Source organism: Phyllostomus discolor, chromosome 8 (genome assembly GCF_004126475.2).
Source record: "Phyllostomus discolor isolate MPI-MPIP mPhyDis1 chromosome 8, mPhyDis1.pri.v3, whole genome shotgun sequence".
Lineage (NCBI taxonomy): Eukaryota > Metazoa > Chordata > Mammalia > Chiroptera > Phyllostomidae > Phyllostomus > Phyllostomus discolor.
In genome coordinates, this window is record NC_040910.2 from 48,349,343 (window position 1) to 48,410,290 (window position 60,948).

Genomic DNA, 60,948 nt, shown 5'->3' on the forward strand with positions numbered 1-60,948 from the left:
TACAATCCTTTGTATTTCTGTGATTTCTCCTCTTTCATTTCTGATGTTATTTATTTGGGCCCTCTCTCTTTTTCTCTTGGTGAGTCTGGTTAAAGGCATGTTGATTTTGTTTATCTTTTCAAAGTACCAGCTCCTGGATTTATTGATCCTTTGAATTGTTCTCTTAGTCTCTATGTCTTTTAATTCTGCTCTGATCTTTATTATTTCCTTCCTTCTACTTGTCCTGGGCTTTGTTTATTGTTGATCCTCCACTTTTTGTAGATGGAGGGTTATATTGTTTATTTGAAATGTTTCTATCTTTTTAAGGTAAGCCTATATTGCTATGAACCTCCCTCTCAGGACTGTCTTTACTGTGTCCCATAGGTTTTGGACTTCTGTATGTTCATTTTCATTTGTTTCTAGGAACTTTTTTTTTTAGATTTTATTTATTTATTTTTAGAGAGGGAAGGGAGGGAGAAAGAGAGAGAGAGAGAGAGAGAGAGAGAGAGAGAGAAACATCAATGTCCGGTTGCTGGGGCTGTGGCCTGCAATCCAGGCATGTGCCCTGACTGGGAATCGAACCTGCGACACTTTGGTTCACAGCCCGAGCTCAATCCACTGAGCTATGCCAGCCAGGGCTTGTTTCCAGGAACTTTTTGATTTCTTCCTTGATCTCATTATTAACCCATTCATTATTTAATACCATGCTATTCAGTCTCCATGAATTTGAATATTTTTGAGTTTTTTCCCCTTGAGGTTATTTTCTAGTTTTAAGCCCTTGTGGTCTGAGAAAATGCTTAATAAGATTTCAATTTTCTTGGATTTTTTGAGGTGTGTTTTGTGTCCTATTACGTGGTCTGTCTTTGAAAATGTCCCATGTGCATTTGAAAAGAAAGTATATTTTGCTTCTTTGGGATGGAAGGCTCTATATATACATCAGTTAAGTCCATTTGATCTAGGACTTTCTTCAATGCCACAGTATCCTTGTTGATATTTTATTTGGAAGATATATCCATTGTTGACAGAGGGGTGTTAAAATCCCCTACTGTGAGTGTGTTGCTGTCCATGTTTCTTGAAGTCTTCCAAGATTTTCCTTACATATTTGGGTGCTCTTATGTTAAGTGCTCCTATGTTTTTCATGATGGTGTAGTTCACAGTAAGTTCCATGTAACTTCCCTGTAGTTTTTTTGTAATTCTCACTGCATATATATTTACAATGTTTATGTCTTCTTGATGGATTTGTCCCTTGAGTGTTATGAAGTGTCCTTCTGTGTATCTCTTTTTTCAAAAGATTTTATTTCTCCCTGGCTGGCGTAGCTCAGTGGATTGAGTGCGGGCTGGGAACCAAAGTGTCCCAGGTTCGATTCCCAGCCAGGGTACATTCCTGGGTTGCAGGCCATAACCCCCAGCAACTGCACATTGATGTCTGTCTGTGTCTGTCTGTCTGTCTGTCTGTCTCTTTCCCTCCCTTCCCTCTCTAAATAAATAAATAAATAAATAATCTTAAAAAAAAAGAAGTTAATTGGGCAACTCCTTCTTTAAAAAAAAAAGATTTTATTTCTTTATTTTGAGAGTGGAAGGGGGAGAGAAAGAGAAGGAGAGAAACATCAATGTGTGGTGGCCCCTTGAGCTTCCCCCACTGGGGAACTGGCCCACAATCAAGAAATGTGCCCTGACTGGTAATTGAACTGTCAATGCTTTGGTTCACAGGCTGGCATTCAATCCACTGAGCCACACCAGCCAGGGCTTATCTTCCAATTTAAATGAGAGCCTTCCTGGGTAGAGTAGTTTTGGTTGCAGGCCTTTGCTTTTTATTCCTTGGATATTTCTTTCCATTCCCTTCTGGCTTGTAGTGTTTCTGTTGGGAAGTCAGCTGCTAGCCTTCTCAGAGCTCCCTTTTATGTTCCTTCCTGTTTCTCCCTTGCTGCCTTTAAGATTCTCTCTTTGTCTTTGAATTTTGCCATTTTAATTATGGTGTGTCTTGGAATGGGCCTCTTTGGGTCCATCTTGATTGGGACCCTTTGTGATTCCTGGACTAGTGTGACTTTCTCTGTCATCTGATTAGGGGAGTATTTGATCATTAGTTTTTAAACAGGTTTTCTATCCCTTGCTCCTCTTCTTTTTCTGATATCCCTATTATGTTGATATTATTATGTTTCAAGGTTTCCTGCAGTTCCTCTAACCTTTCTTTGTTCTTTTTGAGTCTTTTTTCCTTTTCTTGCTCTTTCTGGAAATTTTTTTCTACCTTGTTCTCCAGCTCACTGATTCGATCCTCTGCTTCATTTAGCCTGCTCTTGATTCCTTCTACTGTGTTCTTCAATTCAGAAATTGTATTATTCATTTCCTCCTGGATGTTGTTGATACTTTCTATGTCCTTTTCATGCTGATGTACTTTTCAGTAAGTTCCTTGTAGTTTCCCTGTAGTTTTTTGCAATTCTCTCTGAGCTCATTGAGCTTCCTTATAACCATGGTTTTGGACTCAATATCTGATAGTTTACCTACCTTGATTTCATTTAGCACTCTTTTGGGGGATTCCTCCTTTCCTTTTGATTGGGGGTTGTTTCTTTGTCTTCCCATTTCGGGGGAGACTCTTCTTGTTTGCTTCTGCTTCTTAAATTGATCTATTTTGACTCCTTGTTTTTGTGGTGTGAATTTTTATTGTAGGAGACCTGTGTGATTCAGTGGCGCAGTCTCCTTGATATTCTGAACTTGATGCTCTTGGGATGTTCTTTATGTTGTTTATGTTGGCCTTCTGGATATAACTGTTTTTTTTTTCTTTTATTGTTGTTGGGTCATTCTTTGGTGGGTCCTTCCCTCCAGCTGATTGAATGAGGGTCACTCCACCCACCATGTCTTGTATGCTGTTGTACAGGTACTGCCAGAACAAAATCACAAAACCCAGGAAACAAACCTATACCTGCAAAAATAACTCCCACCCACAATCTCACTATCAACAGCAAATGAACCAGTATTAATAAGGGTGTAAAAAGATTAAGACTATTATAAGAAAGGAGAGCGAATATGAGATGATCTACTGAAAGAAAAATGATTTTGAGAGGGTAGAGGGAGGAGTGCTAATAAGAGTAGGGAATCAGAGCAATGCAAAGAGAGAAAGTAAAATTTACATCATAAATTAAAAAGGGAATGAGGAAAGCAGAATGGAGTAAGAGAAGGGATGTGTATAATACTAGGTTTAAGCAGAAATTAAAATTAAAATAAAGTGAGAGAGAAAGAGAGATAAAGTAATGAGGAATAAAATGTAAATAAATAATAAAAAAATAGAAGCCTAATTAGAGAGAAAGATCCATCACAGCACTACCAACAGCAAATGAGCTAAAATTAATATAGGTGGGATGGGAATAAGGGAAAAAAGAAGGAAAGAAAAGCTTAAGAGATGTCTAGAGGAAAGGGAAGTGATTTTGAGATGATAGAGGGAGGGGGAGTCCTAAGAGTGAGGAACAAAAACCAGGCTAAGATAGGGCAAAATTAAAATTTGTGACAAAAGAAAGAGTAGGAGAGGAGAAAAGTAAAATGTGAGATTTGACATACAAAATTAGTGAAGATCTACAGATAAAATTGAAAAAATGCAACTACAACTACCCTATCTACAACCAATGAGCAAAGATTGCTAAAGGTGGAGGGAGGACACAGATATTTTAAGAGCGGGAAAAAGAATGTGAGATGACTAATGACAAGAAAATTGGTTTTGAAAGGCTGGATGGGAGAGAAATAGTAAGAGTGCAGAATGGAAACAAGTTGTAACAAGAGAAAAAAGTTTAAAATGAAAATAAAAAGAGGAAAGAAGAACGTAAAACAGGGTAAGAGAAGGGAGAGGCAAAATATGTGAATTGAAATGAAGTATAATATAAAGTCTAGTGACTTAATATGCACAGACTTGAAGGACAAGAAATGAATGTTAAAAAGCTATGTAGGAAAGAAAATAACACAAATCATGGAGAAGACCACAGTGGATTTTGTCTTTGGTAGCATCTAGTATTTACCTCTGTTTTTTCTTTTGGATCCATGTCTGGTGATGTCAGATGGTGACCCCATTTGGCCTTAGGCAGCCTGTTTGAGACTTCCAGGGATCTACTGCCTATGTCTGACCCCTTCAGTTGTTAATCTAGTCACTCTGCACTCAGCAGTGAGGCTTAAGCACCATAGGGCTGAGCAGAGTCCCTCCTGGGGGCAGGGCTATTGCTTCCCCTCAGGCTGCAGCCACTTGGAAGGGAGTGGCCTGCCTGAGCACAATGGCTGTTGTCATATGACTCTGCACCAGAATCCTGGAAGGTACTCTCTCAGTTCTTTTTCCAAAGCCTCTGTCCCCAGTCTCTCCTCAAGTGTCTCTAGTCCATTCTGCACTCCCCCTTTGCTGGAGCTCAGGGTAAGTGCCTGCAAATGGAAATTTATGTGTTGACCTCTTAAATGGCTCTTTGGGTTTCTAGCCATCCATCTTTGGCAGAGAACAACCCTGCCATTTTTTGAAACTGGATGTTATCTATGTACTTTTTGGGCTCTGGTGCTCTAGGCTGGGGATCCCAGCTTAGCGTTTAGCCTCTACACTTCTTAGGGGGATCCAATCAGCCATTTAAATATCCCTCTGGCACTTCAGCTGCCACCTGTGGGCACCCAGCCAGCCCTTTCTGTCTCCACCTGACTCCCTACCAGTCACATTGTGCTGAAGCTGATTATTCTGTCTGTCCATGGTTATAAGGCTTCCCTCTCACTATTATTCAGTTGTTTGTTCTGGGTGATTTCTCCATAATTTAGTTATAATTCTAGATTGGTCCTGGGAGGAAGTTAGTGTACCTTCCACTCACTCCTCCACCATCTTGCATCTCCCTCCCTTGGAGATTTTTATATAATCTTTAGAACATCTATTTTAATAATAAAATATGTATATAAAAATAGAACATACTTATTTCCTTTTTGAAATTATATTTCATTGATTATGCTATTATAGTTGTCCCAATTTCCCCCCCTCCACCCAGTACCTCCAGTTCCCTCCAGCAATCCCCCCCTTAGTTCATGTCCATGGGTCATGCATATAAGTTATTTGGCTACTCCATTACCTATACTGTTCTTAACATCCTCTGTCCATTTTGTACCCACTAATTTGTGCTTCTAAACCCCTGCACCTTTCCCTTCACTTTCTCCCATCTGCCTCCCAACTGATAACCCTCCAAATGATCTCCATATCTATAATTCTGCTCCTGTTCCACTTGTTTGTTTAGATTTCTATTTGGATTCAATTATTGATAGTTGTGAATTTATTGCCATTTTAATGTTCATCATTTTGATCTTCTTTTTCTTATATAATTCCTCTTAGCATTTCATATAATAGTGGTTTGCTGATAATGAACTCCTTTAGTTTTACCTTGTCTGGGAAGCACTTTATCTGTCTTACAATTCTAAATAATAGCTTTTCCAGATAAAGTAGGTCCTCGCTTTCCATCACTTGGAATACTTCTTGCCAGTTCCTTCTAGCCTGCAAAGTTTCTTTTGAGAAATCAGCTGACAGTCTTATAGGAACTCCTTTGTAGGTAATTGTCTGCTTTTCTCTTGCTGCTTCTCAGATTCTCTCTTTATCTTTAACCTTTGGCATTTTAATTATGATGTGTCTTGGTATTATCCTCTTTGGGTCCATCTTGTTTGGGCCTCTCTGTGCTTCCTGGACCTGTATGTCTATTTCTTTCACCAAATTAGGGAAGTTTTCTTTCATTATTTTTTCAAGTAAGTTTTCAATTTTGTGCTCTTCCTCTTCTCCTTCTGGCACCACTATGATTCAGATGTTAGTATGTTTGAAGATGTCCCAGAGGTTCTTAAGCCTATTCTCACTTTTTTCTTAATTCTTTTTTTCCCTCCTGTTCTGATTGAATGTTTTTTCCTTCCTTGTGTTCCAAATTGTTGATTTGATTCTCAACTTCATCCTCTCCACTGTTAGTTCCTTGTAGATTTTTCTTTATTTCACTTAACACAAACCTCATTTCTGCCTGAGTCATCGTTACGTCATTGAAGTACCCAATGAGTTCCTGGAACATCCTGGTAACCAGTGCTTTGAACTGGGCATCTGATAGGTTTCTTATCTCCATTTCATTTAGTTATTTTTCTGGAATTTTGTTCTGTTTAATTTAGGCCATCTCTCTTTGTCTACTCATTTTGGTGGCCTCTCTGTGTCTGTTTCTGTGTATTAGGTAGAGCTGTTTTGAATCACTGTCTTAGTGCACTTGTTAAGTTGTATGAGCAGACAGAGCCTTAGATAATCACCAGGGTGAAGAATCCCTTGTCACCACTCTGGTGCTCTGTATAGGGGAAGGCTTGCAGAGGAGACAATGCTGCTGCCTGGATCTGGAGTTTTGCCTGGAAGGAAGCTGTCCCCCACATGCACTTAACTTTCTCCTTATATGCCACTGGTGCTCTTCCAGCTATTGCCTGGTGCTGAATCCCAGATGGGGTGGCTCTACATGAGTCCTAGGTACATCGTGAGCCCTTTAAGAGGATGTAGTTTCTTCTGCTACCCCAACCTTCACTGGTTTCACAGTCAGAATTTATGGTGACTTATCTTTCTGGTGCTGGGACTCTGGGCTGCTTGGTCTGTACTGGAACTGTGATCCCTAGCTCCCAAGGTATCACTCTCACTTTTTATCTACCACATGTTGATGTGGGACTCTCATTCCCATCTCCACCCCTCTCTGTGCCTCTCTGTGTCTCTGCCCTTCTTACCCACCTGGATGAATGTGGCTTCTTTAGATTCTTGGCTGTCAGACTTCCACACAGCTTGATTTTCTGACAATTCTGGGTGATATTTATTTTGTGGTGTACCTGTATTTCTTGCTATAGTTTTGTGCAGAGGCAGACATGTTTATCTATGTCTCCATCTTGACCACAACTTTTTATCCATAATTATTATTTCTTTATTTGACAAAGCTTTCCATGTACTTTAAGCACATTAAATACACCTAACTAGTTCAAAATTTCTTCTTAATTAGAAGAAAGAACAAATCCCCAAGACATTCCAGGGATCCATTGGAATGATCCAAAGTGAATTTTAGGTCAAGAAGAAGTCTTTTGAATTTCTAGTCAAGATGGCATCCTAGGTAAACACGGCTCACCTTCTTGCACAACCACATCAAAATTACCACTAAGATACAGAACAGCCATCACTCAGAACCATCAGAAATTGAGTTGAATGGAAGTCTGACAACTATGGAATTAAAGAAACCACACTCATCAGACTGGTAGGAGGGGCAGAGACACAGAATGGACTGGTTCTACATGCATGTGTGGTGGATAAAAATTTGGGAGGGATGTCTTAGAAGCAAGGAGTCCAAGCCCCATACCAGTCCCTCCAGGCCAGGGTTCCAATGCCAGGAAGGTAAGTCCCTATAACTGCTGGCTAAAAAAGCCCACCAGGGATTGAGTCAGTAGAAAGAACTCCTGGAGTCTCAAGCACTTTACCTTGAAGAACCCACACACAGACTTACTCAGACTCACTCCCTCTGAGCTCCATCACCAGGGTAGTAGCTTGAAGGGTACTAGCAGCATACAAAGAGGAAGTGAAGTGTCTGGCATCAAGGAAGGAGCTGGGGGGCAGCATTCTCCTAGACAGAAAGGTGGGCAGAGGCCACTGTTCCTTTTCTGAGCCTCCCCACAAAGAGCCACAGAGCTGGCAGGCAGGTGCCATGTCTGAGACTCTATCAGCCTAGCTAACACTGTTTGCCCTGAGTTGGAGATCCCCTGAGACTCTGTCCTACCCAACTTCCAGGCTCACCTGAACTGTTAACTGTCACTTTTCCATATGAATGACTGGTCTTGGCTCATGCTTCACAACTTTCTAAATCTTCTCAAACAAGCAACAACCAGACTCAGTGAGCCACATACCCCCTTACCTCTTGCAAAGAGGCCAAAGGCTCAGGATTACCAGCAGCAAGCCTAGATTCACATCTTGGCTTCACCTGGGAATCTCCAACTCACCAATTCAGACTCACTCCCTCTGAGCTCCAGCACCAGGGTAGCAGCTTGAATGGCATCAGTTATATATAGGAAGTAACTGAAGTGTCTGGCATCAGGGCAAGCAGAAGCCATTGTCATATTCTAAACCCTCTCCCTACAGAGCTGGTAAGCTGGTGCCATATCTGAGACTCCATCAACCTGGCTAACACTGTTTCACCTGCCTTGGAGATCTCCAGAGACTCCACCCCACCCAGTTTACAGGCCCACCCAAGCTGCTTTTCCATATGAATGGCTGGTCTTGGCTCATGCTTTACAACTTCCTAAATCCTATCAAACAAGCAACAGCTGGCTTCAGTGAACCCCAGGCCTTGCACTAGCAGCAGCCAGCTTAGATTCATAGCTTGGCTTCCCCTGGGAATCTCTAAGCCCAGCACAAGTGGCAGCCATCTCGGATTACTTTATAGATCATGCAGGGTGGCCCTGAACAGAACATGGGGGGGGGGGGCTGAACTTAGCCTGCACCACCACTCCAGAAAACCCCAGAGCCTGAGAACCCAGTGGATAACTACAGATCATGGTGGGACACCACCAACCTGCCCTGCACAGCTGATCATCCACGGAGGGTGGAGGTTGGTGGTCAATGGTCACAGCCAGTCCTTGTAGCTAACTGGCCTGGGTAAATCCCTCTCATTGACCTGCCAACAGCAACCAAGGCTCAACTATAAGAGAAGGGAGTACTCAGCACACACAATGGGTGCACCTTGAGTACCCAGCTTGGGTGAAAGGGCAGGCTGTGTCACTGAACCCTATAGGATACCTACTACATTAGGCCACACTACCAATAGAGGGAGTCATAGCAGTTCTATCTAATACATAGAAACAAACACAGGGAAGCAGCCAAAACAAGGAGACAAAGAAACATGACCCCAATGAAAAGACAGATCAAAACTCCAGAAAAAGAGCTAAACAAAATGGAGATAATCAATCTATCAAATGCAGAGTTCAGAACACTGGTTACAAGGACATTCAAGGAACTTAGAACCTCAACAGCATAAAAAAGATCCAGTCAGAAAAGAAGGATACAATAATTAAAATCATGAACAATGTACAGGGAAACAATAGTAGTGTGGATGAAGCTGAGAATCAAATCAATGATTTGGAACATAAGGAAGCAAAAACAACCAATCAGAACAACAAGAAGAAAACAGAATCCAAAAAAATGGGGGTAGTGTAATGAGCCTCTGGGACAACTTCAATGTTCCAACATTCGCGTCATAGAGGTGCCAAAAGGAGAAGAGAAAGAGCAAAAAATTGGAAATCTATTTGAAAAAAATAATGAAAGAAAACTTCCCTAATTTGGTGAAGGAAATAAGCATACAAGTCCAGGGAGCACAGAGAGGTGCTTCCACGGAGCACAGTGATCATCCTGACATGGCATCAGTTATATACAGGAAGTAGCTGATGCCATATTTGCAAATATTTGCAAACATGTTTGCAATAGCATGGATGCAAAGAGGCCAACTCCAAGGCACATCATATTTAAAATGCTGAAGGTTAAAGATAAAGGGAGACTTTTATTTTTTTTCCAGATGAAACAATTTTATTTCACAGTTGTCTTTAAAACCACAAAGACACTATATTTTTCATATAAAAACATTAGTATAGATAAGCTATACTTTCTAAAAAATGATTATATAGACCCTCTCAAACAAAAATACATCCTGTTATGTGGTTTCAGTGAAGTTGCTTGGGAAAAACTCACAGCCGGACTGATTTCTAAAACATACCATTCTACTACTGCATCTTTTGGTTCAAAGTATAGATTATTGTCATCAGGTCATGTTCCTGCATTCTTACACAGTTGATAATACACATATAGACCAGGGGATTATCACTTAATGCTCCATTGGTCCATCAGCTGGTTGAGCATGCTGTGCCTTTCTCTGTGGCCTCTCATCAAGACCTTCCAGGAATGGAGACACATCATCATCATCATCATAAATCATAAATTCCAAGTCTTTACCAACAATACCAATGGAGACATTCTTTGTATTTAGGTCCTGTTCTGCAGGAAGTGTCTCTCTTAAAGCAAATAAACCATGCTTAACCAATTCATTTAAATTGCACTCCATAAACTCAGATATATGTCTCTCCAAGTAAGTATGAGCTGATTGAGGGCAGGCTCCAATGGACATTGCTCTGCAGTCAAAATAGTTAGTAGATGGACAGGTTTGGAAAATATGAGGACCCATATCATCATAACCAGCAATAAGCAGCCCAATAACATATGGTCTTCAGCCATATCTTTGCATTGGTATCTGGGTCTTGCTTCCAATTAAAGCTATGAGAGGAGACACAGGAAGAGGTCTGTCAAATACAAATCTGGAATCCAAACACTCCTGATCATAAAATTATGTAAGAGTCTAGCATCAGCCACAAGTCCTGCAATTGAGATACCAATATGGTTGTCAAGATGGAGAATTTTTTTCCTGATGTGTTGCAAGCTCTGACTGTGCTCTCTTCAATGCAACCAACACTGCATAGGTTTTTTATTTTAGGCCAACTGTGGCTGAACCTTGTTTGACAGCTTCCATTACCCATTCAATTTGATGAATCTGGCCCTGAGGACTCCAAACAGTGACATCATTGTCATACTGGATGCAAAACATGGTTCTGATGGAGACATGGCAGTCACCTCCTGCAAAACCGCAGATCCTAAAGAGAGAATTTTAAAGGCAGCAAGAGAAAAACAGTTACCTACAGGTGAGTTCCCATAAGACTGTCGGCTGATTTCTCAAAAGAAACTTTGCAGCCTAGAAGGGATTCACAAGAAATAGTCAATGTCATGAAAAGCAGGGAGCTACAGCCAAGATTGCTCTATCCAGCAAAGCTGTCATTTAGAATTGAAGGGTAAATAAAGAGCTTCCTGGACAAGAAAAAAACAAGGGAGTTCATCATCACTAAACCATTATTGTATGAAATGTTAAAGGGACTTATTTAAGAAAAAGAAGATCAAAACTATAAACAATAAAATGCCAATAAATACATATCTACTGACAATTGAATCTAAAAAATACACTAAGCAAGCAAGAACAGAGACAGAGTCATGGACACAGAGACCACTTTGATGATTGCCTAATGGAAAGAGGCTGTGGGAGAGATGGGTAAAGAGGTGAAGGGATTGAGAAGTACAATAGGTACATACAGAATAGCCATGGGGATGTAAAGAACACTGTAGGGAAAAGGAGTAGGAAAAGAACATACATATGACCCATGGACATGAAAATGGTGTGGAGACTGCCTGAGGAAGTAGGGTTGCTGGTAGAGGAGGCAAAGAGGGAAAAATTGGGACAACTGTAATAACATAACTGGTAAAATATGATTTTTAAAATTTTGGCAAGTAAAAAGAATGACATGATTACAGATTTGATTATAATGCAGTTGACATAGGGATGTGCTTTCCTGCAACAGCATTTTAAGATAACAACTAAATTACAAATAAAAGTATACCAGAACTTTGTAGATTCTTGGAGATCTTTGTATAATCTCTAGAGCACCTTACTTAATTATAAAATATATGTATACAACTGGAACATACTTATTTTTCATTATTTGACAAAGCTTCCCAGGTACTTTATATGTATTAAATAGGCCTAATTAGTTTAATACTTCTTTTTTTATTTTAAAAATTTATTTATTTTTAGAGAAAGGAAGGGAGGGAGAAAGAGAAGAGAAACATCAATGTGTGGTTGCCTCTCGTGTCCCCCTGCTGGGGACCTGGCCTGCGAACCAGGCATGTGACCTGACTAGGAATCAAAGTGGTGACCCTTTGGTTCACAGGCTGGTGATCAATCCACTGAACCACACCAACCAGGTCCAAAATTTGTTCTTAATAAGGAGAAGGAACAAATCCCTGAGGCATTCCAAGGACACTTTGGAATGACCCAAAACCAATTTTAGGTCCAGAAAAAATCTCTTATTATTTAAACCCCGGGAAAGTTGTCAAATATATTTAATCAAAAGATTTTATTTACATATATATAACTTATATATATATTGTACATATAATATATCTTATAATATATGTTATATATAATTATGAAACAACAATAAATTATTATTTACCAAAAGTGACAATAAAGGTATCAAACATAAATAAGGGTACCAAATCTACACTTCCTACAATAAAGAATATGGGTTTTTGAGAAATGAAGTACCTGATTAACACAATAGAGCTCACAAGTGTTAAAGAAAAAAAAATGGTTCATATACCCTCCATGGCTCCCCGCTTCCCTTAGGGGAGTCCCATCTCCTGACCTGACACTTGCAGCCTGGCCCACTGCATACATTTTTGGTCCATTCTCCAACCGAACCAAGCTCCACCCAGAAAAACTGGAAGAAGAAGTAACTCAGGCATCACCACTGCCCCTGCCCGCACCATTCCCTCCACGGGTGGGGACTGGACCCTTGGCCCATCCCACTCATGGCCACCTCTGCAGCTGATTCAGCATCTTGCTCATGCCCTGCACCCTGCTGGCCTTCCAGGCCCAGGCTCCCTCTCTGCTGAGTTTCTCAATGTCTTCTCTCTCAGGGCCTTTGGACTTTGAGGCATACAGCGCAGCTGCCCTGCAGGAAGGCAAGTACGTCTGGACCTGGATGCCCAGGCTGGACTGTGGGGAAAAGGGGAGCAGAGCTGAATGGGAAGGGAGCACCCCCAGGACTCAGCCGCCCCCACCATCTATCCTCAGCGATGAAACGTTTGCGGGGAGCCAAGGCCTTTCGCCTTCCAGGACTGAGCCGGAGGGAGCGCGAGCCACCTACAGCTGTGTGAGGAAGCCCCCCAACCAGCCCTGGGCCAGGCTATCCCAGAAGTCCCCTGCCGAGGGCAGCCCAGCAATATTCTTATTCCAGGCCAAACACAGAGTGTCTCTGTCCCAGGCTAACTCGCTATCACCTCCTCAAGCTAGTCCCGAATTCTTCCCTCTGCCAAGGCTAGACCGGGGGCTGCCTGCCCCAGACTCACCCAGGGTCACCCCGCCCAGGCTGGCCCAGGGTCCCTCCCGTTGTCAAGGCTACTCCTGTTTCTCCCCTTCATCCATCCCAGCGATTCTCACTTTGCCAAGACGAGCCGGGAGCCTCCCTGCCCAGACTAGTAGCCCAGCCTTCCCTGCGCCCATAGTCTCTTTGGCTAGCCCAGGGTTCTTCTCTTTTCAAAGGCTAGCCCCCGAGTCCCATGCCTTCTCAGGCCAGCCCTTCTCACCAGCCCCAGGGCTCCTGCCCTCCACGCTGTTTGAGACCAGCCCTCGCTCTGCTGAGTCCAGGTCCCCTGCCTCCCACCCCAGGCAAGCCGGGATCCCAGCAGCTGCAGGGCCAGCTCAGGACATTATTGCAACCCAGGCCCACGCCCTCAGTTGCCGTTTCCAGTGTTGGGGGCCGGGGGACAGATGAGGTGGGGGAGCTGACTCCCATATCTTTTCCATCCCCAGAGACCCCGTGGAGCCTGACGTGGCGGTGAGTGCCATCGGGCTGGGTTCAGGTCCGGTCCAGTGGGGGGCTGCAGGGCGAAAGTGGACGTTTTGTAGGGCAGAGCCTGACTCACCGCCTGTCCCCCCAGCCGTGTCCGGAGGTGGATGAAGAAGGCTTCACTGTCCGGCCTGATGTGACCCAGAACAATATCCTTCTGTCACCCTCTGGGGGCAGTTGTTGGCACAGCAATGATAAGGCTCTGTTCACAGTGATTTCTCTACCATTAGCAACCCTCTTTGGGCGCACCCTGGGGGGAGCCTCTGGTGTGGACAAAGCACACCCAAATGCAGACCCCTGACCTGTGGGGTCAGGGCTGGGCGAGAGGGAGAGAGGAGGGGCTGGGTTACAATAGAGGGGGATTGAAGAGGGCTTCCTGGAGGAGGGGGCACCAGTGTTGGGGTTTAAGAGTTGAACAGCAGTTCACTGGTTAGGGCAGGGCATGCTCTTGCAAAGGCTTGAGTGGGGCAGGGGGAGGGGTGAAACGTGGTGTCAGGGCCAAGGGTGACAACTGGTGAGAGAGAACTGTACAGGCTCTCAAAGGGGTTTGAGCCAGAAGGGCCACGGTCAGACTTGAGGGCCGACTAGCTGGAGGCCCCGCACTGGGACCTGCTTGGCCCCTTGACTGAGGCGCACGCACAGCTGAGCCCTCCCGCTTCTCGTCCAGCGACTCGGACTTTGACGACGAGGAGCCACGCAAGTTCTACGTGCACATCAAGCCCGCCGCAGCCCGGGCCCCAGCCTGCAGCCCCGAGGCAGCTGCCGCGCAGCTCAGGGCCACGGCGGGCAGCCTCATCCTCCCTCCGGGCCCAGGGGTGAGGCTCAGGAGAGGTGTGCCGGGTGGGGCTGGGGGGCTGGCTGGACGCACCCGACCTGATGCCACCCGCTTTGTCCGCAGGGCACCATGAAGCGCCATTCTTCCCGTGAGTAGCTTGTCCAGGGGTCTTCGGTTGGGGGAGGAGAACCCGAAGGGGAGACCAGGCCCGAACTCTACGGGTGTGGGTTTGAATCCCAGCTCTGCTGTGTGACTTGGGGCAGGTGCTTACCCACCCTGACACTCGGCCCCCTCTTCTATGAAAGGGGGTCATTACGAGAATTAAATGGGACCCCAAGGAGTATCCCGGAAAGAAGCCCAACCCCGGAGACAGTGCGGCTCAAGGGGACGTCCCTCTCTGCCTGGTTTGGTCAGTCTGGCCAGCTGGCTGGACAGCCCCGAGCCTCGGTCTCCTGGTCTGCGGATGGGCAGCCCTGCAGCCAGGGCGCTGGGACGGCTCAGGGAGGCCCTTCTCTTGTAGGGGACGCTGCTGGGAAACCACAGAGGCCTCGGTCTGCCCCAAGGGCCAGCAGGTGAGTCCACGGGGGGTCATGGGGTCAACCCAAGTGGGCAGGAGGGGACCGTCCCATTGTTTCTCTCTGCCTCCTCAGCTCCTTCTCTGTGTCTCTGTCTCCGCTTCTCTCTCCCAGGCAGAGAGTTCAGAGACACTTAGTGATTCACTTGATGAACATGTGTGCAGTGCCTGCTGTGTATTCGTGCCACTCTGGGTTCTGGGGATACATGGCCCAGATAGGCCCCCCTTCTCCGAGTCACGTTCCAGTGGCTCAGGTTTTTTTTGTGTGAGGCTCAGATTTTAAGAATAACAAATAAGGTAGAGCATGTTCAATACTTCTAAGTGTTACGAAGAACTGAAGCAGGTGATGTGATGGAAGATGGGAGTGGTGACGTCAGCGGGGCTGGACGTGCGGGGCCTGGGCGGTTGTCGGGGGACGGCTTTGAGCTGAGCCCCGAAGAGAAGCAGGAGTGGGCCCAGGGAGACCGGGGAGAGTGGAGGCCAGACCAAGAGCAGCATGTGCAAAGGCCCTGAGCTGGAAGGAGGCGTGGAAACAACAGAACAGCCCCTCTTGTCCGTTTGGTCCCCAGCTGCACGGAGAAGCTGCAATCAGATGAGCAGTTTTCTAAGAACCTCTTTGGGCCACCCCTAGAGTCAGCCTTTGACCACGAAGATTTTACAGGTGACGGAGGCACAGGCTTTGGGGGCGTGGGTGAGGCCAGGGGGAGGGTGGGTGGAGCCACTGCAGGGTAGGTGGCTCAGGTGGGCAAGAGGCTGTGCTGGGCTGGAGGGTGGATGTGGGGGTCCTTTGTGTGTTTAAGGGAAGATCAATGGGGCCAGGTCAGTGTGAGGGTGGGTGGGGCCACAGTGTGCATGGGTGGAGCCAGAGACAAGGTGAAGGCCCGAGGGAGAAGGGTTGGCAGTGGGTAGGTGGGTGGGACCTCAGTGGAGATAGAAGTGACCAGAGGGCATGGCCTAGGGTAGAGGGGTAGGGCCTGGCTTTGAATGGGGGAGGGCCTTTCCAGACCCGTGTGTGGCCTGCAGGAAGATGGCCCAGACTCCCTGGGGGCGGGGTCTGGAGCTGGCCGCCCTTTCTCCCCACAGGGTCCAGCAGTCTGGGCTTTACCTCCAGCCCCTCGCCTTTCTCCTCCTCATCTCCAGAGAACGTGGAGGACTCTGGCCTGGACTCCCCATCTCACACAGCACCAGGCCCCTTCCCCGAATCCTGGGTCCCCCGCCCGGGCACCCCACAGAGCCCACCTAGCTGTAGGGCGCAGCCACCTGAGTTGAGGGGAACACGGCCCCTGCTGTCCTCGGATTCGCCACAGCCCCTGGCATCGTCCCCAGGCCCCTGGGGGCTGGAGGCCGTGGCTGGAGGAGGTGAGCCCAGCGGCTGGGAACTGTGATCAGAACCCTGAGAAGAGGATAGGTAGAGCGCCTGCTGTGATCCGGGCCTGTGGGGGCACACACCCCACCCTTGCAGGGGCAATAATAAAATAGATATTTAAGAAGACAGGAGGTGGCAGGTAGCTAATGAGGGCCCCCAAGGGTGGGGCCTCCCTGAGCTGGGCCTCCCTGAGCAGGGACCTGTGAGCCGAGATAGGCAGAGGTACGGGTGAAGCCAAGTGCATGTGGGGGAAGGGCACTCCCAGCAGAGGGCACTGCCTATGCCAATGCAACACGGCAGGACCCGGCTAGACCCTGAGGAACAGTGGGGAGGCAGGCCTTTGGCACCAGGCATGGGGAGGCTGCCTGGGGGCAGCAGAGGAAAAGAGAGGGTCCAAGGCTGAGCTGAGGCAGGGCTAGAGGGCGGGGGGAGGAGGAGAGCAGGTAGGAGCTGGCTCCTGGAGGTCACATGAAGAGAGTGGAGTCCCCTTGGCATGTAGAGGAACTGTGGGCTGTGACCACACGAGGTCCCCAGCAGTGGTAGTGGGGTGTTTGGCACTGCCCGTGGTTAGTAAAAGGCCCTGGTCGGAGCTGCTTCATGGGAGGGCCCAAGGAAGTGGGTGTGGACCCCGAGTATAGACGACTTGAGTTCTCTGGGCTTCCCTGTTGAACAGCGATTCTCAGCCAGGCTGGGTCTGCCCCCAGGGGACACCCAGCAAGGTCACCACTGATCTTTGATGGACTCCTCTGGGGGCATGGGGACAAAATAGCATCTGGTGGGTTAGGGCCAGGGATGCTGTTCACCACAGTAAGTACGCAGGGTGGCCCCATCCAGGAAATGATCTGCAGTGTGAGCGTGTCCGCAGTGCTGTGGAGCAACCTGGAGACGAGAGGAACGTGGCCTGGACAGCCGGTGGGAAGGGGCGGGGGTGAGCAGAGCAGGGGGTCCCGGGGAGGCAGGAGAGCTAGGGGAACCTGGGTGTCGATGCCATGTTAGTTAACTTACAAGGGTGAGCCTCAGATGTGGGCCAGGGTTGGAGGCCACCCATATACGCTCTGAATGTTAGGTAACAACCCTCTTCCAAATCCCCACTCTGGCGGGCCTGCCTTCTGAGCATCGAGTCCTTGGCTAGAGTTCCACCAGTGACGGGGAGCTCACCTCTTATTGTGCCACCTGGGCTCAGGGTTGTGGACGGTATCTGCGGTCTTGTCTGGTGTCTTAGTAGCCGCAGGACTTCAGACCACCAGGGGCTCTCCCCACAATAGTCCGACTCCCCGTTTTTGGCCGAGTTCCAGCCCGGGGAGGCCCAAGAGGCCCTGGGCAGCATCTCAGCCATGTCTCTGTCACGCTCACCCCCCAGAGCCAAGGCCGGTACCTGCCGACCCCACGGCCATGGAGGGCCTGGCAGCCCCACCCCGGAGGCCCCGCTCCAGGAAGGTGTCCTGCCCCCTCTTGGGCAGCAACGGGGATCTGGTAGGGTGAGGGGGCGTGGCAGGAGCTGGGCTGGGGGTCGCCCCCGGGGGTCAGCCTCAGGACTCTGCTCCTTGGGTGTTCCCAGCCCAGCCCATCTCCTTCCCTTCCAGTCTCATTCTCTGAGTCCCTCCCCACTCGGCTCTTCAGTGCCCTGCACTGGCCCAGAACGTTCCAACTTCTCATCGCAGACAGGTCACGGTACGTGTGATTTTCACCTTCTCCGGTCTGGGTGGGGACTAAGTGATACACTAGAGGCCCTGTAGGCGGAGCGTAGGTTCTGGAGCCTGAAGACTGTGCTCACTCTCTGTCTGCCCCTCATTCCCTCCCCGCACCCCCAGGGATCTCCCGGGGCCCAAGCCCTGTGGTCCTGGGCTCCCAGGATGCCCTGCCCGTGGCCACCGTCTTCACCGAGTACGTCCACGCCTACTTCCGTGGCCACAGCCCCAGGTACGTGGTGCTGGGCACAGTGCAGACAGTGAGAGACAAACAGGGCTCCCTGGGGGCTGTGTGTCCGGGTTCCAGCATGGACAGCCTTCAGATGTGTGTCCTACCCGTTTTACCTGGAAGGGCCGGGAACACTGAGCTGAGCAACCACACCCCTGTCCTCTGGGGCAGGGGGAGCCACAGAGGGTGTCTGAGCAGGGCTGGGCATTATTGTGGCCGCAGTCCAGAGCAAGTCCTCCTAGGTAGGCTGCTGTGGGCAGCAACCTGAAGAGAAGAGGACCAGAGGCCAGGCCCACAGAGGGGGTGGGTGAAGGGTGCGTGGAGGGACCAGGGACAGTCTGGGGGCAGTGTCCAGAAGAAAAGAACTTCAAGTCAAACCAAGAAGAGGAAGAGAGCAATAGACCCGAAACCCAGTCTGAGGACTCTTATAAAATTGAGTGTGTGCTGTGAGCTTCTTTGTGGCCTAGGGGAAAAAAGAACTAGGGAAGGAGGTTTCCTGCCTCCACCAGCCCAGTGTGGATTCTGCCTGGTGCCTGGATTGCTACCCAGGCAGGGACCCAAGGGGAGGAGGTCAGGGGTAAGGATGCTGGGCATAGTCAGGGCCTTGCTGCTTCTGCAGACCCAGGGAGCCACAGGCTACAGTGGAGCCAGGAGTGAGGGGGGTGTGAGGTGCCGGGAGGAGCCCTGAGCCCAAGCCCAGTCCCCTCGCCTCCCACCCAGCTGCCTGGCTCGAGTAACTGGGGAGCTGACCATGACCTTCCCAGCTGGCATCGTGCGTGTATTCAGCGGGACCCCGCCCCCGCCCGTCCTCAGCTTCCGTCTGGTGCACACAGCCCCCATTGAGCACTTCCAGCCCAGCGCCGATCTCCTCTTCAGGTACTGTTGGGAGGTGGGCGTCAGGAACAAGGGGTCCCAGAGGCTAGTGGGGGCCAAAACCCCCAGCTGTAACTTCCTCCTCTGTCTCCCAGAATTTGCCGTGTGTCCCTGGGTTAAGTCCCTCCCCATCTCTGAACCTCACTTTCCTGCCCTCCTTTGCTTCTCTGCCAACCACACTTAGCTGGGCCCAAGGTGACCCAGAAAATCAGCATCTTTAGGAAGCCCTCGGGGTAGGTGGGATGCTGGGGACCCCAAGAAGGATTTCTTCTGAGTGTGGGAGTGATCGTTCTGGGTCTCTGCAGTGACCCCTCGCAGAGCGACCCTGAGACCAAAGACTTCTGGCTCAACATGACAGCCCTGACTGAAGCGCTGCAGCGCCAGGCAGAGCAGAACCCAGCCGCCTCCTACTACAACGTGGTGCTGCTGCGGTACCAGGTGGGCTGGGTGGATGGGGTGGGAGGGGGCGGGGACGGGGCAGGGCAGAGGGGGCCAGGAAGGAATGACAGGGGGGCAAGTTGGGCAGAGAGTAAATGGTGGAGTAAGCAGAGTAGGAAGCTGAGCTTCCAAGTGCCGAAGACATCATTATGCAAATTAGAAGTGCCCCTCCCAGGACTCCACACGAGCACCCATCCACGGACTTTATTAGCATGTGGCCCTCTCCTGCCCTCTGCTGGAAGTGTGATGTAATGCAGACTCCTATCTGCAAAGTCTGCAGGAAAGGGCCTCTTGGGGCTGTGTGTGCAAGGCAGACCCAGCTGGTTGACAGTGCGTGGCGTGGCAGGGCGGCACGGCCCAGTCTATGTCTCTCCCCTTTTCTCACTCTTTCTAGTTCTCCCGCCCGGGGCCCCAGTGTGTGCCTCTGCAGCTGAGCGCCCACTGGCAGTGCGAGGCGACCCTCACTCAGGTCTCGGTGGAATACAGCTACCGGCCGGGTGCCACGGCAGTGCCTACGCCGCTCACCAATGTCCAGGTCCTGTTGCCTGTGGGGGAGCCTGTGACCAATGTCCACCTGCAGCCAGCCGCTGTCTGGTAAGGGCATGTGGAAGGCCGAGAGAGGCTCGGCAGTGCCCCCTGAGTCCCCGAGCCTCCCACTGATGAAGCAACTAACAGTCCGCCCTGGACCTAACGGGTCCCTGTGAGCTGGCCCTGCTTACACCCGAGGGTGCTATTATCAACAGTAACACTATCTGGCACTGAGAGCTGCCTCCTCGTCAGGTGTGTCCCATGGACTCATTAGCTTCAGGCTCCTAGCAGTCGCTCCGGGCATGGACTGCCCCATGCCCATTTATGGAGGGGACACGGAGGCAGAGGGAAGCTAAATTGCTCTTCTAAGGTCACAGCACCATTTGAACCCAGCCCCGATGTCACCTTACGTTGTTTTGTAAAGGTTAGGACCTGCGAGAAAGAAGCCAGATTTATAGGACCAAATGCACCATCTACAAAGGCTGCAAAGCTGTGGGGCCCTTGGGGACCAGCTGCTCCACACCCACGCGCATTTCACAGATGGGGAACCTGAAGCCAGGGAGGGGGCCTGGCTTGCACAGGTCATGGAGCTGAGAGGCAACTGAGCTGGAACCCTGGGTTCTAAATGTTGTCTCTGGGGTAGACTCACCAAGCTTCTTTTGATGCCAGGAACCTGGATGAGAAGCGGTTCCTATGGAAGCTTCCGGATGTGTCCGAGGCAGGGGGTGAGTTCATGGTTATATGTGAGGGCTCAGAGGGCTCACCTGGGAGGGCTTCTTTAAGCTGCGGAGGATCGGGGATGTGCTGGGGTAGGGAAGTGTGGGCATGTGGACAGGCTTGGAAGGGCTTTGACACAGCTGGAGGAGAGGCACCCTGGGAGTGGGCACAGCAGGTGCAAAGGCCCTGAGGCAGGACTCCTTTACAAACCACGCAGAGTCTCACGGGGCCAAAGGAAAGGAATACAGGGGCACAAGAGTAGGTCAGAGGGGCAGAGGGGCCACAACCCAAAGGTCTTGGGTGGAGGGCCCAGGAGGAGCCTGGGTCACAGAGGGGCTGGGGCCAGGGATGGGGCACAGCTGACCTCAGGCCTCCCCAGGCTCCGGTCGCCTGTCTGCCAGCTGGGAGCCGCGCTCAGGGCCCAGCACTCCCAGCCCCGTGGCCGCTCAGTTCACCAGTGAAGGGGCCACTCTGTCCGGCGTGGACCTGGAGCTGGTGGGCAGTGGCTACCGCATGTCACTAGTAAAAAGAAGGTTTGCCACAGGTAGGCCCCACCCCGCTACTGCCGCGCCCCTGCGAGCCAGGGCACAGGAGTTGTGGGAGGCATTTGGGGTGTTTGGAAGGGATAGGTGGTTATTGGGGTATGAAGATCCAGGATGGGGGTGGCGACCCAGGCAGGGAGGGATGGCCAAGACCCCCGTGGGAGGGGTCAAAAAGGAAGATGAATGTTTCTGGGTTGTCCCCTGGAGGCTGGGTGTTCTTGCAAGGATCCGAGGCCTGGAGCCTGAAGCCCCGCAGCAGCGACACCCTCACTCCATTCGCCGGCCCCTCAAGGAGTGGCTGGGGCCCACGGGGCAGTGAGTTAAGGGGCGTTTTGAGAAAGATTGGGGGGTCCCAGGGTAGAAACAAGTGACCCTTCCCCACTCACGGCCCTGCCCCCCCCCCCCCCCAGGAGTGTACCTGGAGAGCTGCTGAGCCCGGGAGGCTGACCAGCCCGCTGGCCCCAGCTCTGCACCGAGTCCTGGTGCTGGGTGACTGGCCCCTGCCTGCTTGCCGGGCCCAGGGGTCCGCACCTGGCCTCCTCTGAGGCCCTGACTCTGTGAAGAGGAGCCCCACACCCAGCCTGGCTGAGCCTGAGATTCATTCCTGCTCATACCAATTCCCACACAGGCCCTTGGACTTTTAATGTTCTTTGAATAAACACTTTATTTTCTAATAAAATAATTTTCCTGCTGCTGGAAGTTTCCTTCCTATCGCCAGAGAGGAGAGGAAGAGAAGATGGATGCCCAGGGGAGATCTAACATCCCTAATGTTCCCCGTCGCCCCCCCTCCCCCCACCCCCAATCTAGCCTGTGAAGAGTGATACTAGGACAGAACAAGCCAGACACAGACACCCCCAGCCCCATGGACTTCCCCAGTTCCATGGACTCAGAGTTGGGCTGGTGGGAAGAATGAGGACTGGAGGAACCCAGACGTGGGTGTCAGGAAGACTTCCTAAGGAGAGTATTCTCAATAAGGCTTTGAGGTGTGAGTAAGAGTTTGCAAGCTGGAGATGGGCACCCCAGGCCAAGAGATAGTGAGTTCCATGAGACAGCAGTTAGTCAGTCCACGAACACCAGTTGAGTGCCCACTGTGTGCCAGGCAGTAAGGAGCCGACTGTGAGCAGGAAAACGCTCTTGGGAGCCATAGCGCCGTAAGCCAAAAGCCTGGCTTCAGAGCATGCTCGGCGGCTGTGTGACTTGCAGCAAGTGACTTGACCTCCCTGGGCCTCAGTTCCCTCATCTGTCACCCACTTCGCTGGGTGGCTGAGGGGAGGTCTCACACTTTGACAAGAACCTGGCACAGGGGAAGCACCCCGGTGGTGCAGCTTTTCTGTGATGCGAGCTAGGGTGGGGGCGGGCCTGATCGCAGGTGGGGGAGAATGGACCTGCTCAAGGCCAGGTCACCAGCACACTGTGGCAGGGAGCAGGTCTGAGCTCAGTGGGAAGTCCTGTGTCCTAGCAGACAAGTGAGGGCCCTGCATGCCTGGGCGTGAGGCTGTGCAGACCCCAGGGACCAAGCAGGGGCCAGATGGGACTCAGGAAGCGGGGTTCGGCCTGTGGTCTCTGATCCTCCCACCCTGTCTTCCAAAGAGAGAAGGGGGGCCCTGACTGGTGTGGCTCAGTGTGTTGGGTATTTTCCCACAACTGAAAGGTCGCTGGTTCTGCTCCCAGTCAGGGCACATGCCTGGGCTTGTGGGTCAGGTCCCAGCAACCCTGGTTGGGGCGTGCAGGAAGCAACGGATTGATGCTTCTGTCACATGTCGATATTTCTCTTCCCCTTTCTCCCTCCCTTCTCCTTTCTTGAAAAATAAATAAATGAAAATCTTAAAAAACAAACAGAAAAGGGGGTTCTGGCTGTGCCTCAGCGTCTTTGTCTGGGAAGCTGGGAGCAGTCTGGCTGGGGCAGCTCAGTGCACATCAACACTGCTTTCATGCGGGGGCCGGGGGGGCAGTCAGCACAAATTAAATGAGGCGTCTCAGGCACCGACTGCTTCAGACACACACTTTCCTGCTGCCAACAGGACCGTTGAGCCAGCAGAGGCAGGGCCCGCCCCGCTGCCGGGCCTCAGCCCCGCCGAGGAGCCAGAATCAAACATCTGACCCTGTGGGTGCTTCCCCTCCATCCCCAGTCTGCATACATGTGCGTGCATGCAGGCATGTGAGCGTGTACCCTCAGTGGCCTCAGCCGCCCCCCCAGATGGTCCCTTTGCTGGTCCTGTGTGACTGAGTGGCTGGGGTGCTATGTCCATGTCGTAGGCCCCTGCCTGAGGGGACACTGTTTATCACCACCTCCCAGTGTCTTGGGTTGGCTTTCTTGGGTCACAAGGGAGGTTTGGTATCTTCTAACACAGAAAGTGTTTGTGAAGTGTGGGCCCCTAGCTGCCTGGGCCTGCAGAGCTGTGTGACATGGGCCAGGAGGAAGGATGGGACACCCCTTTGACTTGCCAGGGCAGGAAGGCTGGCATTTTATGGTTCCCCGTCTCCCACGTCTGGGAAGCCCAACCTCACAGTGAGGCCCGAAGGGATTAGGTCACTTGCCTGGAGCCACCCCAGTGGGTGAGTAGCCTAGCTGGGACTTCTTAGAACATTAATATGACATTCACATACCAAAACAAATCACCTACATGTGGCCCGGGTGGGGCACTTGGAGCACACAGTATCGGTGTGAAGGCCTGTGGGAAGGGCTGGCGCTCACGGGAGTTCTTGCACTCTGAGTGACCGTGAGAACCCTGCACCCTAGGGCCCTGCTGGAAGACTCCGTGTTCATGATAAGCTCCATGGTTCTAACTTCCCTTTCTCTCAACTTCCTTCTCCCTCACAGAAACAGTCCTCCTCCACCTTGGCGCGCAGGCCAGAGGGAGCATTTGGCTAGCTGTGCCTGTGTGTACTGGGTTGCCACCCTCTCTTTTCCCAAACAAATCCTGGGTGACAAAACACCTAGTCGATATTATTTTTCTGCTAACCACCTCTAGTTCCAGAACATTCCATCACCCCCAAAGGAGAGCCCATTCCCATGGGCAGGCACTCCCCGGTCCCCCTCCCCCAGGCCCAACTACCTAATCTGGCATGCTGTCTCTACAGACGTGCCTGTTCTGGACCTTCCGTATAAATGGAATCAGACCACGTGTGGCCTTTTGTGTCTGGCTCCTGCCACTCAGCAGGACGTTTTTCAGGTTCACCCATGTTGCAGCTTGTGTCGGTGCTTCAGTCCTCTTTACGGCCGAGTGATATTCCCGTGTGTGTGAGCCACGCTTTGCTCACGCCTCATCAGCTGGTGGACACCAGGGCTGTGCCTGCCTTTTGGGGATGTGACTAGCGCCACTCTGAACACCAGCTGCAAGGGTGGGTGTGAGTGCCTGTTCTGGGTCCTCTGGATGGGGACCTAGGAGTGTGATTGCTGAGTCATATGGTAACAACAGTCCCGGCTTGAACCAGGGCCCTGCAGCCTCAGAATCTGCCCTGGGAGCTTTGGAGCCACTCTGGGTCCTCCCTGCCCAGAACCCCTGACAAGAGGAGCCTCAGCTTCCTGGGGTGGGCGGGGCTGGTCGTGTGCAGAACTCACTTCCTCCACTCTGGATGCAGGATAAGGGTGGTGCGCATTTCCCCGTGACACCTCGGGAGGGGCTCTGCCTGGTGTGGGGTGGCCAGCGGGACCACCCACTCCCTCAACACCAGGCCTTTGAGTTGGATTCTGTCTCCTTTATGGCACCCAGGAACTCAGGGAACCCAGGGCTCCACAGGGTGGGGGAGGGCTCCGAACTGAAATCGTGGTGAGGGAGAATGGGCGGCCAGGGCTCCACACGGGGAAACTGAGGACCTGCCTCCATCCCCCAAAAAGGAACACGATGGCCAACTAGAGCCGTCGCCTGGCGCCCTGTGGACCCAGATCTGACCCCGACAGTCAACACTACAAACCTCCAGACACGCAGCTGCCCGCAGCACCGGGTGGGGGTGGGTTCGAACCTTCAGCAGCCCCAACCCCAAGAATCTGGAAATTGGACTTGCAACTTTCGGAATCTTCCCAAATGCTAGCCGGTGACCTCCGGTGTCTGGGTTTTTAGGGTTGGCAACTCTCCGATCCCCTGCAGAGACCCGAAAGGCCACTGGATTCAAACTGCTTCCTGCCCCCTTTCGGCCCTTTCTTCACCGAACGCAAGGTGGACCAGCGCTGGGGGAGGCGGGGCCCTATGCCAGGGGCTGACAGGGCTGGGCTTGCACACCACCAGCGGAGGGGAGCTCACTATCTGACTGCGGGTTGGTCTCAGGTAGAATCGTGAGCCACAGAGGACAGTGGAGGCCACGAAGAGCACAGGCGGTGGATGGAGCCAAGCTGTTGAGGGGAAGGGGCGGGGCCGGGGAGGGGAGAAGGAGGGGCCAGAGGGGGGAACCTCTACCCGGCAACCGGGAAGTTCGGCCCAGCCGGTGACGGGGCAGGGGGCTGGCTGGCGTTAGGCGAGGTCTGGAAGGGGCTGGAGGGAGAGGGCGGGGACTCGCGCTCAGGTGAAACTCTTCCTCCTAGTCGCCAGCGAAGAGGAGTAGGGGTTGCAGACTGGACCGTGGTGGGGGTGAGTGTTGGGGTTTCCCGCGGACCTGGTGGACACCCTTGGTGGAAGGGAGGGAGTGAGGGTTCTTGGGGAACTCTGGCAGGTGCCTGCGGTGGGGTCTCTGCGGGGCGTTTACTGTGAACCTACCAGGAGATGCTGGAGAGCATCTCCTTACCCGGTCTCAAAACCCCTGTCGTCCTCCGTCATCTCTAACAGTAACCCCGGCTTTTGTAAGGCTGGCTCAGACCTGGCCGGGAAGGAAGTTTCCCCCACACCTGGGGGCGGGGGAGACCGATGCCACCTGCGTCTCTGGCATCCCTGATCCCTGTATTGCCCCACGGACACTCGAGGCGACCCTAGACCCCTGCCCACCTCCAAGTATAGGGTGGGATCAGAGAAAGTGGAGGGTGAGGAGTGGAGGGCCGTCTGTGTGCTCTGGCCATTACTAGTGCTGCTGTTGTTATTGCTGAGATTGTTGGGTGTTGTGGTGGTCAGTGACGCAAGCTAAGAAAGTGCAGACAGTAAAGTTTTTATTCACGCTCCAAGAGAGGAGAGGAGCTTGGTGTGGAGAGATACACCTGCACAGAGGGGTGGCGACTTTGAGCTTTTATTGGATTTTAATTGGATTATAAAAGGTTGGGGGCGGCTGTTGGATGACCCCTGTGCTGCTGGGGGCCTTGCAACACAGGAGGTTTCCTGTGGTTTTTCGTCAGCTGCAGTTTGCTCCAGTGTTATCTTTGCCTGAGGCTGGTGTGGGGTGTCGCTTTTTGCCCTTGCTTTTCCAGTAGTGCCCCAGTCCTGGGGACATAGGCTCAGAAGTGTAAAATGGCAGTGGTATTTGACAAGGGCATACGGCTTCTCAGCCAATGGCGCTGGTTTTGTCCTTTCACTAGGAGCACTGATTTGGGCAGGAGTAGCACCTGGGGTCCCAGGTGCGCTTTATTCCTGTTACTTGAGGGAGCCGCTGCTGACCGCCAGTCTCACCCATTTCCCCCAGCCCTCCCAGGCACTGGGCCACATTCAGCCTCGAAGACCTCAGCTCATGGCTTCCCCGGGATTCAGGTCCCTCAGCCTCAGTGTGGCTTGGGCAAGTTGCTCCTGGTCCCTAGACATGCCTCAGTTTCCCTGCTGTGAGGGAGGACGATGACCCAGCTCCCATGAGGATGTACAAGGTGTTCAGCAGGCAGAAGCTTTAATGATTAGGCTGCTCCTGGCCACTGGGGACCTCAAGTGAGTGACTTTAGGTTTCTGAGCTTCACTTTCCCTAGGATGTCGAGCGGAGCTCATGGTATGGGTGACAGTGCTGAAGGTGACGTCAGTCAGTAAGCCCTATGGCCATTAAGTGGGTGTCCAGCAAACTTCAGCCATCACCATAACCATATGAATGATAGTTATTATTACTGTTATTGCAATCATTGCATCATTAGCCAGGTTCCCAGCCAACTTTCCCTCTGGATCAGACATTTTTCTCATGGCCACTTTTCAGATGGACCCCATGAGGACCCCATGCCCTGCCTGGCCCTGGGACTCCTGTCATCCAGATCTGGGATTCAGTGCCCAGAGGGAGCTGGTCAGATATGGAGCCCGTCCTAGGGCCACCTCCGACTGCCTCGTGGGTTTCAGGGCAGCAAGGCTGCCGCCGCACCAGGCAGGGCTGAGGATCCGAAGGAGAAGGTCTTGCCCTGCATCAGTTAGCGGGGCCCCCATCTGGCCTAGGGGAGTGGCTGTGTTTGCCCAGCCCAACCCTGACACCTATGTGTTCTTCCCTTTCCTATAGCCCAGCAGTTGGTGACTCCTGCCAAGTACTCTGGGTATGGGGAGACCAAGGAGGGGCCTCAGAGATTCTCTGCGCTAGGTCAGAGTCCAGGGAATCCAGACAAGCTGGCTTAGCATCAGGAGGTAAGATGTCACTGAATGACTTCCTGCCACCACTTCTAAGGCCCAGATCGGAGCAGTGACATGCCTCCACTCTCACTGCCCTGTGAATCAGGGAGGGTGACCATTGTTATGCCTCCTGATGGGAGTCTGGCTGGGCTTGATTGCCCCACAATGATGAGGAGCTTACTACATACATGGCCAACTAAAAGAAGTCCCACCAGACAGTGGTTAGAGGCAGGGTTTGGGTTCTCACTTGACTTTCCTTGAATGAGTACTTTGACCTCTCTAGCCTCAGTTTCCCTATCCATGAAAACGAAGCTACCTTGGCCCTACCTCTCAGTGCAGCTGTGGAGTATAGATAAGCACCTGGTGGAGAGGCTGCACATGGGACGTGGTGTGTTAACTCTAATCCTGATTATGCTGCTCATTGTGTTCTCACGGGTGACATTGACCTCTGCATGCCAGAAATAATGTGAAGATTGCAGGGCTCTAAGCACAAGGCCTGGAAGAGGGCCCTGACCAACCTGAAAGTGTGGGGGTCCTTCATGAAGTTCCCACAGGAAGGGACCGTGAGACTCAGTTTTCCCAACTAGGAAATATACCCAGAGATGCCCTTTGAGGTTGAGCTGGGGCAGGGCTGGCATTTAAGCAGAAACCTCAGTCCAGCCTCAGATTCCTTCCTGGACCGGTCCTAGGAAGGGGAGATTCTGCTCTAGGGGAGGACAGGCTCATCCAGTGAGTCATTTGTGATGAGCCCTGGGACTACAAAGAGAGGTTCCAGGGGTTCAAATGGTGAGTCACCCTTCTTCAGCACCCATATGTTCATTGGGTGAATGTTTGCATAAATCCACCTTCATACTTGCATAATACACCTATCTAAAGCTTTGTCTTTACTGGGCTTTCCTTCTTTTTTATCTGTTTACAAAAGTTTCTCATGCTCCTTGTAAATAGGGACCAGCCCATCACTACTAGGAGGCCAAACTGGTACTTGATGGTGAGAGATCACGCTCAGATTCAGCAGGTCAGGGCACAAATCCTGCCAACTTTCCTTGACCTCAGCTGGCTGTGTCAGCTCTGCTAGGTGGGCGCCCTCTCTGTGCCCAGCTCACCCTGGAACCCAGCCACCCCCGGATGCTGAGTGAGAGGCACAGGGACTCCTCCACGGGCAAGGGGGTCAAACCCTCTCCTGCAAGTGCCCCAGTTCCACTGCCGAGTCTCCAGGATATTGTCTGGTTCACTGCCTCTCTGCCGCCCGTCAGCACGTCAGCCCCTGAGCGCAGGAGTCCTCTCATCAAGTTGTCTGTGCGCCAGAACCCAGAGCGGGACATGGCGCAGACCTGATGTTCAGCGCGGTCATGAGTGTACGGGTGATAACGGTGGCTGATGATGATATTAACATTGTCATTGCTGGCACTTCGAAAAGGGCTGACTTGGAGAAAAGGCCATTGGTCGTCTAGCCTTTCCCAGGACGCAGGTTGTTGTGCACACAAATAGGGTTCTTCCAGATGCTCTGTCACCCCCACCCTTCCCCTCTCCTTTTGGCAGCCTCGGAGTATTCCACAGCCCTGCCCAAAACTCAGGGGATGGCAATGATGACCCCAGCACCATTGATATTCAGCACTTGCCGGGGCCAACCCTGAGTTGGCGGCTGGCACCGTCTCACTTTGCAGGCAGGATGCCGAAGCCCAGGGGTCCCAGGATGATTGGGAGCCAGGTCAAGATGTCCTTCTCCAGGCAGCACTATGGCTGCTTCAAGGGCGTCAGCCCTCTCCTAACTGCTTGGACAGGGTATATAGAAAGGGCTGAACACTTGCTATATAGTGTCTTATAAATATTCAACAAGTCATTACTATTTAGTAGTGTGTATGCAATGGATCATGAATATTCAGTGCTGTGTATATCCGTGCCTCAGGACTGTTTAGTCACTCGTTCATATTCATTGTGCCAATATTAATATTTATTGACGCATCATGAATGTGCCTTGCAGCTATTAATTGTTGCCTTACAACTATGCCATGCGTTGTAAATACTGTGTGCTTCCTGTATATTTAGCGGGTCATTAGTGTTCAGCACTTCACTAACAATCAGCACTTCTTGCTCACTAAATGCATCATGAATATTTCAGTGTCATGAATATGGGCTCTTTAGCACATTCAGAATATTTGGAGTGGGGAATATTCAGTGTCCCTTGGTCCTGCCCCCTGATTCTAATGCATCCTCCAAGGTCTCCCTACCCCTCCTCCCACACCCACGTGGCAGCCACCACCTTCGGTGGAGTTGGGCTGAAGTGAAGCGCATGGAAATGGCTAATATATGGGTCATCATTCATATTTTGGCAACAAACACCAGTGAGCATCAAGTGGGGACACAGCTGTTGGGACAAGACCACAGGACCCACCCCTGGGTCTCCAGGCTGGTTGGGGAATGGACAAGAGAGAAGTGAGTAGATTTGTCCAAAGGCAGTGAGAGCTGTGGCAAGAAGCAAAGCCGGGACAGGGTGTTTCAGCTGAGAGGCTGAGCCCCTCTGAGGAGGTGACATTGGGCTGAGTCTAGAGATCAAGGGCAAGAGCAGGAGGGCAGGGCTTCCAAGGTGGAGGGGATGGTAGTGGCAGGGCTGAGCAGGGCGGTTAAGGAACTGTGGAGAGGTTGGTGTGGCTGGAGCAGGTGACAGGAGCCGAGGTCCTCGGTGGGGAGAGATGGGGATGGGCAGTGCCTGAGAGGAACCGCACCTGGTAGTCGTACTGCAGGAGGCTCTTGGCAGATGCAAGCAAGCACAGGGCTTTTCTGTGGGTTCTGGAGGAAGTGCGTTCTGGGTGATGGTGAAATCGCGCCAGAGCATTGAGGGCAGGCAGCCCAGAGCTGGATGGCTTGTTCTGGCCACTTTGAGAAACAATTGTCAGTGACTCAGATCTGTGCCAGGTGTGTCAGCATGTCCATGTCCTGAGGAAACAATCTCCTAAGAACAAGCCACTTGCCAAGGTCAACTCAGGGCAAAGAGGGACCACACAACAATGAATTTGAAACTGACCTCTCCGCTCCCAGCTAACATACCCTCCACACTTCCGCTCATCCCCCAGGAGACAGTCCTGCTTCTCAGCATGGTATTCAAGGTCTTCACAGGGTCTGGCCTCACACTCCCTGGCCTCAGAAATCACCCTCTCTCCAAATGCTACTTTTCAGCAAAATAAACTGTTTGCCATTCCTTCAATAGGCCTTGTTTTATTTCTTTTCTGTGCTTTTGCATTTTCTATTTCCTCCACCTGAACACTCTTAGTGAACTCCTATTCAGCCTTCAAAGTCTCAGTGTCAATACCCAGGTCCTTCTTCTGGCCCAGCCCTTATCCCACAGGTGTCCAAATTTGTCTCCCACAAATTAAGGTCTTCCAGGGGACCAGGCCTGGAGTTGAGTCTTCTTAGTTACCTCACCACCTATTTGTTAAAGAAATGAATGTGTGGTTTTCAGATGTGTTTTGGGATAAGAGCTGCTGAGACCCTTCTTAGAGCTGAGGAACCTGGAGACAAAATGCGTTGTTGCTGTGGTAATGCAAGGCATCCACTTGGGACACCTCCCTAAGCTCCATGTCCCCATTCGTAAAGTTGGGGTGGAGGTTCTGCCAGAGCTGTCTGCACGCCATGCACTTCAGAGCAGGCAGATACTGGGCTTCAACGAGTCTGGCCCTTTTGTTTTACAATGAGGCCTACAGTGGATGGACAGCAGGGTGGGGATCAGGGGCTCAATCCCAAGCCTAAGAGGAGCTTCTCGTGGCCCCAGAGTGGCCGCCCAGGCACTTGGAGGAAGAAATACCAAGAGGTATGCCTTCCTTGGTGAAGCCAAGCCCCTAACCCCAGGGGCCCCCACAGCAGCTATAGGGTCCTCCCCCTTCAGACAGTGACACCCACGAGGACAGGTTAGTGACTCCCGAGGCACAGCCCACAGAGGCACCCAACAAGGTTCACTGCGCCAGCGAGTCCTCCGCACTCCCAGGCGTGCTGAAAGGGAGGCCCAGGGGTCCTTTGTCGTGCCGGTGCAGTTGTGGGGATTGTGAGGTTGGTATCATTTCCTGCCTGAGGATTTAAGGGGGTCTTGGTGGCTGAAAGGAGAGCAGATCTTGGGTGCACTAATGGAGGACTGGTGTAAGAGGGAAGGGAAGTGAGCTCCTGACTTGATTTCTTAATTCCATGAGGGACCTTATAAGGTCTGGGAGAGTGGAACAGCCCTGGGATCCCTCCATTGTAGAGATCTGGTGAGAAAAAGTTGAGAATGCAAGTAGCCAAAAAGGATGTTTCATATGCAAAGAGTTCTGATAAATAAACAAGGAAAGAAGAATGTGAGGAAAATAACAGCCACTGATGGAATTAATTAAAACTAAATGGGACACAGTTCTAGCCAAGATGGAGGTGTAGGTAGAAACGCTTCACTTCCTTGCACAACTGAAAGAAGGATAAAAACAAATTTAAAAACAATAAACAAGCAGAAGTGCCAGAAAATCAAACTGCATGGAACTCCGACAACCAAGGAGTTAAAGAAACATTTGTCCAGACCCGTAGGAGGGGCAGAGATGAGCAGACAGGCAGAGAGAACCCACGGCAAGGCAGCTGACCACCTGGGTGAGGCGGGGCTGCTGACCCCAAAACTAAAGACTCAAAGCCTCTAGCTGTAAAATTCTGGGGGGGTTCGAAGGCCAGAGAAACTCCCAGTCTCACAGAAGAGTTCGTAGCAAAGTGGGGCTAGAGCAGAGCAAGGGATTGGTGTTGTTCCCTCTCTGGCGCAGACCCTACAGACTACACCACAACGCAGCAAGGAGGGCTGCCCCGCCATGGGGCATAGCTAGGGCTCCACCCCCTTACAACTTAACAGGTGCTCGGAGACAAAGAAATATGGCCAAAATGAAAGAACAGATCAAAACTCCAGAAAAAGAGCTAAGTGTGAAGGTGATAGACAACATATCTAATGCAGAGTTCAAAATACTGGTAATCAGGATGCTCACAGAACTGATTGAGCTCGGTAGCAAAATGAAGAAAGAAATGAAGGCTACACAAAGTGAAATAAATTAAAATATATAGGGAACCAACAATGAAGGGAAGTTAACCAGGACTCAAACCAACGATTTGGAACAAAGGGAAGAAATAAATATCCAACTGGAACAGAATAAAGAAACAAGAATTCAAAAAAATGAGGAGAGGCTTAGGAACCTCTGAGACAACTTTAAACATTTCAACATCTAAATCATAGGGCTGCCAGAAGGAGAAAAGGAAGAGAAAGAAATTGAAGACTTATTTGAACAAATAATGAAGGAACACTTCCCCAATCGGGCAAAGGAAACAGACTTCCAGGAAGTCCAGGAAGCTCAGAGAGTCCCAAAGAGGAACACACCAAGGCACATCATAATTAAAGATAAGGAAAGAACCTTAAAAGCAGCAATAGAAAAGGAGACAGTTACCTACAAAGGAGTTCGCATAAAACTATCAGCTGATTTCTCAAAAGAAACCTTACAGGCAAGAATGGGCTGGAAAGAAGTATTTCAAGTCATGAAAGGCAAGGACCTACATCCAAGATAACTCTATCCAGCAAAGCTTTCATTTAGAATGGCAGGGCAGATAAGTGCTTCTCAGATAAGGTCAAGTTAAAGGAGTTCATCATCACCAAGTCCTTATTCTATCAAGTGTTAAAGGGACTTATCTAAAAAATAGAAGAAGATCAAAAACTATGAACAGTAAAATGACACCAAACTCACAACTATGAGCAATGGAACCTAAAAAACAAAAACAAAAACTAAGCAAACAACTAGAACAGGAACAGAATCACAGAAATGGAGATCACATGGAGGGTTATCATTGGGAAGGGCAAGTGGGGAGAATGGGTGGAAAAGGTACAGGGAATAAGAAGCATAATTGGTAGGTACAAAATAGACAGGGGGAGGTTAAGAACAGTATGGGAAATAGAGAAGCCAAAGAACTTACATGTATAACCTATGGACATGAAATAAAGGGGGGAATGCTGGAGGGTGGGGGGGTGCAGGGCATAGGGGGGATAAAGGAGAGTAGAAAAATTGGGACAATTGTAATAGCATAATCAATAAAATATACTTAAAAAAAAACCCTAAATGGCCACTCCAAGAGGTTCTGTCTCACCCTGACACTCTGATCACAGTGACACGGGCCATTGTGGAGCTGTTTTACCTCTCACACCTCCCTCTCACCAGGGCCCCCGTTTGGCTCGGTTGTAACTGTGTGTATTTGCTAAGATGTCTTCTTTGCTTTAGAGCCCTTGTTTAGAACTTACAAAATACATTCCCACTGAACTAATGCTTGGCCATTTAGGTTTGATTTTTCTATTTAATAAGTGTTTAATAGATGTGTAATGACATAAGTAAGCAATAGTAAATCTCCTAAACATTCCACATGGTGAATTTATACAGGACAATATTAAGATCTATGACTCACTTCCTGACTCACCTCTCTGCCCGGCCTTCCGGTTGAGCTCTCCAGGCCCATCAATCTCTATTGGTTCAGACCAGGATTTCTCAGTCCTGGCAATGTTGACTTTTGGGGCTGTCATCTCACTGGCAGGGCGGTGTAATGCTGGTTAATCAGTGTGCATGGCCCCCACCCACTCCGTGCCATTAACGGTTCACACCCGCACCCCACCCATGTTGCGATAACCAAAAATATCTCCAGCCCTGCTGCGGGGCTCGGGTGGTAGGCGTCGTTCCGGCTCCAGCCCGGGCACACACCTGGGTGCGGGTTCTGTCCCCGGTCAGGAAGTGTGCAAGAGGCAGCTGGTCGGCGATTCTCTCCCTGTCCTTCTTCCTCCCTTCCCCTTCCGTGAAAAATAAATGAGTAAATAGATAAATATTTCTTAAAGTATTAAAATAAATAAATAACTCTGCAGACATTGCCAAGTGTCCCCCAGGGGCCAAATCAGCCCTGGCTGAACCTCTGGCTCACATGTTAAACTTAGATGGGTTAGTGGTTAATCATCCACCAACGGTCACAGCTCCTTAATGAAGTGGCCCTGGCTTGGCAGGTGGGGGTTTTGTTTGTTTTTTGAGATTTTATGTATTTATTTATTTTTAGAGAGACAACTGTTCAGATCAGGAAGATGTCCTTTAGAGGTTCAGTTCATTCTTCTGTCACCTTCATCAGTTCACATTCTCACCCCAAGGTAATCCGCCTTTTTGGGTCTCCCAGACCTGCCTGCCAGAAGCCGAACCCCTGGGGTCTGCCAGCCACCCCAGGGGTGCCACAGCAGCAAGACAGGCTCTGCGCCACCTGCAGGCAGGACCCCGCCACTGCTCAGGCTCTACCAGTTCATTTCTACCTCAGGGCCTTTGCATCTGCTGCTCCCTCCCTGGGGGACACTGTCCCCTAAACCTCAGCCATGCTGGCTCCTCCACCCCATCACATCCCAGCTTAATGTCACCTGGGCCTCAAAATCCAAACATACCACCAGACTGCATTTTCTCTCTTGGCTTTTTTGTCACTTCGTATCATTTCATTGAGGATTTTATTTAGTGTTTGTCCCCCTCGACAGCGTGGGTTCCGAAGTGGCAAAAACATTTAGACACTTTGTACCCGATCACCATTGTGTCCCCAGCTCCCAGGAGGTGGCATACACACACAGTAAACATTGGCTTTGAGGAATGAATGAAAGTATACAATCACTCCAGAGTCAGCTGCCGTGGTGAGGCAGCGTGCATTCACTCGTCATCCACTCCACACGCTCTCACTGGGCACTAACTGCATGGCAGGCGCTGTTCTGGGAGCTGGGGTAAAAGGGTGGACGTGACAGGTCACAGGGAGCTTATGATCTGGTAGAGGAGATGGGTAAGGAAAATACATTTCAAATGTTGTATTATGTATTTTAGAAGGTGGGAAGTGTGTGGAAGGAAGCAAAGGTAGAATGGGTGGGGTATCAGTGAGACTGAGTGTCGTGAGGGGAGGCCTTCCTGAGAAGGGGACATCTGGAAAAACAGAGGGCAGTGAGGAGCTGTATGCACATCTGGGGAAAACCATGCCAGGCAGAGGGACCACCTGTGCAATGGTCCTGAGGCAGGACTGTGCCCATCACGCCTGAGGTTAAGAGCCCCACAGCACTTTTACATAGGGCTCATTCCCCTCCTTTTACATGGAGGCTCAGAGAGGTCCAGCTTCTGGCTCAAGGCCACACAGCAGGATGTGTGGAATGGGAACTGAGTCCCATTTCTGGGTGACATCTGGCTGAAGAGGCCTTAGCCAGGCACTGTGCAGACACAGCAATAGACACACCGGGGGAACGGCCTCAGGAGTCCCTGGACTCCTGTCCCCTGTCCCCTGTGCAGCGCCAATAAGTGGCTCTGGATGTAAACAGGAAACCACTCTCTTGCCTGCTCCCAGGCAGTAGCTGGGTAGGGTCACTTGGGCCAGGAGGGGACCACCAGAACCCCCTAAATGCCCCACACTGTTCCAGGTGCCAGTGGGGACAACGAGGAGACCCCAGACAAGCACAGATCTCCTGAGGAAGGCTGAGGTAAGTGCTGAGGTTCATGTATTCATTCAACAAACAGACATTGAATGCCCACTTAGGTGTCTGTCCTGGAGAGGTCCCTTCACACGTGCACAGCCCCGTGAACTGGGGATTGCTCAGACGCCCCTTTTACAGCCGAGGAGACTGAGGTCCGGGGTGTGGAAGGCACACAGCCAGGACGTGATGGAGTCGGTGTTCAAACCCAGGGTTTGGGCTCCGGAGGCTGCATCCCTCAGGGATAAGCCAATAAGTGTTTGCTGAATAGCAAGTCCTATCTTGGGTCCAATCCAGAACTTCCCCGACACACTGGAAAAGAGATCCTCAAATTTAGGAAAACAGCACAGACACCACCTTACCAGGCAAAAAGGCGCTGAGGTGGTCCAGGGAAGCTGGGAAAGGGACTTACAAGGGAGACCTAGGACTGTGCCCAGAAGAGGAGGAAAACTCTCAGGAAGAGGAGACATTAGAGCTGGGGATTTTGAGTTTGAATAAGGGTTTGCCAGACATAAATTGAGTCAATTTAATCTTTTACTCATAAATTTACTCATTCAAACACTCCCTGCTCTCCCCACGTGTCTGCCTCATGCTGGGAGATGCCAGGACCCCAGGTTTGGGGAGACAACTCCAGACACGGTCACCCCACAGGATCAGGACTGAGCCAGATCAGGGGATGGGGCTGGAGGTGCCCACGGGGAAGCAGGACTTTTCCGAAGGGTGGGAGGGGGCTTCCTAGAGGAGCGGGTGTGGAGGCGAGTTTGCCAGGAGGAGCAGGTGGGCACCAAAGGAGATGGCTTTGTCTGATACATGCTGGGCCTGGGCCTGTAAAGGGTCAGGGGCCACGCTCAGGTCAAAAGATCATTTAAAATAGTGAAGAAGAGGCAAAGGTTGTATTGGAATGCCAGAGCTCAGAGCTTTCTAGAGCAGCAGGTATCGACGGGGAGGAGGAAGGATCCCAGCAGCTTGCACCTGATAAAAAGGGCATCTCTGCCTCCACCTGGGAGGCTCCTGGGCCATCTCTGAGGCAGGGACATGAGGAGGAGCAGGTTGGATATGGGAGGGGTGAATTCTGGGCACTCGGAGTCTGGGGGGCTCTCGTTGGAATTCCCGTGCCTCAGTTTCCTTTGTAAATATGGAATCCCAGGCAGGGCCTGGGCTACTGTCAGAGTCCAGCTGGGCTGGGGTGCGGGCGGGGTGTGGGGTCCAAGGTGGTGGTGAATTTCAACATTTTACCAACCCGAGTGATGGCGAGCTGCAACCAGGTGTTGGGGTCCACAGGTGGCTCAGGAAAAGTGCTTGGCCCATCGGGATCTTCAGTGAGTGCTACTCTCCCCGGAGCCGCCTGGGGATCTCCTCAGATCAATCGCAAACCCTGCAGTCCAGGATGAGGTGTCCGAGGTCCTTGCCACAGGTGGGCCTGGCTCTGGTGCTCTGCACTCTCCTCTGCCTCCTCCTGAGTCTGCACCTGTCACCACCCCGGTGCTGCCCCTGCCAGGAACTGAAAGAGCCGCTGGACACCCCCGCGGCTCTGATCTGGCTCCCCGAGCCAACCCTCCCCACGCCGGCGCCCTGCAGTGCCAACACTTCCCTGGCCCAGCTGCCAGACTTCGCTGAGCAGCCAAAGCACGTGCGCGACTTCCTGCTGCACAGACACTGCCGGGACTTCCCGCTGCTGCAGGACGCGCCTCGGAGCAAGTGCGCACAGCCGGTCTTCCTGCTGCTGGTCATCAAGTCGTCGCCGCACAATTACGAGCGCCGGGAGGTGGTGCGGCGCACTTGGGGCCGCGAGCGGGCTGTGCGGGGCGGCTGGCTGCGCCGTCTCTTTCTGGTGGGCACAGCCCAAGAACTGCACGAGGCCCGCAAAGTCAACCAGCTGCTGGCGCTGGAGGCGAGGGTTCATGGCGACATCCTGCAGTGGGACTTCCACGACACCTTCTTCAACCTCACACTCAAGCAGGTGGGCTGGCAGAAAGAAAGTCACCTTATCGGGGCCACCTGAGCTTCGTGCCCAGATCACCACCATCTCCTCTGAGGGGCCCAAGGGAACCAGCAGACCCTGCACCCCATGCCACCCCCTCTAATGTCCTCAAGGCATCTGAGGGCCTTAGCTCTAGGGGAGGCGGGGAGAAAGTGCAGGCTGGCCAGAGGTTCCATCCTGGCTGCAGGGTCCTGCTAACCCAGGTGCAAGTTCAGGCTCTGTGCTACCCTTGATGTTCACCTCTCTGTGCCTCAGTTTCCTCAACAGGGAAATTGGTTATTAATTGGATTCACCCACCTCTGAGGACCTCTGTAAGGATTGCATGAGATAGTATTTAGAAGTCACCTGGACCAGTGCCAGACACTCAGATAATATTGGCAATGAGGTACAAGGGTGCAGGGATGCGGGGTACTGGACAGAGCACACCCTGTTTTTGTCTGGTGAGTCCCCCATGGGGCCCCCTCTGTGCAGTGGGCACTCCACAAAAACGTTTCTGATGGACAAGAACCCATGGGAGGTAGAGAGAATCCACATGCAGAGGAGGCAGTGGGGGCTCCAAGGACCCACCCAGGTTGGGTGGGGGGTGGAGCAATCTGCATAGACACCCAGTGCAGGTTCCTGCTCCTGGTAGGCACAGACAGGTCTGGGTTCAAGACATCAAGGGGCAGCAAAGGTTATTATGGAGGAAACTGAAACCAAAGTGAGCAAAGGGCCAGGACCCCTCAACATGCCCCCTCCTTGACACAAAACACCAAAGCACGCGGTAAGTAACAACTTGACACACGTGAATCTAGCCCGTATGAGGCGCTGGGCCCACAGCGGTGCGGGAACATGGCACAGGTAGGAGACACAGCCCCACCCAGGGGGAGCCCAGAGTCCGGGGGTGGGGGATGTCTGGTGATGACCACACAGCAATTCTATGACAGCAGTGCTCGGCCAGGCACACTGGGAAGGAATAGCAGTAAATGCAGGCATGCCAGTCTTCCTGGCACTGTGCAGAATATCATCTTCATGGACCCCAATGCTCCTGCAGGCAGGTCCTGAGATGCGGCCTAAAAGGAAACTTGGAAACTGAGGCACAGAGAGGAGCGGGTTTTTGCTCAGGTCACCCCACAGGGTGGGACCTTTACCCCAGGCTGGGTTGACAGCGGGGACGCAGCCTCAGCTGTGCTCTGTGGGCTGGGGTGGCCAACAGGGACCCGAGGCTGATGGTCCCAGCCTTGAGCCTGTGTGCCCTGTCCGCCCGCTCGCCCGCAGGTGCTCTTCCTACAGTGGCAGGAGGCTCGGTGCAGCAATGCCAGCTTCGTGCTCAACGGGGACGACGATGTCTTTGCACACACAGACAACATGGTCTCTTACCTGCTGGACCACAACCCTGACCACCACCTCTTTGTGGGGCAACTGATCCAGAACGTGGGCCCCATCCGGGCCCCCTGGAGCAAGTACTATGTGCCAAAGATAGTGACACAGGAGGAGCACTACCCGCCCTACTGTGGAGGTGGTGGCTTCCTGCTGTCCCGCTTCACGGCGGCCGCCGTGGCCCGGGCCGCCCGCACCCTGGACCTCCTCCCCATCGATGACGTCTTCCTGGGCATGTGCCTGCAGCAGGAGGGCCTGAAGCCCGCCTCACACAGCGGTATCCGCACTGTCGGCGTTAGGTCTCCCACGGCACGTTTGTCCTCCTTCAACCCCTGCTTCTACCGGGAGCTGCTGCTGGTGCACCGCTTCTTGCCCTATGAGATGCTGCTCATGTGGAATGCACTGAGCCAGGCCAACCTCACCTGTGGCAAGCAGGCGAGGGTCTATGGAGGTGGTGCCGGGACCCCTAGCCTCTAGGCTCCTGTCTCCACCCCCATAGGAAGGGGTTACATCTTCCTCCCAGAAAGCTGAGAACTTTGTCCTCCGAGGGCCCAAGGGAGTGCCTCGGAATGTTTGCTAGAGAATATGAATACTTTTGTGGCAAGCTCCTACACAACCTTTGAAACTCACCCAGTACTGCTCATACCATGTTCATCATTTTCCCTAGACTCTCAGCTGGAGGGACCATCTCTTTCCATGGCAGCTACTGGCAGAAGCACTTCAGCCAGGGTTCCAGCAGCTGCTGCTCCTTCCAGCCCCTTTCAGTCAAAGTCCCACATCCCTGCTCCAACCTGGATCATGGGCTGGACCTTAAACAGTGGTCAGCCTCTCCTTGGTAGTGAACCTGCAGTGGTTTAATCATGGGTGTATTCTGGCTAGGGTTCAAGGCCAACTGGGAATTCCTGGGTGCACATGCAGCTGAAACAAGAAGCACTTTTCAGCCAGGGAGAAGGGTTCACCGCCCTTCCCTGGGCCTTGGGCCCCTTGGAGGGTAGGAATGGCCTGAGAGGCCATGCACGGACCACCCCCTCTGTGCCTGTAGCATCAGGTGCTCCAGTGGCAGACACATTGGGCACAGGGGGGAGGCAGCTATCTTTCTCAGGCTATAGTGACGCAGGGTCTGGGCCCCTGGCAGGACCAAGTCCCCACACCTGTGCTCAGGGAGCTCAGGGAACAGTATTGGGACCAAGGTGCCTTCACAGGGCTCAAGGCCAGTGCATACACTCACCCCAGTGCCCAGAGAAGGAGGTGGTTCAGATCCTCGAGTGGCCCTAAGCTCTTGTGACTCAGGACTGGGCACCCACCCCAGTGTGTCTTTCTGACTTGGGAGATCCAAGCAAACCTGTGAACCCCAGCCCTGCTGGCCTTAGACAGGTGTCTGGGACTTGGACCTCACAGTCATTGGGGAGGTGGCAGGGGCACCTAAGGCAGCAGAGTGTGGGCTGGAGAGTGGCTCCTCAGGGAATAAAAGGTTTTGAGGAGGCCTGGAGGTTGTTTGGTTGGTTTGTTTGTCTTTCAAGTTATTTACAAGTTTTCACTCAGACCAATCTACATTCTTTTGTAAAAGTCTCGTTTCCAGTAGAAAATATACACCAATAGACAAAGCGGGCTGCAAGGCCCTCAAGCATGCTGGCCACCCTCCCCCTCTCCCTGCTCACACACCTGCTGTGGCTCCCCATTGCCCTCAGTTTACCCCTCGACAACTGGTTCTTGCTGCTGGCTTGATGACAGGCTCAGGGAGGAGAGGGGCAGCGTGAGCCCGATCCTGTCTGCGTGGACACTGGGCCCTCCTCCACCTCCTGCTTCTGGCAAGGCCCCTTCCCAGGCCCAACCAACCTCCTCTCCCCTGCCTGGCTCCCCTCCTCCCGCTGGGGCTGTAGCTCTGCTCTCCTCTCTGCCCTCCTTTCTTCTTGCCCTCCTTTAAGTAGTGTGCACCTCCTGTGTGCTGCACTCCCTGCCCTATTCTTTTTCTCCCAGCCCCATGGGAGGGTCAGCAGACACAAAGCCACCTCATGGGAAGGAGGTTATATTGTACAGTCCACATCTTAGGATGGAGGGAGGATGCAAGTGAGAAGAATGGTCAGCATCAGCTCAATAAATATCCACTGTGACCCATTCATGTATTCATGTGTGTATTTGTGCACCACCAAGTAAGTGTGCGTTAAACGATATTAAGACCCTCCCAGGGCTCTTAAGAGATACTAGGATTTGAATCCTGTGCTTGGTCATTCCCTGCCTCTCTGACCGTGGCAAGCAGCCATCTCCCCAGGCCTTAGTGTCCTCACTTTGTATTGTGATGACTCTCAACTTGTTGTCAAGCTTCTAGAAGTGTTGGTGGTCCATAGCTGCCAGGAGCCAAGCCAACTCGAGGGCTGGCCCAGGCATGTCCTCTTCTGTTGAGGAAGTGCAAAAAGCTGCTTTGAATTCTGCAGGAGTTTTATTTATTTACTGGTGGGGAGGCAGCAAGACAGGGTGTCACAAATGCAGAGAGGGTGGTGCTTGGGGCTCCTCAGAGGTAAGGACATTTGTCCCTCAGTGTCTGGCATCTCTCTGAAACCAAGGATCCTCCAAGTCAGGGTGGGGGTATGTTTTTTCCCAAGTTGACCCTACAGAGGACAGGTGGTCTGGGGTAGGTGGTGAGTTCCCTGTCCCAGGAAGTAATCAACAATGTCTCCCCAGATATGGGACTTTATGGTGCTGTGTGGCTTCAGGAGTTTACCAGACCATACCTTCTGGGTCTCTGGCTCCCCAGAAGCCATGCCCCAGGAAGACTCAGTGGGGACAGAGGGCCAGCAAGTCTTGCCAGGTGCAGCCACTGAGACAGCAGTGGTGCGCAGGGTTGGTAGCAGCTGCCCGGCGGCGGTGGTGATGGTGAGAGGCCTGGGGCAGGGGCTGAGGGCTGAGTAACAGCATCGAGTCCCTGTTGGCCACCAGCCCGTGGAGATGTCGTCCTTCCAGCCATTGCAGCAGCTCACCTGGTGACAGAATAGACGCCCCCACTCTGTGTGCACACTCCTGCATGCTCACATCCCACTGAGTCCCCCACCAAACACTCATCATACACACAAATAGTAAGCACTTATTAAGTGCCTATTGTATACACTGCACGCAGATTTAATCACCCATCTAGGTGTGTACACTCTTGACCCACATCCACACTCAAGTCCCCAGGAGCGCACACTCCCATCTGCCACCTATCACATGGACACCCAGACACTTAACAGAGCAGAAGGCAGCAGAGGTGACATGTGACACATTCATGTTCACAGGTGTGCAGGCAGTGGGTACACACTGACACACAAACACCCCAAGATGAGCCCACACGGGTGCATGCCCTCAAACCCTCTCACAGTGCCCCCCACCTGCCATCTGTGCCTCTGATCCCTGTCACACATACACGAACGCAGGACACATGCGTGGGACATATGTGCACACAAACCTGTTTTATGCCCTCTGAACCAGGGCTGGGATTAGGGTGAGGAGAGTGGGCACTGGTCTTCTGGAGTACGATTAAAGGGAGCACCAAAATTCAATGATGCAGTATTTTAAAAATCAAAATTATTGGGAAAATGCATGAAGATCAAAATACTGAAATGGTAAAGACCATCTGTGTACTTGTGAGGCTCTGCCTATTCCCGCTGGGCTTTGCACAGGTTCCCGCCCCAGCGAGAAAGCATCCTCTACCAACTTGCGCACACCACGCGGCCAGCAGGGGCACCCTGGTCAGAGCGTGACAGCCTGCCCGCGGCCTCGAGGCCCACCTGTGCCCTGTGCACCTGCCCCTCTTAGAGACCAGGAAACACAGTCCCCACCCCCTGGCTGCACTCACGGTTGCCGCCAGCCACCAGCCTCTCGGGTTCAGGGGACCAGCTTGGGCCCCCACACACTTGCACTAGTGTGCGAACGAAGTGGCGGCCACACAGCTTCTCGGGCGTCTCCAGGGCAGGTGCGCGGCCCAGCGCCAGTATTAGGACCGGGCCCAGGAGCATCAGGGCCCAGGGGAGCGGACGGGGGTCCATGGTGGAGGAGGCGCAAGAGCCCAGCCTGCAATCCCTTTATATGCGCCCAGCCCGCCCCAGCTGGGGACCTTGGAGGAAGAAGAAAGCATGGAGAGGGCCCAGGGAGAGAGGGTCAAGGACAGGGTCAGGGTGAGTGCAGCGTGAGCCTTGACGCTGTTTTCTTTCCTTTCCTTCTTTTCTTTCTTCTTTGTTATTTTACTTTATTTATTTATTTTTTTGTAAGGCTAGCGCCTGACTTAATTAAGCTTTGGTTATGGAGACAACCATCTCAATGATGGCCATCGCCACAAACCACATGCCTGCCCGGCTACTGGGGAAGTGCTGGCCCCCTTCACTGAGACGCCTCTGTTTTCGAGGTCTTGGTTGATTTTGATAACTGACCATTTGGGCCACTTGTGTTTTTTTCTTTCATGCTTTCAATTACCACTCTCATGTTCTAAATTCACAATAAAGGATGAGTCTGCAAAACCCCAGCCCCTCCCCTGCCATCCTCAGCCCAGCACCAGGGGAACAGCAGGCCTGTGGACGCTCTCTCTACCTGGCCCCTCACTCTGTGGCCCCAGGCGTGTTATCTCCAGGTTCTACAGGTGATAAACCTTTATTTTTTTTTTCAAAGTTCCCTGATGGTCACTGATGGTGTCTTACAATCATAATAAGAACTGCGGGACCTGGTCCAGCTGCAACGTGGGTTATTGACAGGCTGAGACAGGTGCAAAACGGCAAGGGACCCTCTCCCTCGCCAGTGCCTTGGAAATACCTTCCTCAGAGGGACCTCTGGCTCAGGAGTCTTTATTATTACTGTAACCATTTTAAAGAAGTGAAATAGATAAACTGAGAAGTAATAATTACACAAGGTGGTAGTGGTTGGGGTGGGCATTCAGCCCACTGCGACGGGGGCACCCAGAACCTTGTTGTTATTACTGTGCACACGGGAAACCGAGGCTCGTGGAGGGGACCCCACACTCGCCCAAGGTTGCAGGCGGGTGGGCCCTGGGGCTGCGGGTGATGGCTCTCCCGCATCAGGGTCTCCTTGGCCTGGGCAGAGACTAAAGGTGGCTGCACTTGCTTAGCACCTACTGGGTGCCAGCCTGGTGCCCAGGAGGCCTTATGACCTCGTTTTACCAAGAAAGGAAACTAAGGCAGAGAGAGCCTGAGCTGAAAACCTGGTCTTGCTTAAGCTTGGGGCAGCCCTGCCACACCGCCCCTCTCTCGCTCCCCACTTTTCACCAAAGCAGGCTGCTTTTCCTGGGCTGAGAGATCTGTCTTCATCTCTCCCTGCTCTCTCTCTCTCCCACTCCCTCCCTATCTTTCTCTGTCACTCTCCACACGTTTCCAGCAGTCCTGAGGAGCACACAGGAGACCAGCTTTGCCCTCCCAGGCTTGAACCCCTCCCCACAGCCTAGCCCTCCCAACTGGGCCTTGCCCTCCAACCTGCACAGAACAGCCTGTTCCCTCCACCCACTAAAAGCCTGTAATCAGCTCCCCAGGACAGAGCCGAGGCCACCAGCTGGGACTGGGAGGAGGGCTTCTCCCCTATGAGCCCCAGCCAATGCCCCACCCTGCTGTCTCCTCCTCAGCCTGTCCTGAGGCCCTGACCACATTCCTTTCCAGCTCGCACCCTTCCCCAAGTTTCCCCATCACCCAAGTCCAGCAACAAACCATCCCTTATACTGAATTACTTTATTCATTCAACAAATACCCCAGAGTCCCCTCTGTGCCCACCCAAGCCCAGCCCCCACAGAGCCTCCAGGTCAGAGAAGGAGCCAGAGCTGAACACAGTCGCCACCCTAGCCCTAGGATCAGGAGGTACGGGGCTTGCAGGGAGTGGCCGGACCACATCACAGAAGGCTTCAGGGAGGTGAGTGCTGAGGTTCTGAGAGACGAGTAAGAGCTTTCCAGGGAGGCCACGCTGTGCTGCGGAAAAGCCTCACAGGCAGGTGAGGGAGGGCGGCAGGCTTCAGCTGCATGAGCCTCCAGAAGCTGACTCTGCACAGCTGAGGGGCCAGCACTAAGGACCTGCTACCCAGAGAGGGGAAGCAACTGGCCCACTGTCACACAACAAATAAGCGGCAGAACCATGGGCTCCAACAAACTCTGTCCTCTGAGCCTCCTCACTCTTGCCGTGCTGTTCCCTCGGCCACGATTGCCTTTCTGTCCCTCAACTGCTGAAAAGCTCCTGTCAGGCTCCAGGATCATCAGTGTGTAAACCTCTGGTCAAGACAGAAAGGGTCCCGGTACAGTGAGGGTGGACAGAGACCTGAGCCTCTTCTGACCCCTGACACAGTACCAGTCACACTTGCTCCCCCAAAAAGTGAATTTCCAACCAAACCAGCTGCTCTTGGCCTCCTCCAGTGAGAGCAGGTTGGGGGAACAGAAGCCTGAGATCATATATTTAAAGCTGTACAATGTCCCTGACGGAAATGAGACAGGAAGACATCCTGAGAGGACGGAAGATGAGAAGAGCTTAAATGAGGTCCCTCGCTTCTAAAAGCAGGGCTCAGCGGGCTGATTAAGGCATCTATCTTGAATCTGTACAAGTTCCAAAGGCCACAAGGCTGCTGTTGCTCCACAAGCCAGATATGTCCCCAAAATGCAATGTGATTTGACTCGTGGGGGTCTTCATGTGGCAGGAGGCCCAGAGAGGAGCAGTTCCTGCCCAAACTCACACAGCCAGTCCACGGAGACCAGAACCCAGGGGTCTTTGTGCAGATGTAAAAGTAACAGTGACTGGAGCTCTTCCTCCAGACAAGCAGGGAAGGTGGGTATCTCATGCCTCCAGATTCTACCCCCTGCTTCCACTCCACAGTGCATCCAGCTGGGGGCCCAGGGTGCTGAAGGATGGTCGGTCGTGTGGGCTAGGAGCCCAGCACAGCTTCATGAGCTCATGAACCTAAGTGGGTGTGAGGAGACAGCAGAGTCACAAGGGAGTGGTAGGAAGGACATGACTCTTGTTCAGTTTTAAAATATACTCAGACTCCATCCTTCTTCTGCTCCAAAGCCTCCCATGGCTCCCCATGGGTGTTAGAACAAAATCTCACCCCCTCCTCTGCCTCCTGCCCTCCCTTACCACCACACGCCCACCCCCCGCCACCACCTGTTCCTACCCAGGACCTTTACAGTTGCTGTGTCCACCACTGAGAAAGCCCTCCTGCCAACTCTCCCTATCAGTGGGCTCCTTCTCCAGGTGCCACCCCCTCTAAGAGGCCCTCCCTGACCACCCCTCCCCCATCACTTCCCCCGCTCATCTCTTTCCCACAGAATGTTCTTGTTATCTTCTGCTGGTTACTGAGAAGACCCTACTGAATCTCCAACACCAGCACACAGTCAGCGCTCCATAATGTCTGTGGCCCGAGCAAATTAATTTATGAATGACCAATTGCATGGCAGAAACTTACACAAAAGTTGTGATGGTAAACCACGAGAGTCCCTGCCATGGCACTGAGTGCTGACTGTGTGCTGAGCTCTGAGCTGAGCACGGGATGGTGTTAACTCTTCTGATCGCTCACCCTCCAAGGCCTTGTTATTTCCACTTTGGGTACAGGTAAGCTTCGGCTCTGAAAATGTTCAGCCTCTCGCCCCAGCAGGAGCTCTCAACCACGAGGCAACATGGTGAAGAGACTCAGAGGGGCCAGCTGGCTTGCCCAAGACCTCAGGGTGGAAAACTGAGTCAGTCCCAACAAGTGCTCACCTCACCAGGGCAGGCTGGAGGTGCAGGCAGCCTCTGGCCCTCTGCCAGCAAGTCCAGGAGGCGGCAAAGAGCCGGGACATCTCGCTCACATCCCATCATCCGCAGGAACTCCTGGGGCCAAGGGGGAGCACCCATGGTGAGGAAGGAGCATTCCATGATGGTGGGGAGGGGCCAGTCAGTGATTAGGAGGGTAAGCCATAGTGAAGGGGCTCATCACCATCGGGGCAGGGGAGGGTCCTCTCTGATGGAGGGGCTGCCTGTGGGGAGGAGGTCAGCCACAGCAAAGCAGTGCGGGGAGGAGTGTTGCTAGGGACACAGGACGCTGACTCACAGCGGAGGGGCTACAGCTCTTGTCGCTGTAGGTGAACAGCTCATACAGAACGACCCCAAAGCTCCAGACATCTGACTGGCGTGAGAAGATATTGTCCGAGAGGGACTCCGGCGCGTACCTGGGGGGGAGAGGGCATCCTTGTGGTGTGAGCACCTGGCAGAGGACAGGGAAGGCGCAGCCTTGGGAGAGGGGAGTTGTCCAGGGCAGGTGGTCAGGCTCCAGCTCTGGGGTCCCAATTTCCCTGCCTGTGGGATGGGAGTGACTCTGAGGACAGCCCCTGTGGGACTTGGGTGGAGGGAGTCAACTCTGGCTGTAACTGTGGAGAAAGGAGGTGATAGTGCGGAGGGGGAGGGATGCCGCCAGTACACTGGGAGGGGCATGGCCTGGGTGGGGGCCAGGGCCGCGGGAGGGGCGGGGCTACGGAGGGACAAGGACAATACAGAGGAGAGGCCGGGTTAGAACAGTAGGAACAAGGGAGGGGCTAGGGTACCAGAGAGAAGGGGATGGGGGGCGCAGGGCGCAGTTCAGGGGGACAGCTGCAGCTGTGGGGCGAGGCCAGTGCGGAGGGCGGATCTGGGTGTCGGGAGGAATGGGGTCGGTACACTGGGAGGAGGGGCGGGGCCGAGGCCGGGCCAGGTCCCCACCAGAAAATAGGGCTTTGGCCCGGTTCCCGGACAACGTAATAGTCTTTGTCCAGTGGCAACAGCTTGGCAAGGCCAAAGTCAGCGATCTTGACATGGGTCTCGCTCTCCACCAGGATGTTACGCGCTGCCAGGTCGCGGTGCACACAGCGGCGGGAGCCCAGGTACTCCATGCCCTGCGGGCAGACATGGAGTACAGACTCCAGGGTGACTTAGCAAAGGACCCTGAGCCTGACCTGGAATTTAACTGCAACCCCAACCCAGACCCCAAGCCTAAGCCCACCCCGTCCCATCCTGCAATCCAGTCCGGACCTTAGCCCTAACTCAATCCCATTTCTAACCTGACCTGAACCCCCAAACGTCAACCTTCAGCTTTCCCCAGGACTCCAGGAAGACTCCTATCCCAGGCTAGCCAGCTCGGCTCCATAGGTCCCAGAGCTTCCGCCCCTCACCTTGCAGATCTGCGAGGCGTAGAGGAGCAGGCGGCTGGCATCCAGGCGTGTGCGGTGCCGCTGCAGGAAGTCACGCAGGCAGCCGCTGGGCAGGTATTCCATGACAAGTCTCAGACTCTGGCGGCCTAAGTGGCAGGGGAGGATAGAGGAGTCACCAAGGGAGCGGGGCACGACACGCTGTCTGCTCCCCTCCTCATTCTTCCTCTAGTCCAGAGTGGGACTGGGACTCAGTATTGTTCTCTATAAAATGGAAAAGCAACAACACATTGCTGATGTCTCTTGAGTACTTTCTGTTATATACATTGATTCACTGATACCATGTAATGACCCATGCTGTGGGAGGATGGCCATGTGGGGTTTGAAAAGTACCCATTTGGGAGGGGTTGCACCTGGGCCATAGCTGACACCACGATACTTGACGATAAAGTCACTGTGCAGGGCTTTGAGGATCTGGATCTCCCGCTGGAAGTCCCTCTGCTGGTCTGGCCCGCTGTGCTGCAGCTGCTTCACAGCCACCAGGGCTCCTGTGTTGTCTCCCAGCGGGTCATAGCGGCACAGTTCCACACTGCCAAAGTTGCCCTGAGGGACAGTGGGGCTGGTGTCCATGTGTCTGGGTGCCACCCTGCCCAACTCAGCCCAGCCCAGCCCAGCCCACCGCACCTTGCCCAGCTGTGAAATGTACTTAAGGTGTCTCTCCTCAAAGATGGTAGGGTCCTGGCAGGCATAGAGCTGGGCGCCATTCCACAGCCCATCGCGGGGCGCCAGGGCACCAGGTGTGGGGTCCGAGAGGAGTTCATAATCTGGGGGCCACAGGCAGTGAGTGTACAATGCATTGGGCCTTAAGCTGATTTGCTATGTGACCTCGATCTGCATGCTTACCCTCTCTGTGCCTTACGGCAGGGCCACTGCGAACCAAAGGGTACTTTACAGGGCTGAAAAGGTGCCTTAGGCAGTGTGCACCCTGTGCAACTACACATTGCTATGGAGACCAAAGGGCCTTCCCAGACCCCATTGCTGTGAGCTGTGGTCACATGATGGCACTCAGGCAGATGGAGGAGATTTGCTGAGTGCCCCTGCAGGCCTGGTCCACCCTCCCCGCTCTTTCTCTTGTCTACAGAGGATCCAACAGAGTGGAACCACAAAGGAAGAGGTGCCTGTTGACCTGTTCACCTTCATTGACTGAGAACTAAACACCATCATGTACAACCCTGAGCTTAGGGGCCTTTTTATTATAGCAGCTGTCAAGGCCATGCTGACGACTGCAGTCACAAGCACTCCAATTGTGTCAGGCACACAGGCTGGGCTCTGCTCCCACTGGGCCCAGTACCACATGCAGGTCCTGCCCACCCTGCCTGGCCCAGGGCGCACCTGACGTAATAAGGTTGTTCAGGTCCCGGATGACAGCACGAAAGGAGGGCCTGTGGCTTGGCTCGTAGGTCATGCACTGTTGGATCAGCAGGGCCAGCTCCATCCACTTGGGGGCAGGCAGCTGCTGCCGCTCCTCATAAAACTGGAGCTTCTGAGGGTGGGAGGAGGAGCTGGTCACCCCTGGTGCATCCTCAGAGGCCTTCCCAGACCCACCCATGCTCCCCAAGTTGAACTTTAGTCTACCCCTCTGTCAAAGGGGGACTCTGACCTTGGCAGGGTCCATGGAACTGATTGGCATTGTGACTCCACTGAACACCTCCCAGACTGTGGCACCGAAGCCCCACTTGTCAGCTTCCAAGCCAAGGGTCCGGGCCTCCTGGAGACATTCAGGGGCCACCCAGGGGATCCTGTCAGTGAGCACTGGCGGAGGGCAGGGGTGATGATGGCATCAGGGATCACTTCCTTGCCCCACAAGGACCCTCCATCCGCCAGCCCTCTTCACTCACTCTCGAGGCTTAGCACAGTGGGACTGACACCAGGGTCACTCAGCTTGATGAAGGGTAGGCTCCCGTCAGACCCCTCTCGGGCCAAGAGCACCTTACGGGCTGAGACATTGCCATGGGTGAGACCTTTGTCCTCCTAAGTGGGCCAGGGATAAGGAAATGCGAGGGAGGGTTTGATGAGAGAACACGCTGGCTGGTAAACTCCTACACATACTTCACTGCCCACCTGGTACTGCTCACACCGCACTCCAGAATCTTCCCTAGATTAGTGGCAGCCTGTCTGGCCTCTTCCAGTCCACCCCCTATGACCTGGCTATGTCTTCCCCTGCTCAAATACTGTTCTCTCACCCTGTGGCTCCCCATTGCCTTCAAGATAAAGTAAAAAGCCCTCAGCCTGGCATTCAAGGCCTTTTTAAATCCAGCCCTTATTCATTCTTCCTGTGAGCTCTCTTCCATTTCCCCACTCTGGTCTCCTGCCAATTGAACTGCCCGATGTGCCCCAGACATGGAATATTCCCACTGCAGGTCTTTGCCGAGGCTGTTCTCTCAGCCCGACGTGCCCTGCTCCCTTCTTCCTCCTGATGAACTCCTACTAAACCTTCAAGGCCCCAGCTCTTTGGGAAGCCTTCCCTCTGCCCGGTCTCATTGCTCACTACTCCCCGAGATCCACAGATAACCAGCTCTTCCTCTCTCCTGCTCTTATATCTCTGATCCTGTACATACGCTGTTCCCTCAAGTCTGGAATACCCTCCTTTGCCAAACTGCTATCCCTGCTACAGAGCCCACCCCGCACCTCCTCTCTCTGAACGGAGGATGACGCAGACAGAGGAGTGCTCACCAGATAGTTGAGGGCATAGGCCAGCTGTTTGATCACCTGCAGCTTCCAGCTGGCTGGCACCAGATGGCCGCACTTACGCAGGTATGTGTCCAGTGCTCCCAGGTGTACAAACTCCTGCACCATGATGCCTGGGGACAGCACAGGGAGGGGCAGGGTTGGGAGGCTAGACTGCATTGCATGCCAGAGAATCTGCCCCCGCTTCACCCTCCTGAGTCACTCTGCTCTCACTGTTCCCTTCCCTGCCCCTCCTCTTCCTTACCCTATTCACCTCTCCGCCTCCCCACCTCCCATCTCAGAACTGTCTTCCTGAAATGCCTGGAGGGTTCTGAGCTCTTCGTATGCCCCTTCCAGCTCTTTGTATGTTTCATGTCGTCTGCCTAGAACACCCCCCTTCCTTTTCTTCCCTAATTCCTACTTATCCTCACCTTCCCAGAACCATGGCCTCACCCCCAGGCTGTCCCCATCACACATGATCTCTTATCAATCACCTGCCAGCCTGTCACACTCTCTGCTGTGCCCCCAACTCCTGACACATAGTAGGCTGAACAAAATGCATGGAATGGAGACTTTGTGCCCCTTACAAAGTTGCAGAGGGGGTACACGGTGAAGGAACATTGGAACCCGGATCAGGCTTGAGATGGCTCTGGGGGCTGGGTATTGGCAGGAGCCTGGAGCTGCTGCCCAAGGAGTGACATCTGAAGGGTGTACGGATAGGGTGCTTGCCCCTGTGTGAGTACTTCTAATGCTGCCATGGATAGACTCGGTGGGGCAGAGCAGGGGTGGGGCATGGGGTCTCTCACTGTCTCCGGCCATGCACACGCCATGGAGCAACACGAGATGCTGGTATGACACTTGGCTCATCAAGCTCGCCGCTTCCAGGAATGACTGGGAAGGCCAGGAGGGAGAGAAGATGCATGGGTTCCTCCCACTCCAGGGTCCAACCAGAGACCCCAAACTTGCTGCTCGTAAACCTGCCCCAGGAGGAGACCTGGCCCCAACCTTCTCTGGCCCTGGAGCCCACCGTGAGTGCACACAGCCCTCTGTATCATAATTTTCTGACAGCGGCTGGAAGTGGCCACTGTAGTCCACCTCGAGTCTTTCACAGGTAAGTGGGAGATTTGGGGGTTGAGAAAGGCTCAGTCCTTCCCCTGTGTGGCCCAGCCCCCCGCTGCCTCCATCTACATCATTCCCCTGTCCTTCGTTCATGCCTCTCTGGCCCCCTGGCCTCCTCACTGTCCCTTACATCTGCCACCCCCAGTCCTGCCTCAGGACCCTTGCACTGGCTGTTCCCACAGGCTGGGGTACTCTCCATCTGCATCCACATTCTCCAGCCCTTCTGCAGTTCATCATTTGAGGATGGTGAACTACATCACCGTCCAGCCCTTGTTCACCATTTCTGTATTTTTAAATGTCTCTGACCCCACGACACTCTCTCCAGCCAGCCCTGACCACAAACTCCTGGTCCCCATCTGCTCACCTCTGTGCAGTTCTTGTGTTTCGCATCTAACACTTTGAGCAGCACCTCCGTCTTCCGAGGTTCCCCGTCCACGGACTCGTGGCGACAGCCCCGGTAAATCTTGGTGAAGGATCCGTGACCCAGGTTCTCGTGCTAGGGGGGTGAGGGGACAACGGGAGAGGCCAATAAGGGGGCTCCTGTGGGATTCTGGCCCCCCACCGGCCTGAGTAATACACAGACACTGGCCCCATGTTACAGACGATGCAACAGAAGCACAGAGATTACATCACAGGCCCAGGGCCACACAGCAGACATGGATGCAGACCAGGCCTCTGGACTCCAACCGAGGTCCCCCCACCCCCATTCCCTGCGGCCCTTACCCACTCCAGGCTATCCACAGGGATCTTGTGAAATGTCATCTGACTCAGCTGGCATCCCGAGTGGGGCTGAACCGGGGATGATGTGGGTGGACTGCAACCTCTCCGGACCACAATCAGATTGGACTTTTCTATGATGAGGGGGTAAAGAGAGAAAACCAGAAGTCAGAGGTGAAAGGCCCTCACTCTGTCTTAGTTTGGGGTCTCCCCTGGAAGCCAACCCTGAGATGAAAACTCCAGGATATGTAGTTTACTTGAATGGAGACTACAGGTAGAACCAGGGTGGGGGGTGCGGGAGTGAGACAGAGAGGGAAGGAACCCTGCAGGGGCCCCGGGATGAGCAACCAGCAGTACGGGCAACCAGGTCTCAGTGCTGCCAGGGATTCCGGGAGACCCAGAACCCACACCTCAGGGCTGTCCCATCCCAGGGGCTTGTCTGAGTGAGACTCATCCAGAGGGAAAGGCAAAAGATGAGGGGAGACTGAATGCTAGCAGCATCCCCAGATTCCAATTCTGGGTTCAGCTGTGCCTGAGGGCAGCACTATAACCCACAAGCCAGTAAGTCAACTTTTCTTCCCTAAAACACCTTGACCTGCATTTTCCGTGTCTTGCCACTTACGTGGTGTCACAAAGAGAACGATGGGGCCCCAGACCAACTGCTCAGCTCAGGGGAGAAGGTGGGCTCACCTTTGGGTCTAGGGGTGCAACAGAAGGTGAGGTTCAGTGCAACCCCGTCTACATGCAGCCCACCATCCAGGCAGGCTGCCAGGAGCTCTCGAAGACTGCTGTGGGGTCGGCTGAGGCCAGCCAGGGAGAAGGCTCCTGTGGGGTCACACCGGATGAGGCAGCCCTTGTAATCGGGGCCCAGGGGGGTCTGCAAGGAGGAGAGGTCCCTGAGCCGGAGTAGGCAGCACCCTCCCTCCCCCTCACTCCCTCTTCCTTAAGCACCACAGGATCATTCTGATCTCCAGGCCTTTGCATATATGCTGTTCCCCTCCACTGGGAATGTCCTTTCCCTTCCCTTCTTCAGGAAGCAAATGCTCACACATTTTTCAAATCTCACCTTCTCTAGGAAGCCCTCCCTGCCCTCCTGGCTCCTAGTGGTGGACCGACCTGGACACAAACAGTGAGGAGGAAGCTGTTGAAATCCTGGGGGCTGCGACGGAGCACATAGGAGCCAGGAAGGGATCCCTCAGCCTTGAGCTTGTTGATGGCAAAATCCAAGCTTGGGGAAAGGTGAGAGAGAACAGAAATTCCAAATCCAAGAGATGGAGGCAGAGAAATCAAGCCAGGCCTGGGTTCTAATTCTAGTCTCTGAAGCCTAGGACCATCACCTGGTAACATTCCCTCCCTCCCTGATATAAAAACTGGGTCAAAAGATGGGTTTCTGCCTAGGAGAATAAACAAGAAGAAATGGCCCTGGAACCCCGGGAGTAAGAGGGAGGGAAGAGGCTGCTCTGGGCAGCAGAAGTGGGACCCTAGACTCTAAGCGCTGACTATACACCAGCCGCTGTTCGAGTCCTTGACCCCTTGTCCAGGGCTCCTAGGAGGCGAGGACATTGAGGCTCCAAGAAGGGGAGTGACCAGGATTTGGGCCTGGGTGTTTCTGGCTGCTGAAGGCAGACCTGGAGGTCGGTCCTTACGTGATAGGGCCGTGGCACTGCTGCGCCACCTCCTCCAGAAGCCGCGGAGGCGCCACCTCCTTGCAGAAGTAGTGCCGGGAGTCAGTGGTCAGCCGGAAGTAGCCGTCGACCAGTGCCACGAAGGACAACGCTCCTGGCAGCCCCGGGAACTCAGCCTCCTACAAGGGGCCACGTTAGCTCCCCTTGCGGTACTCGCCCACGGGGAGGCCGGGAGAGGAGGGGTCTAACACCCACCAGGATCTGGTTGTCTGTCCTGGTGACGGTGACCAGACGGTGTTCCCCAGCCGGGCCAACGCGCGGCGCCTGCTTGATGCTGATATCCACGATTTCTGGAAAATCGCAGAAAGGCTGGAAGACCTGGGAAGGAGGATGAGGGCAGAGGGTAGGGGTCCACTTCCTCGGAGCCCCCAAACCCTTAGAAGCCTGGATCCCACCAACCCGACCATGAGCCCTGCCCCTTTCATCCAGGCCCCGCCCATTCTTTCCCACCTCACCCCTGCCAAGCCCCACCCCTCTAAAGCCCTCTCCCGCCCATCCCCCAATTTTTCCCGCGGCAACCCTGCCAAAACCCTCCCCTTTCTCTCAGTGGGTGTCTTCCCTGAGCCCCTCCCCCACTTAGCTCCACGTTATCTCCCCACTTCTCTTGGTCCAGTCGGAAGCCCCGCCTCCTCTCTTAATCCTGCCTCTTCTCTATACCATCAGTTAGCCCTGCAGGCAGCGAACTCCGCCAGTCCAACCAGCCCCCACCCCTCAGCCCCGCCCACTTTCCTAACCCTCCCTTCTAGGCCCCGCCTCCACGGTTGGCCCCTCCCAGCATCTGCCAGGCACCTCCTGTGTTCCTGGGCTCCAGGCAATGCCGCTACCACCAGATATGCGGAGGAGCCCTGCCGTATCCTGACCACCAGCAACGCCGGGGATGCCCACGACGAAGGTCTCAGTGGCCCTGGAGGGGTCCAGTCGCTCCAGGTCCATGATGTACTTGACCATGAGTGAGTGCCTGTCAACCTGACAGGCAGCCACACGGCCCAGGACCTGGCGCACCCTCCTCCGGATTCGCCTCCGTGTAACAAAGCCCAGGCCCTGGATCAGGTCGCGCAGGCTGGGAGGCAGGCAGGTCTTGTAGCTGCGAGTGGGGGGAGTGGACTCTCAGTATGGGAAGGAGTCACCCCGCTGGGACTGACAGGGACATACATCAACTCAGGCTGTAGTTGAGGGGCTGTAGCGTGGCCTCCCTGAAGGGCATGAAGTGGACATGGAGACACACTCAGGGACATGCATGGTGTCAGGGCCTCAGTGTGAGGAGGGCCACTGGGGCCCACAGGACAGACAGGGACATGGGCAGGCCATTTAGGGGCAGAAGCCAGGGCCCTGGAACCCCAGTGGGGTGTGGACCTGGGTTGAGAGGCCTGGGCCACATGGACACAATGCAGGCTTGCAAGTGGGGAGCGCTACGGGGTTGCTGGGCTCTGGGATGCCCTAGTGGAGCCATGTTTGCTCATTCCCAGGTAGCAGCTGGGCACCACAGCCTCCAGGCCCTCACCTGATGGTCTTCAGCAGCTCCTCTGGTCTCTGGGCCTGCTCACAGGCCATCCGGGCCAGGTCCAGCACAGCCAGGCTGAGACATTCGCCCTGCTCCTTGAGGCTAAGGCCCACGGGGAGACGGCCGCTCACCAGGTCATTGCGGTGCTGGGGGCCAGTCATAGCCCGATAGTGAGCGCTGAAGTTGCCTTGCAGACTCCCACCCCTGGGCTGACCGCCATCCCTGGGTTGCCCTCCATCCCTGGGTTGCCACAGGGAGGGTCAGCCAAGGCCACCCCTGAGGTTGCTCTGTGGACCACCAGCCCTGGGCCCAGCCCTACACAGACCCCTACCTGGGCGAATAGGTGCTCCAGGACTGGCAGGTCAAGGATGGCACTGGCCAAGTCCTTTCGAAGCCCGAATCGGTGACACTTGTCTAACCCAAACCAGTTGGGGAAGTAAAAGCTGTGTAGGGGAGGGCAGAACCTTGGAGTGGGCAGTAGAGGACCTTGCCAAGACCTCACAGAGCCCAGGGTGTACCAATGAATTGCTGTGTGACCAGGCAAGCCACCTACCCTCTCTGGCCTTAGTTTCCTTATCTGTGAAATGGGCAGTAATCACACCCTCCCTGGGGCACCCACTGGCAGGTACAGGGAGATAATACATTGTAGGATCTCTGTTTTAAATTCCCATTTCCTAAGCCCTCAGTGAAAGACATCCCATTGCAGTACCCTCTAACCCACACCTGCAGGGGGTAGGGGGAAGTGCTTCCTACCGGAGCCTGTAGACGAGGACCTGGGTGCCCACATCCTCCACGGAGAAGATGTGGCTCGGGGGAAACCAGCAGGACAGGTCCTCCACAGCCAGAGCAAAGAGGGAGTGGTACACGGGCAGGATGCCTGAGGGGACACCCCCATCAGCTCCCTCTTGCTGTCTCCATCCGTCCTCTGCAGCCCCCACCCATTGCCACAGGGCTCTTTGTCACCTTTAGGTATGACACTATGTCCCACCCCTGCTCGCCATCTTCTCAGGGCTCCCTACCCCTCTCCCCAGAGCACCTCTTTCCACTGTACACTTTACCTGGAGGGATGATCAGCTGCTTTCCCTCCTGTGCTATCACACCTCTGAGTCTTTGCATGTGCCATCCCCTCTGCACTCTCTTCCCTTACCAAACTCCTGCTTATCCCTCAAAGCCTCAGCTCCAAGGCTGACTCGGGTTGGCAGCTATCTAGCTCCCAACCCAGACCCCTACCTGACCCAACCCTCTGACCCAGCATTTTAAGGACCCACTCACCACTGGCCTTAGCAGCCTGAACACACAGTTCTTCAGCCGAGTGGTCCCCAAAGGAGAAGGAGAGGCGCTGAGGGGGCCCAGGACCCCGAGGGGGCAGCAGCACATGCAAGGCACCAGCCTCTGAAGACGAGAGGCTGCAAGATCGCTGAGAGATCAGGGGCGTCTCCTCACTCGGAGGCGCCATGTGTGCAGCCTGTCTGGACAGAGAGACAGACCCTCAGTTCCGGGCAGAGGGGCGAGACTACAAAGCTCTTGGGCCCGGATGGGGTGGAGTTGGGGAGGAACAGAGACACTGCTGGGTGAGGTAGGCATTCAGCTGGAGAAAGAGAGGGACAGAGGGAGAGAGAGAGGGTTGAGTGTGTGAGGTGGTTGAGGAGCCACAAGTTCTCAGGTGAGAGCTGTGCTGAGGGCTGGAAGATACTCGGCACCCACATTCGTCTGAATTCATACCAAATACTCTTGTTAGTGCCCAAGGCAGACATCTCCGGTCAATCTGCAGCCTCTACACTTATCCTCCAGCTCAGCCCCGGCCTCAGGCAGACAGGAGCAATTGATCACAGATGTACAGATTTGCCAAACAGGAAGCAGATGGGTACTAGCTTTCAGCTTTCGCACATAAGGGTTTGACAGGAGTAAGGGTGGCGGTCACTCCCTGTGGGGGCATGGGGGCGGTGGTGGTGGAAGAGGGTACTCAAGCACTTGGGGCTGGACGCTTCTGCATCTGATGTGATTCATGCCCTGGGGACAGACCCAGTATGGCTGACTCTGCCAAGAGGGATGTCTGCCCCCCGAGGCCCCACTGCCCTCTCTGTCTGCATCACCGAGCCCCCAGAGCTTCCTGTTCAGGCCCCCAGAACAAGAAGTCCAGGAGGAAAATACCCTCTTTATTCACAGCGTTTGACACATACCAACTTCCAGTTCTCTCAAGGTGACCCCTGGGGAACCCCAGAGCTCAGGGCCCCTGGCTGGGCCCAGCGAGAGGTTGGCCTCGCTCTGGGTTCAGAGGAACCCAGTGAGGAAAAGCAGGGGAGGAGGACAAGATCCACTTAAACTGACCTGAATTAAGAAGATACAAAGAGAATGTTGGGTAAAAAACTATATTGCAAAACAGTAGTAGGGGATGTGGGTGGGAGAGGAGAGCATTAATGCATTTTTAAAGGGTTTTATTTATTTACTTTTCAGAGACAGGGGGAGGGAGTGAGAAAGAGAGGGAGAGAAACATCAATGTGTGGAGGCACCCCCCCCCTGCCCCGCGCATGCTCCCCACTGGGGACCTGGCCTGCAACCTGGCGTGTGCCCTGACTAGGAATCAAACCAGCAACCCTTTGGTTCACAACCTGGCATTCAATCCTGAGCCACACCAGCCAGGACCATTAATCCATTTTTAATGCACCCAGAATATAAGCCTGGGGCTGAAGTAGATGAAGACCCCAGGCTCTGGGTTCAAATCCCAGCCCCACCACGTCCTGGCTATCTGAGCCTAGCTGGGCTCCCAACAGTGGGGCTCAACTCCGTCAGTTGTGAAATGGCCTGACGCCCTGCCTGCCTCAGTGAGGTGGGCCTCTGAGCCCACCCGATGTGTCAGGGCATTTAATCCACAGTAACTGACCCAATTCTTGGCAATATGCCCAGTGAGCACTCAACAAATGCCAGCTAAACCACACAGGAAGGTCCCCTGGCATGGTGGTTTAGTGGCTACTGTGAGGGAAGGTGGGGAAGAACTTTCCCCTAGGGACACCTCTGTGTCACTAGCTCCCAGGCCAATAATGGTAACAGCCTCAGGGGCCCAGGGACCCCTGTCACTCCTCACAGAGGGGACCACTGTCCTATTTCTAACAGCCAACCTGATCTTGCCAGTCTTTGCACTTTTCTATAAACGGAATCAACATAGCACATCATCTGTTAAAATAAATCCTAAACAACAACATGATTGTTGAATATCGAAAGTAAAAAAAGGGCAAGTCAGAGGTGAAAACCCAGAGTTTGGGGCCCCAAAAAATGCCCCTGTTTTAAACCAAAATCCCCACATCCCAGAATGGCTGGTCACTCTCTTTTCTGGCCTGGGGACCAGGAGGGTCAGGGTTGGGAACCGTTTCCCCAGGAGTCCTGAGCTCCCTACAGGCAAGTGCACAGTGATTCGTTCAGGTCTCTAGAGCCGAGAAAGTGAAGCCTCGTTTTATATTAGACAGTTGAGGCCCAGATGCCAGAGTGCTTTGCCAGGGGCCACTAGAGCCAGCCATCCAAGCTCACATCTGTCTAGCAGCTTTCCTCAGAGGCCTGGAAGGCAAACTTGCCTTCGCAGTCACATTACCCTCCACCGGCTCTGACACTGCCAGACACAACCGCCCACCCACCCTGAGCCCGGCCAGAGCCCTGTGGCACCACCAGATCTTACCTGGCAGGTGGGGACCCTGGGCCAACAATCGGAAGGCAGAGCCAGTGGCAGTGGAAGGAAAGTCCCACTGGGCTCTTTCCTGTGTGGGCCCCTGTGCTTCCTGAGCAGCTGTCACTTACCGAAAGTCATGGCCTTGTGGGGGAGATGAGGGCGGGGAGGTGAGAGGGCCCAGATGGGGAGGGGCAGAAAGTTCCGGAAGCCTGTATAGCATTGGCCCTCCTCAGACAGGCTGCAGGAGATTCAAGACCCAAAGGGTGACAGCACAGAGGAGGACTCAGGTCACACAAGGGTCTCAGCAGGCTCCGGACCCGCTCTCTTGAGAGCCTGGCAGCACCCTGGCTCCCCAGGCCTGCATTTAGCCCTCTGTGGCATGTGTAGATGCATGCTGGGCACCTGGAGTCATTAATTTTACACTCAGGGAAGACAACTGGGCTGGGTCTGTCCAGGAAGGAAGCCATGAAGTTGTTCCAGACAAAGGTGGAGTTCTCCTCATGGCATTTCTCCCAGGAGACCTTGGGAAGGGCAAAGGCCCCGACTATGGGTCTCGTGCCCTACACTCTGCTCTAGCAACAGTGCGAACCAGGTGACTGGGCCTGCCAGAGGGCATGCCTCGCCATCTGCCCGTCATGGAGAGCAAAGAAGACCAGCTGACAGGGCAGGCACAGGCCAGGGCTCGGTGGGACTGGGCAGAGGCCAGGACCCACCCAGCTGGGGTCTGAGGCAGAGGGCGCTGCACACAAAAGCCCTGAGGTGGGGGTGAGTCAAGCAGTTTAAAGAGCAGAGGAGGCTGACAGGGCAGGAAGAGGTGAGGTGACAGGGGGCAAAGGGTGGGCAGCATGTTAGGGTCTGATTGATTGTTTTAACACCCTGAGGCTGTCGCAAATGGAGGAAGCAGGAGACCAGGGCAGCACCCAGGTGAGACCTGGGCCAGTGTCCTTAATAGGATGTGAACCCCAGAGAGAAGTTTGGGGAGATGCT

At 53.3% G+C, this 60,948-nt stretch overlaps 4 protein-coding genes and 1 pseudogene across 12 annotated transcripts; 2 read left to right on the forward strand and 3 right to left on the reverse strand.

Moving 5' to 3' along the window:
- Positions 1-9,736: 9,736 nt before the first annotated feature.
- Positions 9,737-10,864, reverse strand: LOC114503732 (annotated as a pseudogene).
- A 1,523-nt stretch (positions 10,865-12,387) lies between these two features.
- LOC114503734 (F-BAR domain only protein 1-like) lies at positions 12,388-21,867 on the forward strand. Of its 3 annotated transcripts, XM_036032552.1 has the most exons (18): positions 12,395-12,568; positions 12,681-12,759; positions 13,419-13,438; positions 13,542-13,604; positions 14,092-14,270; positions 14,354-14,378; positions 14,751-14,802; positions 15,374-15,465; positions 15,888-16,163; positions 17,531-17,643; positions 17,754-17,841; positions 17,982-18,090; positions 18,808-18,963; positions 19,266-19,398; positions 19,793-19,992; positions 20,596-20,651; positions 21,023-21,187; positions 21,596-21,867. In XM_036032552.1, the coding sequence occupies exons 1-18, from the start codon at positions 12,451-12,453 to the stop codon at positions 21,616-21,618; spliced, it is 1,947 nt and encodes a 648-aa protein (XP_035888445.1). In that variant the 5' UTR covers positions 12,395-12,450; the 3' UTR covers positions 21,619-21,867. The 3 variants fall into 3 exon arrangements, with proteins under 3 accessions (XP_035888444.1, XP_035888443.1, XP_035888445.1); XM_036032551.1 differs by lacking the exon at positions 21,596-21,867 and having other exon boundaries at positions 12,388-12,568; positions 13,419-13,443; positions 13,547-13,604; positions 21,023-21,579; XM_036032550.1 differs by lacking the exon at positions 21,596-21,867 and having other exon boundaries at positions 12,389-12,568; positions 21,023-21,579.
- Positions 21,868-25,619: 3,752 nt separating this feature from the next.
- On the forward strand, positions 25,620-40,924 carry LOC114503735 (N-acetyllactosaminide beta-1,3-N-acetylglucosaminyltransferase 3-like). Of its 4 annotated transcripts, XM_036032554.1 has the most exons (5): positions 25,620-25,750; positions 36,057-36,116; positions 36,714-36,795; positions 37,389-38,067; positions 39,346-40,924. In XM_036032554.1, the coding sequence occupies exons 4-5, from the start codon at positions 37,495-37,497 to the stop codon at positions 39,922-39,924; spliced, it is 1,152 nt and encodes a 383-aa protein (XP_035888447.1). In that variant the 5' UTR covers positions 25,620-25,750; positions 36,057-36,116; positions 36,714-36,795; positions 37,389-37,494; the 3' UTR covers positions 39,925-40,924. The 4 variants fall into 4 exon arrangements, with proteins under 4 accessions (XP_035888447.1, XP_035888446.1, XP_028377167.1 ...); XM_036032553.1 differs by lacking the exon at positions 36,714-36,795; XM_036032555.1 differs by lacking the exon at positions 36,057-36,116 and having other exon boundaries at positions 25,641-25,750.
- A 1,029-nt stretch (positions 40,925-41,953) lies between these two features.
- Positions 41,954-43,543, reverse strand: INSL3 (insulin like 3). Its single transcript, XM_028521782.2, has 2 exons — positions 43,277-43,543; positions 41,954-42,422 (listed from the first exon to the last, which is right to left on the reverse strand). Exons 1-2 carry the CDS (start codon positions 43,464-43,466, stop codon positions 42,220-42,222), a joined length of 393 nt encoding a protein of 130 aa, XP_028377583.1. The 5' UTR covers positions 43,467-43,543; the 3' UTR covers positions 41,954-42,219.
- A 1,587-nt stretch (positions 43,544-45,130) lies between these two features.
- JAK3 (Janus kinase 3) lies at positions 45,131-60,191 on the reverse strand. 4 transcript variants are annotated; one of them, XM_036032547.1, is made up of 25 exons: positions 59,971-60,191; positions 58,484-58,631; positions 57,576-57,772; positions 57,057-57,180; positions 56,635-56,746; positions 56,304-56,449; positions 55,592-55,886; positions 54,998-55,120; positions 54,764-54,921; positions 54,234-54,345; positions 53,808-53,994; positions 53,124-53,251; positions 52,765-52,896; positions 52,088-52,172; positions 51,288-51,415; positions 50,453-50,585; positions 50,215-50,366; positions 49,947-50,097; positions 49,239-49,378; positions 48,968-49,157; positions 48,579-48,703; positions 48,130-48,302; positions 47,486-47,603; positions 47,155-47,265; positions 45,131-46,356 (listed from the first exon to the last, which is right to left on the reverse strand). In XM_036032547.1, exons 3-25 carry the CDS (start codon positions 57,757-57,759, stop codon positions 46,249-46,251), a joined length of 3,315 nt encoding a protein of 1,104 aa, XP_035888440.1. In that variant the 5' UTR covers positions 57,760-57,772; positions 58,484-58,631; positions 59,971-60,191; the 3' UTR covers positions 45,131-46,248. The 4 variants fall into 4 exon arrangements, with proteins under 4 accessions (XP_035888440.1, XP_035888441.1, XP_028376386.1 ...); XM_036032548.1 differs by lacking the exon at positions 58,484-58,631 and having other exon boundaries at positions 57,576-57,768; XM_028520585.2 differs by lacking the exon at positions 58,484-58,631.
- Positions 60,192-60,948: the final 757 nt, after the last annotated feature.

Excerpts from the sequence above, each read along its gene's own strand:
- LOC114503735 (XM_036032554.1), top strand. The coding sequence starts at position 37,495 with ATGAGGTGTCCGAGGTCCTTGCCACAGGTGGGCCTGGCTCTGGTGCTC. Across the intron at positions 38,068-39,345 it reads TCAACCTCACACTCAAGCAG|GTGCTCTTCCTACAGTGGCA; the intron begins GTGGGCTGGCAG and ends GCTCGCCCGCAG.
- JAK3 (XM_036032548.1), bottom strand. The coding sequence starts at position 57,759 with ATGGCGCCTCCGAGTGAGGAGACGCCCCTGATCTCTCAGCGATCTTGC. Across the intron at positions 56,450-56,634 it reads TGGAGCACCTATTCGCCCAG|CACCGCAATGACCTGGTGAG; the intron begins GTAGGGGTCTGT and ends ACTGGCCCCCAG. Across the intron at positions 46,357-47,154 it reads CTCCAGCCTGCCCTGGTGAG|GTTCATGAGCTCATGAAGCT; the intron begins GTGAGCACTTGT and ends ACACCCACTTAG.
- INSL3 (XM_028521782.2), bottom strand. The coding sequence starts at position 43,466 with ATGGACCCCCGTCCGCTCCCCTGGGCCCTGATGCTCCTGGGCCCGGTC. Across the intron at positions 42,423-43,276 it reads GCTGGTGGCTGGCGGCAACC|GTGAGCTGCTGCAATGGCTG; the intron begins GTGAGTGCAGCC and ends TTCTGTCACCAG.
- LOC114503734 (XM_036032551.1), top strand. The coding sequence starts at position 12,451 with ATGCCCTGCACCCTGCTGGCCTTCCAGGCCCAGGCTCCCTCTCTGCTG. Across the intron at positions 14,271-14,353 it reads TCCTCCCTCCGGGCCCAGGG|GGCACCATGAAGCGCCATTC; the intron begins GTGAGGCTCAGG and ends CTTTGTCCGCAG. Across the intron at positions 18,964-19,265 it reads AGCGCCGATCTCCTCTTCAG|TGACCCCTCGCAGAGCGACC; the intron begins GTACTGTTGGGA and ends GGGTCTCTGCAG.